Raw genomic sequence first — 72089 nt, 5'->3', positions numbered from 1 at the left:
GGACACATTGCTTCAGGAGCTGTGCCAAAACTATCAAGGCAAAGAAAGGTCATGCTATCTTCCTGTGCAGTGTAAGTCAACATAGACCCTCCCCTGACAACAATGGAGCTGTGTTTATTTGTGTCCTACCTAGTTTGGCCTTGAGGTTGCAAATAAAACCATGTCATTTCCACGAGGACAGTGAGCAGCTGAACACTTCTCTCTGCTTTCGGAGACCTCTTGAAGCAGAGATGCCTCATATTTCCAAGAAAATGGATGAAACCTGAAAGGATTAAACCACAGTCCTTTATCATTACAGTGTGGGACACCAGAACTTCTCATGGGAGTGACAGGAAAAGGACATAATTTGAGATGATCAGAAATGCAATCATGGTTGCTAAGGTCATGTACGTGCTGCAACCGAAGGTGTGTGGACAAGCCTGCACCAGGTTCAGGCTCCCTGGGCTGTTGCCACTGAATCTGCAGGCATGTCAGTGCTGGGCTCAGTGGAGCCACCAGCCCCATGGTTGCCCCAGCCTGGGCACCTCCACCCTGCAGGAGCCACACTTCCACATGAGGATGGAGGAAATGCTTTCATGGTGATATTTATGGAGTTACAATCCTTTCTGGGGCCCTCGGTGGTGGTGGGTGCTTCATTCATGCTATGGCACAAGTTCATCTCTTCTGGGCCACTGCAGGGTCACAATGACAGAGCTGTGCGCCACCGAGTGCTCTCCTCCAACCCCTGCTTAAGTGGACCTGATCCTTTGGGATCCTGTGTCTTCTTTTGTGATGATTTTCATCGGTGCTGAAAAGCAGCTGTACAACAAATTCAGTGTAAAAATATCTCCTTAGATGAGTACCAACACACAACTTACTGGGGAAAACACCTTACCGAAAAAGAGCCTTTCAATCACAGTTTGGTTTAACTCTGCCCACTCTCAGTACAGCAGCAAAGCTCCCGCTGATGGCTGTGAGCAAAAGTAAGAGCTTTTGGCTTGTGCGTCTATAATTAGAGTGAGCAGAAGGCAAAATATTCCGTTATGACGACTTCAGAGTTGAAAGAAATAGGTCTGAGCAGATGTTGATTTGCAGGATACACAAATTAATTCCATTTAATTTAGTCCTCTCTGCTGTTTTAGTCCTTTGTTCCTTGATTTAAAGTGTCAAATACAGCACTCATGCTGTATGCATGACAAAAAACACATGCCAGGACATAAATCTGCAAACAGAAAATATGTCCAGCATCCTTGTAGGTCTGCTGTATTTCCCTATTATCCCTTAACCTTCAGGACCTTGGCTTTTACCCAGGGCTGGTGTTCTGCAAAGAAATACTCCATTTACAAAGCCTTAGCAGCTTGCAAGAGAAATGATTGCCTTTGATGCAGAGACCTCTTAGGATTACAGTGCTGCTTTAGGCTGTACTAAATAAGCTGATTGAGCGTCCCTGTCTCCAAGTTTTCAGGTGAAAACAATGTCTCTTATAAAAGGCTGTGTGGTGTCATGATGTTGGCAGGGAGTCAGACTGACCTGCACACCCAGGGCTGGGTGCTGAGTCCCTCCCTGCATGTCCATCTGTTATCACCTGGGGTGGCACAGTCCTTGAGGCTGGGACTTCCCTTGAAGCACTGGAAAGCCCAAGGCTGTAAAGTGTGTTAATGCAAATTGCTTGGAAATAAGTTTGGTTGAAAACAAACAAACATGAAAACAAACAAACAAACAAACAAATAAGCGAGGGATCCCTCCTGAAGTTGCATGCTCTTTCTGAAAAGCTGAGCTTGGGGTTTAAAACACTTTACTTCCTTCAGAGGTCTTGGAGAGGTCTGTGGCTTCTCTGACTTCCAAGTTTAGACCAAGATACAATTCAGCCCTTTTAATAATTAAAAGGCATTTGAGTCTTCTTAGTCCAAAGGAACGGATAAGCAGCTTTCTGAGTACTCAAACTCAGGCTGGTTTTATAAGAGGCATTAGTGCAATAGTCTTTCCGTGCTTAATAATGTGCTTTGTAGCCTAATAGGAATATTAGTGTACACACAGGCTTAGAAGAGTTGTCTAATGTTTTTACTGTTTGGAATTTACATTTCTTTAAATGTGAATGCCAAACTGTTGTAAGCTAAGACAGTATTATGAGCTGAGACGTGTGATCTTTGTTGTGAATATGTGACTACACTGGTACACTAAACAGCAACAGCTAAATGTTTCGATCTGGTAAAGAGGAGTTGAGCACATTCATAAAGTCAGTGCTCAAACACAAATCCCACGGCAGAGTGTAAATGGATGGATCAAAGAAATGCTTAGAGAGGAAAATGGGATCCCGGACTTTGTGCTGCAACGCTGTTCCTGAAGTCCTGGTGCTTCGCTGACCATTTTTTACTTGTTGGACTTATGTACACGAATGTTGAAAATTACAGAAATTTTGGAAGAATTGATTTGATCTAGAGCATCCACGATCTGCTCGCCAATGGCTGGTGGGTGGGCTGAGCATTGCACCTGTTTAATGACCAGGAGCACGGTTGAGCCGCCCTGCATAGGATCCCGCTGCAGGGCATCTAATGTCTGCAGGTGGCACAAAGGGGCAGGCACACCCCTGTGACCCAGAACGACCCACCTGGTCCGAAACCACTTAAAGAGAGGGAAATAGTTCCTACCCTGCACAGGTGGCTCCCATTGACTCCCCTGTCTCACCCCTACAGCTCAGCCTGGTGTAATGTGGCAGAACGTGTGCTGCTTTGCTGGCAAAATGAGAGGAGCTGCGAAACAGCCCAAGCGGCATTTGATTGCTTTCCTGGAGGCGGCTGCTTAGCTCTTCTTTTCAACAAGGTGGGTATTTCCAGCTGAAGGATGGCTGCAGCCATAAGTTGTGTTGCATGAGACACCAGACTGCTGCCCCTACAGCCTCGTGGGCCCTTCCCAAGCACCAAACGCTTCCTCATGCCATCGGACTCTTGGCTGGAGGAGGGTCCTGAGCCCCCTGAAGCTTGCAGAGTGGTCCTGCCTGGCTCCAGACTCCCCTCCCAGACCTACCTGCTTCCAGAGGCTCAGCACAGGGTGTCTACTTTTCTTGAAAAGAAATCAAAACCAAAGAACTCCCCAAAATTCTTATTCCACATAGAAGTTCTAAGCATAGTACCTGAGGAAAATAAAAGTTCCTCATTTCTATAACAAGATAAGTGTTCTGTGTTAATGCTGCACTGCTATATGCACATTCTGGATGTGCTTTATGAAGCCAGGGAGACAAAACCAGCCCTGCAAGCACCAGCTTTGCAAAGCTGAACTGCTCAGCTCCGACCTGCGAGACACTCTCTGATCTTTTCCAGAAACCGGACCTTACAAAACAGCATGTTTTACAAGGAAACTGCTTTGCTACATGAAAATGAGGCACTTCATTTAATGTTAAACTAGTTGCATTGCATGTTTCCATCTCCTCTCTCTCCCCGATGGGCAGCCCTGGGTGGGTGCCCGGCTGCAGACGGCAGAAGAACGCTGGCAGAAGCGTGCCGCCCTGTGAGCAGCAGAGCTTGGGGGCTGGGTCCGTGGGACGCTTGTGTCTCGGCTCCGTGGGCTTGCCCTCTCCAATAGCACCGTCAAACCATTCTGGAACAAGTCCCCCAGCCGAGAGGCAGAGGAGGTGCCGAGGGGTGGGCAGCAGGGAGGTCCTGCACTCGGAGGCAGGCTGCGTAAGCCCTGTTTCTCTGGAAAAGCAGCTAAAAATAGCCAGGGGAGATGTGCCACGGGCCATGCGCTCCCGCTGCCAGGTTTGTTTTATATTGCAGCAGCGCTGGGACTCGGGCCCAGGCCACGGGCAGTGCCGGGGGCGAGGCCCAGGGATCGGGGGGGTGCGAGGCCGGACAGCTGCGAGCCAGCCACCACAGCTGGGCTGGGGCCAAGTGCGATGCCCTGCGCTCTGCACCCCTTCCCTCCAAGCCACGGTCCTCACTAGGTGCCAGCCCGGCTCCTGTGGGACGCCCGTCCCCCTGACCCACGCCAAGAGCTGCTCAGGATGATCATTAGGTCTGAGGAGGTAACGAGGAGGATCGAGGCGGTCTCAGTTTCTTTATCCCTTGTAAGAGGGTTTGCACTATAAGACGATATGTTACTCCAGAGCAGCCTGGTCAAGTGGAAATCAACACTAGCTAAGTAAACGCTGATCATCCTGCTTAGAGACTTGAATTAAAAAGCTTTGCCAATCAGCCTTGATTGATAGAAAAAGGACAGGGCATTAGGATTGGTCATGTGGCTTTAGAAGGCAAGACCTTCCCCTCAATTTTTTGCTTCTTTTTATGTTTGCTGACACCAACCCTTTTAATGGAGCTAGGAGCAGACGTGTATCATTACCTGCAGAATTACATCGCTTTTGCCTGTGAGAAAAAACAAGTCTACAGACTAGTGTCCATCTAGGAGCTAAATCCCGTGCTAGAGAGTGCTGTCGCTCTGCTGAGATCGATAAACTTGTTAGCCTTCGCTCAGTGCCTTGGGTCTGTGAGAGCCCCTGGAATGAGATCTTACTATTTTGATGTATTGGTGTTATTTTGACTGTGCTCCTCTGAGAGACTGGCATCAGGTTGTGTGGAAGAGCAACAGAAGAAAGAAAAAAATAGAAGAATTAAAAAAACCAAACCCCAGACAAAAGCATTAGAGGTAAAAGAAAGCCATTTGAAAAGATGAAGCTGGCAGCGTGACTGGGAAGATGCAGCAGAGAACATTGGGTACGAAGCTGGTACCTGCACTGGCTGTCTCCTGCTTGTTGTTCCGGCTGTGTGCAGCCCAGAAGCAGCTCAGCGTGACACTGCTCCAGCAAACCGGGGCTGCTGCAGACAGGATCACCTCCACCCTTACAACATCGGCTGCCCGGGGCTGCGAAGGGTTGTGGCTGCTTCCGAGGGCCAACATGAAGCCGTGCAATTTTCATACACACCCGGCATCAGCCTAACTCTGCTCCCTTTTTGCACTGGGAGTCTGTTGCAAGCCTTCCTCCCTGCTCTTTAAAGATATTTCATTAATGTCAGGCAAAAATATCAGAGGTAGAGGTTGCTCACCACAGCAAATGAGGTTTTCTGAAGCATTTCCATGACTAAGCACAAATCTTGAATGTGACCTCAGCTGCTTTGCCTGTTCCCAAGGTGCACTGATGCTGGTCCCCTGACTTCCCCCACCATGATAGGAAGAGATGGGACAGATCCTGACACCAGTCCCAAAGAGACACATTGTGGATGTCCCCCTCCCTCTCATGTTGCCTCTGGAAGGTCCCAGCTCTGGGGGCTGCATTTGCCCCCTCCACGCTTGGGGATTCCCTGCGCTGCCACAACCCTGCTAACCCACCAGAGTAGGAGCAAACGTGTTGCAGACTCGCCCTGGAGCTCTGCACATGATTGATAGCAGCACGGAGCGGTAGGGCTGGCAGAGTGGATTAGCAGCTGATGGATTGCTGTAACTCAAGCCCTCGCATCCCTGCTGCACCGCCAGCCCCGGGGTCAGCAGCACTCGGGCTGTGGTATGAACCTGGTCAGGCCAGCGAGCTTCAACCTAAAGTCTGCTGAAGCTGGGAAGCAGTGGAGGGGCAAAACCCGAATTACATCTCTGGGGAAACCCGTGGGGAATGTTGAAGTCCCTCGCTTTCATATTGAGTAGAAAAGAGAAGCTGGAGAAAGCATGGCATGGGCTTGCAATACCTCTGGTTTTGTTTTCTTGATTTTATTGCATCAGGAGCACCCCGAAACCCCTTGGGTGGGAGCCTGAAGGATGCAATGAAGGAGGTTACGAAAGGAGCGGAGTGGGTTATCGGTGTGAGTGCATTCCTGCGGGGCTGAGCTCCCGGGGCCCCTTTCACAAATCCCGGGGAGCTGTTTGCATAGCGCCCGCCGTTTGTCCCAAGAACATTTCTTAAATTGTTTCTAGCACTCTCAAGTGCATGATTGTGCCTTGTCCAGTTATTTTAGCGATTGCTGCATGAGCAAAAGTGTTACCTGAGCTCCTCATCCCCACAAACACACGGCAGGGCTGCCGGAGGGACCCACACGGTGGGCAGGAGCTGGAGGCATGTTTTATTCACCACCATCTCTGTTGTCCAGGCTCATCGGAAATCTAATTAGTGATTCTGGCCCCGAAACCCATCCCCGCCACTGGGCTCGTAGGAGCAGCTGGAGCAGCTGCAGCCCTGGAGGGGACCAGCAGGCTGGAGCACACCATTTCCCATGGCCCCGGCCCTTGCCTGCGGCTCCTGGGGAGGCTTCGGAGGTGGCAGTTGGGCTGTGCCACCCATAAGGCACAGCGAGCACCCGCTCTGCCCACCAACACCCACTGAGGACTTTGGAAAGGGCTGGGGACAGGACCGGTGCTGTGCCAGACACCCCAAAGCAGTGGGGCAAGGCTCATCACCTGCGTTTCCATTGCACCCGGAGCCAGGTGGGATGTTGTCCTCCTGGGCATGTTTTCAGGAGCATTAATTAACTGCTCTTTTTTTTTCCCCAAGCCCCTCTCCACAACTCCGAGGGAAGAGGGTTAAAACCAGGCTGTGTTTACAGTGTGATGGACGTGCACTCGGGCAGCATCGTTCAGAGGGGTCAGTCTCTCGCACAGGCAGCCTGGACCCCAGGAGGTCCCCACACACACACACGCTGCTCGGGGCTCACATGACGCCTGGTCCATTCCCAGTTGGTCGGATGTGGCCGGGCTGGGGCCGGCTGCTGGCTGCCATAGGCATGTTTGTAGCAACCGCAGCAACTTTTTGCTCTTGTAAAATGAAAAAAATCACATTTCTCTTACTGTTGAATGTTTTACCCACCGCACCCAGACCCCGAGCACCGAACCACAGGCAGGCACAAGAGGAGCCCAGGGATTTTTCGGTTAATGAGGCTGGGGTGTGAGGGTAGCCATTAATTGATGATGGTTGACAGCCATTCCCGAATTGCCCATTCCCAGCCTATTTTCATTGTAACCAAGTGTCCGAAAGAGGTTTCTCGGAGCACCGCTGCTTTTGAATGTTTCATTAGAGACTGGAGCCAGCACAGGATATTGAGTACTTCAGCAGCAAAGCAATACAGTGCGTGGCTGACAGGGCTTAATACGCATCTGATTTTATTTCCAATTACGAGAAATGCACTGAGGCCAGTCCTGAGGCAGGCCAGAGAGCTCTGAGTGCCACAAATCTGAGCCATTTAGCTACGTTATGACTTCTCCTCCCTCATGATTCATATGGAGAGCAATTAAAGCCCTTGCAAAAATGCGTTCGCAATTAAAGAGGGAGACTGGCTCTGAGGAGTAACTTCTGCAGTAGCGCAGGACTTGCATGACCACCTTTTTCCTTCATATCAAGCAAAATCCTGCGTGAACCAGCAGGAATGAAAATTCCTGCTGAAAACCTGCTCCAAAGTCTACGGTGTCCTTCCTTAAATTAAATTCAAGTCTGGATTGCGGCTGGGGTTTTCTGAGCTCCACCTTACTGCTGCGCTGTTTTACATGCAGCATCCCAAAGCAAAGCAAGCAAAATCCTTTGTGGAGAGGCTGAGCCTGAATGGGGGCTAGGTCGCAAATCGCTGGTACCTGCTGGCAGGGCCACTCAGCAGCATCCCTGGCACTGCAGAAAAGGGGACCATGCCGTACCGCGGCCCTGCTCAGGCAGCAGCCCTGCCCTGCCCTGCCCGTTACCTCCACCCCGATGCAGCCACCGAGACTGAAGCTGCAAATCCATCCTGTGTGCACAGGCCTTATGCTGATCCCTCTGAAGCCGCTACATGCTTCAGGCGGTGGCTCCTAACAGCTTCAAACAACCGTATTAATCTGCATCAGCCTCCCCTGCCAAGGCGCGCAGGGCGGCCGAGGCGCAGGGAGCACAGCAGGAGCTGCGCAGCCAGACTTTTATGGCCACAAAGGCCAAGTCGCACCTGCCAACAGTTGTGAATAGACTTGCAGACAGCACCAGGTGTGCCGTTTCAACAGATTTCACAACTGGGTGTGCCTTTCGTCTATGTATAGAGCCCCGGCGAGGGGATGAAGCGCGCTCGGCAATTGTCCTAATTTAGCCAAAGTCCTATGTGACCAGTGGGTTGCCCTGCTCGGTCGGCACGTGTGTTTCGGGCGCAATTATATCAGTTGCCCTTGGCCTGGACCCGGCCGCGGCCCTGCAGGGAGTCAGGGAACTCCACTTTTATCACTGGTGGGGAGGGAGGGTAATGAGGGAGTGGACGAAAAGGCAAGTGGCCGCCTGCCAGGGGAGCACGCTTCCAGCAGCGCAGGAGCATCCCCGCGCACTGGGGGAGCAAGGGCAGACGGGCAACCCTGCGCCCCATCCCCGTGCCTGCCCCCACCTATGCCCTGGTGTAATTCAGCTCATTTATTGAAAGTGTCAGCCTTTCAGAGCAGCATTTTAATGCTATCACTGTTCAGTGCCTAATACCACAAGATCTGGGAGTAGCTCAGGGCTTGTAGACACTTTACAAATAGGGTAATAAACAACAATAATAAACAAGGTCATGTATCACAAGGTGTTGGTGACGTCTCTTCTGCCGGCAACATTACATTCAAGATTTTATAATTTCAGGCTTCATTAGAAGCCTGAGTCATAATTTCAGTTTCATTAGATTTTCTCTATATTGCAAAGCCACACCATAAAAATGAGAGAGATCCTGTTTTTTAAATGCAGACCACTCGATTATACTCAGTAAGAAAGACACTGTTTTCATGGGGATGGTTGGATGAAATTAGGTAACAGTTTTGCAGGCTGAAGTTAGTATTTATCACCAGCAAACAGGGACCCTGTTTTACTCAGGACTGTCTGCTGCTCTCCGTGGACGTATGTGTGGTGGCACATCCAAAGGATGCATCTAAAACGCAGTCATGATTTCAAGCTTCCATTAGAAGCACTTTTTTCCTGCCTGGGCTTGAGTGATGTATATTGGATTTGCCCTAATTATGATCTTTGAAATGAGCCCTGATGAGAGAAGTGGCATCTGAATTGCTCTGGTTGCATTTTTATAAACATGAATCATCAACTGTTTTGAAAAAAGTTTAAGCACTTTCTCTTACATTTGAAAGCCTTCCTAATTCCTTATAAAAATCCCTGTCAAAATTGACAAGGAAAAAGGAAAAGGACGAAGACACATTTATATTTAATACTGCAAAGCCAAACACCAGATGCAACATCGCTTTATGTGCAGCTTTCACTATATTGCATCGCTGCTGTGTCTGTGGAAAATTCCCAAAGTGTGGAAGAAAACCAAAGCAATCCCTTGACCATGTTGTTTCTGTTTGAGAATTACGAATTGCTGGGATGGCCTGGCAGGGTACAGGGCCAGGGTGCAGCATCCTTTGGGGTCTAAAGGCTTCAGAGCCACTGCAGTCCCCTGGGATGTTGTAGGACCCCTGGGGAAGGATGGCCTGGGAGGTGGGGGCAATGCTGCTCAGCTTCTCACCCGGCCTTCTGGATCATGGAGAAGTGCTGAGGGACTGCCCAGCATATGCAACTGCCGTCTGTCACAGTTAACTGGAAGATAAATATCAATTCCATAAAAAAAGGGTTAGTCTGAGCAGCTTGCGTTGGCGGGGTCGCCTCGGAGCACAGCAGAAGGCTGGTGCCACACGGCTGTCCCTGCCCCCTCATGGGGGCTGCAGCTTCCCTCCCCATGCACCCCTCCATGCTGCTGCACCACACGGCCTCTCTTCCCACGCCATGACTTCCCGCTCTCACCCCACCTCTGCTGCTGCTCTGCTGGTGGTAGCTCCTCTGCATCACCTGCATGGCCCCAGGGCTGGGCTGTGAAGCCAACAGGCCTCAGGCACGTACAGCTTGCACGTCCTCCAACTAGCAAGCCCTCCGCCCCGCTGGCCAAGTGATGGGGAATAGCCTTCTGCTGACCAGCAGCAGTAGTTCGGGCCAGATTTTGGCAAGTCTGGCACTGCCCTTGGCACTCCCCCAAACACACACACTTGAGGAGGGATGGTACATTAGAAGGACAGCAGCAGTACCTTGGAGTGGGCAAAATATTTGTGATTCAAGCTGTCCAGTCCAAGAGGTGCAGCCAAGGCACAATCAGCTGGCACCAGCTCTGTGATGCGCACAGAGATTTTAGGACCTTCATTCTCCCCCTCGCTGGGTATGGCCACGCGCTCTCCCCAGCAGCCCGTAGCGCATGACATGCACGTTATGTGGTGGCACAACAGATCCAGCACTGACCTGCCATCTCCAGGGGTGGTCTGGTAAGTGCAAACTGAATGCAGGTGCTGAGATTTGAGGGCACTTCTAGACAGACTAATCTGTGAAATGCGTATTTAGTCTGATGAATCACACCTTGAACGCTGGTCACCCACACAGGCAGGTCAAAGCCATGGGCTCTCACCAAGCTGGTCAATGCAATGTGAGTGCACCTTGTGAAGCACAGACTCCAGGTCCTGGATGCGGCAGGGGAGGGAATGTCTGACTGCGGGAGAGCTCTCAGCATCGCACGAAGAGCCTCATTAGAATTGGAGTTTTGTCCTTTTGTAATTCTGGGGCAAATGGTATAAACTTTGAAAAGTTTCAAACTCTGACCCCCCCCTCCACTACACCGATTTGTTTTTCCAAATTACTGCATTATACAGCAAAAAAGGCTTTCGACATGTATATGCACACACTTACTAGCTTGGCACTAAACAGATCAACAAGCTACTGTGTCATCATTTTGACAGAGTCAAATAGATAACTTTGGTAACTACAGCCTGGAATAAAAGACATTATTTATTATACATATTGTGGTAGTTCATAAAGGCCTCAACAGCAATCAGGACACATTGTACTAGGCACCGTAAAGAGACAAAGCAGTGAAGACCCTGCCCTAAAACACCTTTCAGTGTAATTACATCAGGCAGAATTTATTTGCTTTTCACCATAACTCAGCCCTTGACTCGCCACAGAGCAGCACAGCTCAACACCAATGTGTCCGAACTTTCACAGAAGATGTCTGACTCCCACAGAAGAAGGCTGCTCTTTCTTCAGTGGCTTTCCAAGGACCTTTCCTCCCCGTCCAGCAAGTACCAGTTTTAAAACCTTTTTTTAAAAAAAAATATCTGCTTATACACCTACTTAGATATGCAGTGATTTTAAATCAGCCACTGGATACCATCAAGCATCTGTACTACATTTATTCCAGTTGCTATATGAAAGTTTGTCTATTTGCCATACTCATCATCTAAACATACTTAGTACCTCAGTGACCCCAGAAGCACATATAACGAAGGCATGTTAATTAAGTCAAGGAATAACATAAACCAGTGCATAATTAAATTGCCAGACTTGATTCGCTTTCACTCATGCTCTTCACAGTTTCACACGACAAATAGTCCACATCTAAACTACGCTGATAGGACAAGTAATATACATTCTAATCAGACCACTTTATTAAATCAAATCGTGTTGCTCAGTACGTCTGTGCAGGTTGCATGGGCTTCACTGTAAACTGCACAAATGATGATAAAATCTCTCAGTAAAGCACTTCCTGCCATTAGATTTGAAGGAGCGTTGTCTGAGGGGTAAGTCCCATTCTTCCCATTTGGGCGATAAGGAAACTGAGACCACAGAACACCTCCCATAAATCGCTTGTGTTAGTCAACTTAGAGTCAAATTAAAAGAATTTGGCCTCTTGAGTCCTGCTCTAAAGGACAAAGTTTGATCTAATTAATCAAGTATTACCCATAAAACAAACAAAGAAGCATGTGTTCCAGTAGAAGCCCCCATCATTCATCCCCCTATCACCACCACTGCTGCTCAGCATTATAGTGGGAACAAACAGAAGCACATAACCTTACAGCTCGTCTATTGTCAACATGACACATTAGCAGAAGGATTTACAGATATGTTTGCTTATGAAATAAAGGTTTGCATGTTCAGAAATGCAGACATTTGCTCTGTACAGGAGCTACACACCATGGAGAAAGCTGCTCCCTGAAAGCTGTGCAGAACTCAGAACACAGTTAGGATATCTGTGGCTGTGAAGGTTTGCTGCCCCCGCCCCCCAAATATTAGAAACTACAGGGAATACACAGCTGCCAGCACACACAGACCACAGTGACAGGCTCATACAGCAGCTGCACTGAGGTCCTAAGCAACTCTTCAAAATAGTGGTAGAGCAGTGCCATGAAAAAGGAGAACTGGACACGTTTACTTAGCCTCTGTGCAAAAACCAGCGTTTGCCTTGCAGAGGCAAATCCTGGCCCCAGTGAAGCCAGTAAGTGTTTTGCTGATGATGGAAATCGAGCCAGGATTTTAACTCAGATTTTGTTTCTAAATTTATTTCAAGAAAGATTTGCTCTGTGAAAAGTTGAGTTTATTGAGGCAGGCAGAGCTGCAGTTTTCTGTAGCCACAGAACCAGCAGGAAAGCTTTTCGTAAAACCACGGTGCTTTGTTTTTATTTTTTTGGTAGCTTGGGTGCTATGTTGTTTTGGAACCACATGAAGCTGAAGATGACACCCATCGTCTTGGGGAGAGTCTCATCATAAGCAAACTTCATGGATTCTTCCAAAGGTATTTCTACAACCTCAATCAGCTCTCCTTCTTCAGGCTGGCCACCTCCTTCACCAGTTCTCATCTGGTCTGTTACTTCTGCATAAAATAATGTCTGCCTAGAACCCGTCACACCAACTCCAGACCTGGAAAAAAGCAGAGAGGAAACTTTGTTTTAGACAAAAAGAAGGCAGCTAGGAACTAGGAATGGAAATGTAGGTCCTTAACCTGTGTCACTAAGCAACACCAAGATCCATGTCCTTACTCTCTGCTAATGTCATCGAGAACCCCTAAATGCAATTTAGTTAACACAGAAATTGATTGCAACTTTCGCGCAGAAATACCAACACTTTTGAATACAGTTGCATATGAAATGGAACAGTTTTCAAATATATTTTGCAACTTTTGGTAAATGTTCATTCAGGGGAAAATAAAAAAACCAAGTTTTGATCTGGCGAACTGTTGTTCTACATATACTGAAAGCAACAGAAGTTTTTGCAACTGACTGAGAGCTGGACTGCACGAAGACTCACAGAGATTTACAAACAACAGAATGAAGCTCCTCAGTGTATCTGTGTGCTCTCACGCTACATTTGTTTGCTTGTTTTTACACAAATACTTAGATTTTTTACTCTTAAGAAGATTATGTCCATTCACAGCTGGAGTCCTCTACTCATGGACTGGAGCGGTAGAAGAACAGTAAGTCAGCCTGAGAGCCTTTCTCTATCATTCCTGAACTTTAGCCTTGACCCAAATGGACCACTGTTAGCACGCATGTATCTGAAGTAATTCAGTCTCCCTGCTAAATTTGCTACAGTGGATTTAGTTGAGGATATTTTAGATTATGTAGTCTTTCTTCAGCTAGACCGCTTGCTGTGTATTATGCTTCTTATTTGTTAATCCTCTATTTCCTTAGGACTATTTCATTTAGGTATTATTAAATAAGGGATAAGCACATAATCCACTCATTTAGTCCTTCCAAGAGAATATTCACATCGTAATCGCAATTTCTTCATTTCACATGATTACAAGTGACTTTTCACATTGAATCTGGGTCCAAAGTTCACTGAAACGATGAATGAGGCATTAGGGCAAGATGAAAAATTAGCTTCCATATAATTACACATACAGAGGATTCTGTAAGATTTGCAGTAGCATTATGATCTTAGAGCGTATATCCATACTTACCCAACCATTAGTCAACTAAATCTTTCAGTTAATCCAGCGTATATCATGAATGCTGACACTCATCTCACCTCAACTGAAGATCCAACCAGCAGACAGCACAACACAAACACAGTCTTTGAAAGCAGCAGGAGATGCACACTGGGCCCACCATGCTGTCTTAATCATTCTGATCTCATTATAAAAGGTAGATTAATTTTTCATCAAGTTGCTGTCAGCAACCAGCTCACAGAAGTTGGAATGCCATTTTTTATGTTCACATGCTATCAGTGCCCCTTCTACGATGGCACACTTTACCAGCTTCCCATTGTGTTAAAATACAACATATTTTTCATGGTATTATCAAGCAGTAATATACAATGTTAAAAAGCAACATTGGAAATGAAATACTGATTAAGAGCAAACGGATCTATTTCACAATCCATCACGGCTGGCTATTTAAGGTCTAGTCATTCAGTGAACAGTCTCCAGCAGCTGAGTCACCTTGACATCTGTCACTGACCACTGACCTGTGTGCCACCCACTCCTCACTATTGCAGCTGTGTCCATTGGAAGAAGCCTCACTGAGAGAAGGCATTTGTGATGGAATAGTAGACTGTTCATTTTCTGTTCCCTCTTTTCCTTCTTCTTTTCTTGTGTGAGAAGGTAGAGAGGATTTCTTTTTAATCAACTAGTGATCCAGATCTGTTTTTCTCTCTATATAGTGATTACTCATTCTTCAATTGTTTCTGCAAGAATTGCGTTTTTAGTAATTAAACAAACATAGGAAGACTGGAGTTCAAAGATTGGTTTTTGGTAATTGATAATAAGAATTAAAAACATGTTAATTTATACCGTAAAATTTGCAAGACAAAGAACGCAGCTTGCTAGTCTCCACAGGTACCACAAAAACCCAGGACTACGCATAATGTATTTAATGTTCTGTTATTTCTGATGAGTGTCAAGTCTGAGCTACATGTGGGGTGCCCCACCTGGAGAAGAAAAATGATCCTAAATTGAGTACATCCATTTCCACTTGATATTATGTAAAGGTTATACACAAAAACATATAGACTTAATTTAAGAAGAACGTTCTGGCTTGATTACTTACAGCACGATGTCCTTCTGTACCACCTGTGAGCATTTACTTATGAAATAGCTGCAGCAGTGGAAATCACAGGAGTTCACTTTCCACACATCTTTTCTTTAAAGGAAAACTGCTTCCAGAGGTGCTACACTGTAAGATTCAGTTTCTTGCCACTGTAGCTCAAACAGCACAGAGTGATTTCAATATGCTGTCATTTCATTGTATTTACCCATATGATATTTCTATTAAATCAGTGTTTACCTTCTTATGAACTATATATCTCAAGAGTGGCTGCTCCACTGAATACACTTTAAAAGACAAAAGCACTGGACATACCAATGTCTCTCCTTTGTTATGATGCTCAAAGTTACAGCACTTCTTCATGTGTACTGGCATACATAATTTGCCACAGGGACTAACAAAAAATTTGCAACAATACATATTCAAAGGAGGACATACCCACGTGTTTACTCTTTCTCATTGATTACCTAACTTGTCTTTCTCCGGTGCAACTTTGTCATTCATTAAAAACTCCTAAAACTTCCAAATGAGCTACAAATAAAACCAGAGTGCTGGTATTAATAATCACGTTATTCTATCCTAGTCTTCCCCCCACAAACCAGCAAATTTAACATTTCTAAGACTACTTAGAATCCCCTCACTATTTAGACGGGTGACTTTGGAGACTATTGCATGACATTATTTATAAGCATATTCCCTGTTTTTATTGTTTAACTAAATGTCCATTTCAATACTTTCAGAAAGAAGTTGAAGGATAAAAGAATGTACTTTAATTCACAAAAAAGGCATATTTCTTACCTTTTTTTTTTTAATTTGGTATTTCTTTCTCTAAATGTTCTGGCTTAATCTGCCAGTTGATCATTTTTGCATGGATCCACATGGAATGCCCTTTACTAAATTAAATATTCTCCAATAGTGCTTACTGCTGTCTTTCACAACATTTCCAGATGCTTAGATATTAATGTATCCTGCCTGTCCTTAGAAAATTGTCCAAAAATCAATGCTATTGACATTTCATTTGTCTTAGTACCTTTGATTTTTATAGAAATCAAAAGTTAGCAGGTTTGTTGCTTTGAAGCTGTTCTGAGCCTCCATCTGGTTGAAGTAATAAAGTGTTTTAACACATACCCTTGAAAATGTGTACCCATTTCAGTGATTTTGGGTACTGGGGCCAGAGGAAGAAGAGAGCAGAGAGGGAGAAGGTGGGTCTGACTAGTAAATAGGCAAGAGGCCGCTATTATGGTCTCAGTATGCTTTCAGGTTTATGTGTCACTAGGAACTTCCTACGCATTTGCACACTTACATGCACTTTCTGAGTACGATATTTAAGGAATTTTGATGTGCCTTTAATCATGGTTATATTCCTTTTCTGCTACCTTCTTCCTCTGTCCCAAGTCTGTGACATATGCTTTTCCTTGCCCTAGTATCTCACATTACAAATAAAATGCTTTTGCCATGGTCTGAAATGAGTCACCTATTAACAGATTACGGCTATATTCATTAGCTTTGCATCTGTGGAAATCACAGGGGTCAGCACACCCGAACTGCAAGTGATGAGTTTCACCCTGGGAAAACCACCATCCTGATAAAGGTGTCTCCCCTTCCCAGTACCAGAGAAGCTTGGTTTGGGGGAGGGCAAGCAGGGTCTGAACTCACAGCACCAGCCCACAGGGAGACTTCAGGCTTCAGTCTCACTCCACGGGTTTAGCACCATGTTGCCCAGATCAGGCATGTCATGGCTCATACTGACCCAGATCTACTAAGCCTAGCTTGACCTAGCTGATGGTTCCAGATGTATTTTGATGTGTCTGTACGGTGCTTGACTCCTATTTACCACTGAGGGACAAATGCAAATGATCTAAAAACACATCTCTGTTCTCCTCTTTATCATGAAGATCAGCTTCCTCTAAGAAATTTATAGTTGTTTCAATGAACAGCTACATGGCTGACAAATACTTTGTCAAATCATTAGGGCTTAAGCTCACAAACACTGTAACTTCAACAAACAGATTTTTAAAACCAAAAGCCTATTAGCACTAAACTTTCAGCTTTGCTTCAGAGACAGAAACCTCCATTACCTTTGACAACAGCAAGTCTAAGAATGTAAGCATGTCAAAGTAAAGATACCAAAGTGGTATGGTTTTCATCACAATAGTAACTTAAATGTAAGTTTAATACATCAAAACAGCACTGTATGCTGCATTCCCATATTTTATTTTAAATAAAACACTCAAACACTGTGATTAAATCATGCTAGGGCTTTCAAAGCTGTGAGCAACACACTTGTAGGCAACAGCACAGTGGAGAAGCATTTCTGCAGAATGACTGCCAAGGGCTTCTCATCACCTCCTGCCCAGGGGTGAGGCTGGCAGGCAGAACCACGATGTAACTAGAGTATTTGCTATCTACTTCCTTCTTAGAGCAGGGAAAACACAAGAGACAGGTTGTCACTTCAATCGGTTCTTGAAACAGGCAACAGCAGCTATCACAAAGCCTTTGTTTAGCTCTTCCCTTTTATCAAATGCATGAGGAAATACATAGCATGTGAAATAGAGCTCACAAAACGGGACTTTTTACTTGTCATATCTAAGTTCATAAGCATAAAGATACATTACATACATATTTCTTACCACAAGTGGGTAACAGTATATTACTGCTTTAAAAAAAATTAAATTAGTAGTGCCTAAAGGCCACAAGGGAGATTGAGTCCACCTTACACATTTGCCGATGCCCAGGAACAGTGAATTTCTTCTTCAAACAGGGTACACATGCACACGTGCACATTTGTAAGCAGGTCAAAATTCAAAGCGTGTACTCAAGATTAGCTTTGCCTTCTCATGTCTGGGTGCTCATCTATGCCAACCGATTATTACATTCATAATTATTACATTAATAAATATTACATTTTTACTTGAAGGAACAAACTTGTATGAGAAAATAAACAGCATGTTATACTCTTCTGCTGCAATGTGGGGAACAAATAAATTGAGTTATCATTGTGAAGACTTATTAGTTTAACCCAGATTTCTGACAGATGGCAATTAAAAGCTAAAGTTCTCATCATTTCTTAATATTTATCAAATATAAAATCTATAAACAATCAACATTTACCTGTTCCTATCAACACAGAAAAACATTTTTTGGTTTTAATCTGACATAGTTAGTGTGAAAACTCCTAAATGCAGTATATCCTTTTATAAGATGTAAGCAATCTGGATGCAGAATTTGGGTATATAGTGAATGCATAATTCATACTTACAAATAAACCTGACACAAACCTCTGTTATTTATGCCGAAATCAAGATCTATTTAGGCATGCAACATGTAGACTGATGAACAGTGACATGCAGCTCCTATTGTTACTTCTTAGGACCTTTGTACAGTTCTGACATTATAAGCAGCAGGTGCAGGAAAAAAGCAGAGAAGTAATTAACATAAAATTATATTACATTATGCCATCACCCAACAGGTGTACTAGCAGGTGATCTTTCTAATTATAATGCACTCCAACATTTTCAATGCTATTATTCTTTCTACATAATAACCTGTGAATACAAACCATTTTTACCTCACTGCACAGAGGCCAATAGCCATAGCACAGTAATTGGAACATCCAGTATTAATTCTCTGAATGCTCTTCTTTGTTTGGAAAAAAATCAAATGCAGGAAGATTAAAGTATGTACCTACGTTAATACAATTAGGCCCTTAAACTAATCCATCTGATTTTTTTTGCAGCGTGGCTGAGAACCTGCAGCTCCTACTGTATCCAATTCATAGCCAAGAGTTGCAACCTCTGGGAGAAAATAAAGATAGAACGAAGGGAAAAGGAACCAGAAGCTCTGGTTCAACTTTATCCTGATGCTCTGAGGTGTTAAATTTAAGTCCAAATAATTTTATGCACATTCTTTAAGAAGACCAAAATTTTCAAGAACTAAAAGAAAATACTGTAAGTTGCAAAGGCAACAAAAACACCCTTAACAACAACAACAACGTACTTCCCTGCCCCTGTATTGTAAGAAATCAAGCCTCCAGGAAGATGGCTGGAAGTACTTCAACCCAAGAAGCTAACTCACAGCTGAGTTAGCTCATTCGCATGGGATTCAAACTGAAAACTGCTCGGATACGGTGACAGATAGAAAATTTGTTTTATCTGATACATAACTAAGTCTGAAGTTGTTCACTTTTACAAAACTTTGCATTTAGGAAAAAAAAACCTGGAGTGAAGTTCACAGATTTCTTTTAGAGCTTTTAAAAATGAACAATTTAAATGGTGACCATTTTAATGAAGTCTTAGTTTAGAATTACACTACTATAGTATTAGCTTCATTTTATTATTGAGCTAAATGGTTCCTTTACACCCACTGCATCTACCATCCACGCTATTTTTGACTGCGGCCATGAGAATAGTTCAGGGGAACTCAATACACTAGTAGGCATCAAAACTTTCAGGAAGCCCCCAAAAGTGGATAAGCTGCTGCTAGAATAGAAAACAAATTTTCGTAATACCAAAACGAGGTTACTTACTGTACACCAAGCACAAAAGTAGCAATTCCTGTAGCCACGATGAGAAAAGGAAATTCACTGCACAGGGTGCAAATATGTGTTTTTTTCAGAACGATTACTGCCTCAATCTACACAGCAAAATGAACTATTTGCATTTAAATTCACCTTCTGGCTGGCATTTTTCAATAATAGAAACAGATATTTCTGAATCTTCAAAGTGTGATTCTTCTGACCTCCTCCATTCAAGTCCCTCTTAATATGTTTGCCTTCTCATTATCTGTCCCAAATCCAGTCTCCTTCATTCATCCATGTCATACTGTCCTCCTGTTGCTGGAACAACTTGTTCCAAAGACTCTTACTCAACTAGTGTAAATTCCCCTACTCCTGGCTTCTTTCCTGATTTCTCATTGACTCCACAGCTACTCTGTGGATCATTCAAGGTAATTAAGTCTGAGATCTGCTTAATTCAGTGCCTGACTTGTATCTGATGAGTATCATGCCATAGAAGCTTTGACAGAGCTTAAGCATGGCATCCACAGCTTATTTGTATGTACTTTTGAAATATCTGTAGCAATATTGTAGTTAACCTTTTCTAGTTAGCTGAGAAATATAAAAAGAAATTTTCCCCTAAACCACTGCTGCAGGCCCTGATAATAAATGAGGAAAAAAAAGCTATCTTCAGATTACCTCCAATCTTTACTGCTCCCACTTCTTGAGAACAGAACGAAGTTCTGCTTGAATACAGTCTACGTACTTTCCTGATTTCATTAAAGAGAATTCTTCTCCACAACAATGAATAGACTCTCCTCAAGTCCATTTAGTTCTCAGCCTGTGTTTCTTCTCTGCATTTTTACTTCATCTCTTCTTCCTCTTCTTCTTCTCAAGGGTTTTCTATTCCAATTTCCCCTCTAGTCTAAGTTCTTCCTACGCATTGCCCACGCCCTCCCCTGCTTAATCCATTAGCCACAGAACTGTATTGACCTCCCTCGCCAACACCGTTCCTCCCTTTTCATTTGATATGTCCTCTCCTTTCCATGGCTTTCTGTCAGGTCCAGCTCAAGTCCTGCTTTTAATCCAGTCAGGCAATTTCCTCCTCATGACCATGATTCAGAAAGGGGTGTCATTAGAAATGAAAAACAGCCCCTTGCTTGCAAACCAAAGGCAGTGATGACATAGAGACCCTTCTTTCTACGAAAGCCTTTTCACCACGCACACAACTCTTGAGTTTTTATCTACAAAAATCTAATAGACTTAACTCTGAATAAAGTTATCTAAATATTTTAATGTGTTTTTATTTGCATCAAGAAAGGAACAACAGCTAACAGATTTGTCAGGAATATATCAAGTGCAGTCAAACAAATATCAGCTATAATGGGGTAACAGGTCCTGCGGGTAGGGGCAGCAACACAAACAATATAACCTGTTTATCAAGGCTTTGAATGCTATCTAATGTGACAGTTTCATTAAGAAATTAGGAGATCATGATATGCTTAGAAAATGAAGAAACTGTGAAATATGTGCAAAAAGATTATGAAAATGGTACTCATGGAATGGATATCACTGTCAAATTGGAAATACTAAATAGGATTCCACTGGGGACCATCCTCCATTCAATATAATTCAATATTTTCTTTTAGGACTTGTATGTTGAAATAGAGACTGAGGTAGCAAAGCTGAGATAGATAATGCTCCAAAAGAGGCTATGAAATGATCAGATTTTAGAGAAAGTACAGATGCACATTTGTCAGAAGTGATTTAAAACCAGCTGAGCCTGATCTTTTAAAAAGGAGCAGTCTAGATGAGATCCTCCCAAAATTCCTTCTAATTCTGTTTTCTAAGGCTTCTCCCTGACCTGTTACACTGGATCAATAAATAATATAGAGCAACTATTACATGGATCACTGGGATGGCAGATAATAGCAGAAATGCATGATGTATTTTTACTGGCATGCATATGCATTAATGTAACGCTTTATGTCAATGCTTTGCATTGACTGTCACAGCATGAAACACCAGCACAAACCATTTGGAAACCCTGTTACACTTAGAAAAAGCCCAGAAATTCTTATATGTAATACAGCCATTACGGAAAAAACGTCCTTAGCAGACCACAGGGGAACCAATTACTTCCTGTCTTTGCATCAGATCCTCAAGGATCAGACAGATACTCCAGTCTTTGGCTGAAGGAAGAAGAATAGGACACACCTAATAGGAAGACCATAACATTTAGAATGAAATTCTAATACAGAGCACAGGAAGTCCAATGAAAGAAGCTGTAAAATACCATCTTTGAGGCTTCAACCTTTCATATTAACCTAAAAAAAGTAAATACTATACAGGCCCTTCTGACTTCAGCATGGATCTCCACGGGCAGAAAGCTGTGCCTATACAGACAAAGCAGGACTGGGGGATTAACATATTAAGTGCCCTTTGCATGGGTCTCAACAGAGAAAACTCCAATTGTATACTTTCTTCGCAAGTCAGTGCAATTAAAAAAAAACAAAAAGCAACTGGAAGAACAACCACCTGTAAGATACAAAGACATTTATCAACCAAAAAACATACGGTGTTTTAGCCAGATGTAAATTCTTACTGTTGAGCCAGCCTACACTGAAGCTACAAACTTCTACAGCTACAGAAATAATATTCCACTTCTTCTATTTTGTGTTCCTGTACACATACATACGTATAGATACATATGTATATACCTGCATGCTACAGCCTGTCAGTGTCACCCGATCTATGAAATTCTACAGACAGCTTTTGCTCATTAATCTAGAAGGCACTTTTTCTTTCAGTAGAACAAATCCTTAAGCTAGTTTCAAGGAGCTGTAAAAGACAGCTCCTGTGATTCACCCCCTCCCCTCAACAGAAGCACTGCTTGTTAATCCAGCAGGAAATAACATTTGCCAGGATTGACAGCTGTGGATTTGTATTCAATTCCCAAATTAAAAACCAATGACAGGGCCTAGTTCAATGGAGATGTCAAGCAAAATAAAGAAAGTAAAAAACCTGCTGCCTTCTCTGTAAAATACAAACATACATACATTTTGGATAACAATACCAAAAGCTGGGAAGGAGATATAACGGGATTAAAGTGGCATGCAAAGTTTCTCCTTAGAGGTTTTTTGGTTTGTTTTTTTCCCCTCCAATCACTCACATTTTGTATTTTTCCTCTTACATAGTAAGTTGTCCTTTTACTCCTAATGTATGTTTTAAAACATGTCAAAATCTATCTCAATAACTATTTGAAACCCTGTAAAAATATAATGTAAAAATTTTCAGTCAAATCAGCAAAATCTTCATATACAACGTTAGTTATTGTCCAGTTCAACGCAGGCTTAATTACAGCCCAAATATTATGAAAAGATCTAATGGCACAGGTTCTCATGCTTCTGCAAAACTGTGTTAATGGTAAATCAGAGTCCACCTTGGGCAGCATCTATTGTTAATCAGAATAATAAGAATCAGAGATGGAAAACTCTGACACAGTAAAGATGGGCTGTTTTCTAGTACTGCAACAAACTGCTTTGAAAAGCTCAATGCAACTTTTCCTTTGGAAATAAATCTTTGGAAAAAATCACAGTAGCATCATTCTTACTGGGAATTCAACCCCACAATTATGAGTTTATAATTCCTTAAGTCTCTGTAAATACTCCTCTCACTTGCTGAAAATTACACCTTTCATATACTTTCAGATGCCCATGTTCCTCCAACACACTACTTAAATAAGGCAACAGGGAAAATTAATTTACATTCAGGCCACTTCAGCAATCTGTGAAACAACAAAATGCAAAGTGTTTTAACTACTGCCATTTACCTGTAAGAAGTGATCCTCCTTAGGCCTGTAACAGGAACACGATAGCCACACTCTTCTAAGATTTCCCCACATGCAATTTCTTCTAAAGAAAGGTCTGGTTTGTCTACAATGCCAGCACAGAGTTCATAGGTCACCCCTACCACAGCAGGTAAGGGATCCTCTAGATGAGAGAAGCTCTCTTTGTCCTGATTCCGAAAGACTTGAGGATGATGCCTTTCTACTTCACACATGTAAACAGCTTAAAAAAAAAAAAAAAAAAAGAAAAAGAAAGAAGGGTGGGTGTGTTAAGTTTATTCATGCTAAATAGAAAAAAAGATGGTACACGAATTTTGCCTAGCAAATTTTAACCATCAGAGTACTTGAAAGTAACGAGGAACTCAGTTGTGTTATCTGTTAAAATCATGACACACTGAAACTGGAGTTTTAGAGAACAAAGTTTCTCTTGCTATTTCTGTAAAATTATTCTTTAAAATCTATATGTGCTTACATCATCTGGAATGAATTCATGCACACCTTGAAAAAAAAATGGAAGCTAGTTCATCCAAGAAGTCTAAGTGGCCCAGGAGCGCCCTACAGCTTCAATTTGTTGGGCAATACGGGTATCAGGATTTAATTTAAACTATGCAGTTATCTTGCAGGAAAGTTGGGTTGCACATTATGTACCATGTGCACAATGATGAGTCTTTCAGCCTGTCAACTCAGCTGTTATTTAGAAAGGGTATGAAAAGCATGTATGTTTGCCTGAAAAAAAAAAATCCTCTTTTGAACATATAGTTCCTTGCACAGATTCCTGTGTGGAATCTGAAAAAGATTTCTTGAATTAATTGAGAAACAGCTGCCACTGTAATGCACTCCTAAAGAAAGTGTAAATGACACATTTTAGTCCTTATTTAAGCAAAACCTCTTACTGATGTCAACAGAAATTTTGCCTGAGTGAGAACTGCAGGACTGGATGTTAACACACGAAGAATCAATACTGACAATTCCAGATCATTGTAACTTTAACTTACAATATAATCCCAATTGTTTCTTCTTTGAAATTTCCTCGTGTCTATCCCCAAGGCTACTATGAGAGTGTTATAAAACACCCTGAAAAAACTATTTTAAAAATGGAAATTATTTTTATTCCATTAAAATCTTTTACATGCATATTTCATATACACATAACGGTTTTCAAATGAGCTTATTTTTTATTTCCCATTCTAAATCTTGCAGAACTGGTATACATAAAGAGCGCAAGTTTAATGGACAACTTTTTGTTCTTTCAGTTACTGGATTTAGCTTATTGATTGTTAAAACTGTGATGTACAACAAGGTCTCTAGAAAAATGTTGTCGCAGAAAAGTACCACAGTGACTTCTCAAGCACTGAGTCTCTGAGGAAGAGCCTATACCCCAGAAATGTGTGCCTAGGCTCCTTCTGCAATGCTTCTTGCGACACCTCAGAAATGTAGTATAGCAAGATCAGTACTTGAAAGGGAGATGTCTAGATCAGTCTGTTGTCCAAAAACTAATCTTTCTCCAGAAGTTAAAACTTTCAAAGCTGTTTGTGGTAGGTATATCTAGGCCTTTGAGATTCAGTCAAGAAGCCTCCATTTCTTACTTGAAGACACAACTAGAGCTCAGGTTTCTTTTTAAAATGCAGCATGAAGGCAGCAAAAAAAATATTCCATGCAGACTCTGAGGAACAGATCCTTGAGGGGTGTCCATTGTCATTATTTCAAAAACTTCTAAAAGCTATTACAATTATCATAAATGACAACTACCTCCAAGGTCTCTCTGAGATGAGACAAATACTATTAAGGCTTTATTGCTTTTTTAGTATTGACATATCCATATCACTGAACACAAAACAGAGCAACACGTATCCCACTAAAGGACTTGGCCTTCAGAACAGGATGCAGGTAAGAGTGGGGCACAGAAATACGAAACTGTGATTAAAGTAACTCTCTGTTACAAGTCTGTTGAATCCTTGAAACCCATCCTGTTGTTCTAGCAGGCACCTGCCATTCTCTTTCTCTCTCAGCTCAATGAGGCTCCACATAGATCAAAAACTACGTTCCCAGAAGTACCTAATCCAGCAGTCCTCTTTACAGCAAAGTCCTGCAATATGCCAACACTTAAAAGCCCAGTAACAGCTTTTCTCTGTAGATAAGGAAGAAAAGAAGTGGTACCAGCCACTTCCATGAAAGAGTCCAAATACTAAAGCCTTCACCAAGGAGTTGGAGTATGAATTCAGTATTGCCAGCCTCGCAAAGATTCAAACTCAATTTATCTCTCCTAGATAAGCAAAGCCTAGAAAACCAAGCTGTCTGCTAACATCAGGGAACAGAGGAGTCTCCCATACCTCTGATGGAGATGCAAAATTGACTGCACAACTGATGCACCACGGGAGATAAAGTACCAGATGGAAAAGCAGTCTGTGGCCTGTTGTCTAGGTCACACTCTTTGGAGGGTAACCTGTGACTCTCCTCTTCCTCATCACAGGTTGTCAGCATATTGCAAATGCACAAAGACTTTGGAAAGCAGAAACTAGAAGCAAGAGCTCAGCTCCCAGCAAAGTCACCACCCACTAGGGCCGTGTCTCACTGCCCTCTTGTTTTCTGGTGGCTTATGCTACTTTGATCAGAAACTGCCACTTCATCATCATCAGGCACTCTCCTCCATCATCAAATGGACATGTGATGAGCAGCAGCACAGAGGACTCAAACAACCATCTAGTGCTCACTAAACTTGACTAATTACCCCAAAGCCACTCAGTTCTAAGAAGTCTCAGAGTGGAAACTCCAGTAGAATTAATGTATTTGCCTTCCTTCTGCAAAGCTGGGACCAAGGATAGACGGCTCAAACTCATCAAATAAGATCGTAACTGTTATTCAAAGCAGCCTTGTTGGATGACTCATACTGGGACTTGTTTGCTATCCCTAAAGAGAAGAAAACAACAGCAGAGACTGCAGGGTTAGTGGGGTTTAGCTGACTGGGGAACACACTAGCTTTTCTTCAAACTTCTGATTTCTCTTTGATTGCACCAGTGTTTCGTACCTCCTGAAACAGAACATGGCTTATGATTCAAATCTTTGATACTGTTTATTTTAAGTCAAAGCAAAAACAAACATCACAATCCATTGAAAGGTCATTATACTTACAGTAAAAAACCCAGGGCACACGTTCATATGTACTAACCCTAGCCTTTCCCAGGAACATATTATTTTATTATATTTGAAAACATGTGGTCAATTGACTACCAAAATGAGGACTGTCCAAGACCTTTGCCACTAAGGAACTAATATGGAAACCACTGAGATATACATGTAATTTTTTTTTCTCTGCTCCTTCCAAATGTGTACATTGAAAAATGTGGTCCTGTCTGCCTCACCCCGGTTGTGTGCTCCTGCCACCCCTCAAGCCAGCATGGTAAATCAGATAAACTGCCTAATCCTCAAAATTTTCTGTTATCAGCCATGTAAGTTAAGACCTCTGCTGTGACTGCAGAAGAGCTGGTGCTGCCGAAGGGATGGAGTGGGAGTGTACAGGGAGGGCTGACTGCCTTTACAAGCAGCACAGACTTCAGGGGGAAAGCCTGATCCTGACATCACACCCTAAGGAAAGGCAAGCACATATGTCAACCGGCACACGTGCAGGAGATGTGCCTGGTGAGTGAGCGGCAGCTGTTTGCTCACAAGTAACGAGCTATCGCTTTCCTGGTAGGACCCTGCTAGGAGCTAGCAATGCGGAAAGTCTCAGCCTTTATTTTCACTTTGTGGAACAGGCACCAAGGCAGACAATAACCATGGAACAGAAATATAATTAGAGTGATGTGAGTAATGGCAGGGAATGGTTGTGATCACTGAACTGCTATGTGGTGTCTGACGGACCACTGTCCCTAAGGCCAGGGTTCTGAGCAGCTTCAGCCTCTGGAACAGTTTAATTCCAAGAACAGTCCAGTCTTTTGAGGCAGATTTGACACATCCATAGGGTGATGTAACGAATGTGTCATTGTTCAGTACATATATACATATATATGCACATATATGAAGGTTTCTGCCTCAGATTGCCTCAAAGAGAGCAACAGCTATATAAGCTTTTATTCAGCTGGCAAAAAAAAGGACACTGGATTATTGATAAACAAATAAACAAACACTTTATAATAGGCAATATAGTCCTTCACGAGAAGTATGCACTCTCAGCGTAACAGTGCTGCACAACACTTAAGAGCCTATCAATCACTGTCAGAAAGAAAGGACAGCATGACACCACCCCAGAAAGTTTCCTGTAAAGTCTACCGTGAACAGTCTTGAAACGGTCTCTTAGCAACAGTCAGTGAAATATCTTGTGATTTTTTTAATTAACATGCAGAGAATATGCATTTAATTTCTAAATTCCAGAAAGTAAATATTGCTTTGAATTAAAATAACAGATACAAAAAAAAAATAGTATATTATCCTAAATTCATAATAATAACTGGTAAAGTGAAGTTGTCCATGTATTAATGAAAAAGCATAGTCCTCATATTCCATCATTTTAAATTCCAAAGTATACAATGCTCAATAACACCTTTAAAAAAAAAGAGGAATATTTAAGACAAAAAAAAAGGAAATACTATGCTTCTAAATACTAGCTAGGTCAAGAAGGAACTTCAAATAAAAGCAATCTATTGCATGATCTTTGTAGAATTGTTTCTAATTTCATCCAAAAGAGGATTGCCCAAAAGCAGAAAGTAAGGCTACCCTGATCATTCGCTCCATCTGTAATGGAAATTTCCCTGGTTAGAAATTCTGCCCAACTGAAAAGGGTGGGCTACCATACAAAGAAACAGAATATAGAACAAAGATTTTATCACCACAGATGCACCAACTTTTAACTGCTAAACCCTTAAAAGCTTGCTTCACTAGAGAGCAAAAGTAAATCTAAAAAAAAAAGAGGATTACCTGGGCGGAACTGCTTCACCACAACAAAGCACTGCCGAGAAGTATTAAAGATCAGGATTGACACACTGAGGAAGAAGATAAAAAACAAAAGATCAATGCTTTATGAAGGATTAACGCAGAACTATTAAACTTACATCTTCTGAATTTAGTTTTAACTACATAAAGACGTAGATGATTTATTACTAAAGCCACAATGCAACAAGATGCTTGTCCAAAGTCCATCAAGAGCAACAGATAATGGGTCATGTTCCCAAAGCCCATGAGAATTTACCCAAAATTAAGTCACTTTTTTGTCCTGCCATGCAAAGCCAGCCACCAAACAGTTCCTTCTCCCCAACAGAAAAAAAAAAGAAGTCCAACTCTAGGAACACTGCTAGTGGATAGCAATAACAAGGAAAAAAATCCTTAAGAATAAAAAAATTTTCTTCTTTTATATCAATTCCAGATTAGGATAGTCTAACTCTTAGGCACAGTCTAGTCTCATTGAAAGCCAGAGACTTCCGCATAACCACAGAGTATCTCCTATTTGTGGCTACTTGCTGAGCTTGGGCCTTAAAACAGACATCATCCAAGTCCAATTTTGTACAAATTTAAACCAGAAGCAGTTTTAACTGCTACCACATTCAATGGTTTAGAAGTCACATTTTAATCTTTCCCCCATCCTCTTTGGTTGTTTGAAATACATAGGGAAACCTGACAGGCTGAGTATTTGGAGATGCTCTGAAAGTGTGGAGTACTGATGTTCTCTGCTCACTTAAATTACTCTCAGATTTTACTAGCTAAAAAAAAAAAAGCAGACAAAAGTCTCTCTCCTTAGTCGGTAGCCCATTAAAAGCTGCAAAAACAAGTCTATATTTTGCTCATTACCATGGTAGCATTCTCTCATTTATTATGCCCCACTGTATGCAATTGGAAAGTTAATTCATTACTCTCTGAATTCTACAATAGATTGGACTAACAATAGCATATTTGCAGAGTTGAGTCAAACTTTCAGCTTTCCTTGTAAAGGAGCTGTATGTTTATTTTCACTACTCAATTTAATAATGAAGTCTCAAGCTGCCAGAGAAACTGCTATATGATGATTGTTAAAAATAATGTTAATGTTTATTAGAATAACATATAAAAACCAAAACAGGAGAAGTCCAGATGTTAACATTTATATTCATGGTTGCTGTTCTCAAAGACCTGTACTGCATATTGATGTCTTCCTGCCCCAGGAGATGTCATTTGCAGGCAATTTTAAAGCAAAGGCTTTAGTCTTCAGAGCGGCTGGAGGAGAACATTCACTCTGTTTAATGGCACAGGGCTTCCTTCTAACCCAACACTAGAATATCTGCAAGTTACAGTGTAGTTTGCTAGAAGAAATTAAGTTAAACCACAGCCTACAATGATTTTAAGTTTACTTAAGCATTATTCTTTGATCTTTTTTTCCTTTTCATGATGGTTCCTCTCCCCAAAGTGGTACCGACTTGAGGGCAGGCGTTGCACTAAATAAAAGGGGGAAAGTAATTACTGTTACTGAACCTTTGGGTTTTGTTCATGGGTCTAAGGATGTGCACTGCCTGAAATTGGAGAGAGCAGCAGCCTAAAGCTGAAGTTAAGAGAAGAGCAGAGACTTCCTGAAGCATACAGTTGCCCTTTACCTTTCTTTACTTCCACCACCCCAGGCCCAATCTCTTACTTGGCTTGCCTTCTTCAGCACGTCTCATTAAATAACTCATACCAACTAATTAAAAATGGCTCAGCTATTAGACATTATTTTTTTCCTAGGAGTCAATCACTTGCAATTTTTATGGAACAGATGGGAAAATTAAAAACAATCTGTCAGAATTAAGGAACAAGATCAAATTAAGCTGGAAAGGAGTAGCAGCAAGTTATTACAATTGTCTGCTTCTCACACCATCTTGAGAGAGGGTACAGAAATGGCAGAAATCTGTAGAACTTTCTATTTAATTACTTCTAATTTTCTGAGAGACTGACAAACAATTTTGAACAAATTTACATTTTTTAACAAACCACAACACAAGTTCTAGCATTTCTTGTCACAGTTGGAGACTCATGGAGGAGAAAGTTAAGAATTATACCTTCTTAGGAGAAGTGTGACATTATGAATGCCATTTGGTATTTCTTCTTCCACAAGAAACCATGTAACATGAAATATTTCCACAGGTCACTAGGTCTGTAACTTCTGAAAACCCATTTGAACCTGCATTCAGGACAGCTATTTGAGTATTGTAGAAAGTTAGGGCAAGACTGTTCAATTGATGTAACTAGAGGATCCCCTGAGCCACTGCTTTCAATGAGTTTCCTTATTGCTTCAATGACCCAAACATGTGGGTTCAGCTGTTTGGTCTGGCCTGTAAGATAAGGAAAGTATTTATCTTCTGGAGTTTTAAATCATCATACAAAGAATTCACTACAAATTTATTCTGAGATTACTATTTTTACAGATGATACAGGCTACCAAAAAGGACGACTACAAAAGCAGACTTGCAAATACATCTTTCAGTGGTATCATACCACAGGATACTACAAGGGTATTTGAGGTTCCAAGGTTATTCCCTTTTAAAATATTACAACTAATCCTATTTTAGAATATTATATATGCCTCTATAAGCTTTAAAGTGATCAGCAAAGAGTAAACATACAAAATAAAAAATTAAAAAATACACAATGATATTTGGGAGTATCTCCACAAATAAAAAATACAGAAGATAAAAAAAAGCTGTATGTTATCAGAGAAAAATCATACAGAACCACCAGAAGAGAAAAAAAAAAGCCCCGCCAAATTTCCTAAAAAAGGCATGAAACTTAAACAAGAATTTTATCCGAAATGGACATCAAAGGTCCTAACATAGCAACAGGCTTCACATGCCCATGTCCCAAAAAGGAGCACAAGACCACTTTTTTTCTTATTTTTTATGAAGTAAAAGAATACTCAGATGTAAGAGGATCATGATGGATCCAAAACTTGCCTCCAGACCTTAAAAACAACCTATAACACATCTGCCCAAATGAAACACTGTCTCAGTTTAGTCCTGCCAACCTTTTCATTTTGGGTGGCAGATTATTGACCTGGACAGGCTGGAGAGCTGGGCAGAGAGGAACTTAATGAGGTTCAATAAGGGCAAGTGTAGGGTCCTGCACTTGGGGAGGAACAACCCCATGCACCAGTACAGGCTGGAGGTCGACCTGCTGGAGAGCAGCACTGCGGGGAAGGATCTGGGAGTTCTGGTGGACAGAAAGTGGACCATGAGGCAGCAATGGGCCCTTGTGGCCAAGAATGCCAATGGTATCCTGGGGTGCATTAAGAAGAGTGTGGCCAGCAGGTCGAGGGAGGTTCTCCTCCCCCTCTACTCTGCCCTGTTGAGGTCACATCTGGAGTACTGTGTCCAGTTCTGGGCCCCCCAGTTCAAGAGGGATAGGGAACTACTGGAGAGAGTCCAGCAGAGGGCTGAACTACTGGAGCACCTCTCTGAGGAAAGGCTAAGAGACCTGGGGCTCTTTAGCCTGGAGAAGACTGAGAGGGGACCTTATCAACACTTATAAATACCTAATGGGCATGTGTCAAGAGGATGGGGCCAGGCTCCTTTCAGTGGTGCCCAGTGACAGGACAAGGGGCAAAGGGCACAAACTGGAGCACAGGAAGTTCCGCCTCAACATGAGGAAAAACTTCTTTACATTAAGGGTGACCGAGTACTGGAACAGGCTGCCCAGGGAGGTTGTGGAGTCTCCTTCCCTGGAGATATTCAAAACCCACCTGGACGCGATCCTGTGTAACCTGCTCTGGGTGGTCCTGCTTTAGCAGGCGGGTTGGGCTAGATGATCTCCAGACGTCCCTTCCAACCCCTACCATTCTGTGATTCTGTGATTCTTACTTTTTACCATATTCCACAATTGTACATCTTTGCTGGCTGTTCCTAATGCAGCTGACACTCAGGGAAATTGCTGACGTAAAAGGAGAGGTCGTTAATGCAAACGCAGTGCCACCGAGCCACGGACCTGCACCTGGGACTCAATGAGCACACAGCACAACCGTGGCACATGGGTATCACGTTCAGTACCCGCCACTACAGATCTGTAGGCAAGAGGTGGCGGAGAAGAAAACTCTTTAAAAATGTGTCATTGTCTATGTGTCTATGTGTCTTTCTGGAGCTGTAATTTGTTTCTGTAAGACACAGATCACCTTGGACCAATGAAGGAGACTTGGCTACTCTGCACTGCATCTGTTGGTGGCTGCTTTAGGGACTACGACCGAACAGAAAGCCAGGATATTAAGGGATGACACAGGTTTATACAGTGTCTTCCACAGCTGGTGAAGACCATAGGCCTGCTCAGCCTTCAGTCTAACCCTTCTTCATCTTCCCCCTACAGTAGTTCCTGCTCACTTTATACATACAACGAATCACTACTGTAAATACAAGAGACTTTTTCCCAAAGAAAGCACATGTAAACAGGTTACTGTACAATAATGTAGGATACTGTTCTTTCTATAAATACAGGAACAATTAAGGTGGCCTTAAAATATTTTAAGAAAGATATGTACCTAAAATGTCAGCAAGATCTACAAAGACCACCTAACCTGTACTCGAGCTTTTATCGTACTCAAGTTTGCAGCTAAAGTGCGCCTGGTCTTACTATCCAACACAATGTTTTCTTAAAGGGATTCCCACTATTCAGTCATGGATCTCACCTAGCATTTAACCCTTTAAACTTCAAAGAAAACCCTGACTGAAATAGGCAAGTATTAACATTCTCTAATGGATATTTGGCTTCTCTAAAATGTCTAAGTCAATGTGTAGAAATTACATACAACTGACCCATGGACATCTGCAATCCAGGAGTCCAGAATCTTAATTCCTCCTGCACCTTTAAGACTCTGATTGAAAGAGAAGATACCCACCTTAATATAACCTTTACGGTTGAAAACACCTCTTATAAGAGAGTTTAGAATATTACTGCATTGTGTGCCATTGGCCTAGAAAACCATTTCCAAATTTTTCCCTTCCCCAATATAGTACAGCTCTGCATTTATTGAAGTCACAGTAACCGATGCTTTATGACATTCCAGCACAGCACACATTTATATAGAATTACTGCTACAACTTCACACAGTCAAACCTGAGAAAGGAAGGTGATGTTTCTGGGAGTAATGTAAAAAACGCAGTATTTGACCACAGCAGTTACGAGGTAGGGACAGATGAAAACTGACATCCTGTTAAAATGTGCACTCACATACGGAGGGATGGAAAGTTAATTCTTTTGAAATATATCCTAGCAATTAAGATCAGCAAATGAACTTTGCCAAAGCTACAAGAACATGTATGTCTACAGTTCAAACACTTGATTGAAGGTTTTGGGGGGTGGGGGTTAGGGGGTTTTGAGATTTGGGGGGGGGGGGGGGTGTCAGGTGTTTTTTTTTGCTTTTTGTTGTTGTTTTTTAGGTAGGAATGTAATTTCACCTTGTAGTCATCGGTTTGGTAATCTCTCTGGATGAATGTCAGTTGCTGACCTCGCATACAGTTAATCCACAAGCAACTGCTAACACTTACTAATTGCTTTTTGTGAGACAAACTTTTAAAATCATTTAGTAAATAAAGATTGATTCAGCTTTTCATTATTCTTAGATGTGACCTTAACGCATACTTTACAAATATGAATCTGCAAACTAAAAAATAATTTTAAAAAAAATTCACAGTATAGTAATAGCAAAAAAAAGGACAAGATTCTCTTGTGTTTCTGTGAATGAAATAAGACTCTCAAGGCTGCAGATGAGGATTTTTAATGATAATCTTGTACTAATACTATAGTATGCTAAGTAATTGATGCGGTAATACGGGCAAAGAAACTGACTTTTCTTTAATCGTTGTAAGAGTGACTCAGGATCTCCTTGTGTCTAGCATGGGTATGTGTGTGTCACCCCCAAATTGTGATCAGAATTGAATAATGGAAGATACAGTGAAAAGAAGACTGATGTTAACGTTGAAGGCCAGTGTTCCCAGCTATTAACCTCAGCCACTTCCACCTACTTTTAAAGGCTAAAAATTATCTCAAAATTTGTTGAAAGTCTGAAATATTGTTTGTGCTGCTTACAAACAATAATCTCAGCTCCACAGTGGTGACTTTAGGAAGTAATGTTATTTGATTTTTAAAAAGTGAAACAAACAAACCAAACCAAAACACCAAAATCCTCACACCACTATCAGAGCCTGCAGTAATTCAGTTACCATTCTCAAAGAAGACAATGAAAAAGAACGGCAAATTCCAAAAAAGAAACACAAAAATGCAGGAATAAAAGCAAGGAATTGATTTAATCAGTCCCCTTGACTCTCAACAGATATTTGGTATTAAAAATCCCTCCAATACAATCAGAAGAAAATAATTGAATGTAGTGTGCAACCAGAGAAGTATTTAGAGATGTATTTATCTCAGCTGGAGAGCATGGGAATATAAAACATACATGTAATATTTCTGCCTAAATGGCTCATAAAGGAGAAGATGTTAAGACTTATGAATCATACTAGAAGGGAAATTAGTAAGACAATAAAATAATAATTTAGAAGTCCTATAATTATTTTAGCTTTAAAATATAAATTGTTTTTCTTCTTGAAGTCTTCTTGACAAATTGATCTTTCATATTATTTTCCAGGTCAAGACTATAATTCCATCTCGATTTCTTAAAATATTACGTTTGAGAAACACCTCAGATCAGGATTAAAGCATGTTACCTTTCCTTGTTCAAATCAGAAATGATTGCACTTTCAATTTTAAAGTGATAATCAAAAAACCCTAAACTTGTTTGAGAGCTAATGATCAAAAGTAATTCTTTGGGAGTGTTCATCCTTCAGGAGAGCCTACTTTATCTTATTTCAGAATTATTTTTGGTGACCACAAGAAAGAATTGCATGTAGCCCCTGTGTCACTTCTCTATTCAAATTAACCATCCATTTCACAGCTGGACACGTCCCTGAAAACTTCTAATATGGTATCTAAAGGGCTGTCTTCTTCCTTCTATCAGAGCAGCACCTAGTACCTTAAGCCAGAGAAAACAGGCTCTTCGTTTTCAGAACAGGCATGTAATAAAGCAGTACCCTTTGATTATTCTCCAGTGCAATTCCTTTAGTATCCCAGAGCTTTAACTATAATGCAGATAGTCCTGAGATTAAAAGTGTGTGCTTGCACAATCTTTACTCATTCATTTAAGTCTTCCTTCAAAGCATTTTACATTTTTCAAAGGCCAACACCAATCCAATTGGCTGCTTAAAATGCAGCCTATTACAAAAGCAAAGCTATAAGCTCCGGACAAAAACATTCAGCCTTTCATACTAATCACAGATAAAGTGGATTTGGCAAAAGATAATTAGAGATGTCTAGAAGACTTCTGTATTCTGATGAAAATTGAACGCTTTCTCCAATACAATGTAAATATTTAATATTAAGTAAAACCAGAATAAAGTGGTGAGACAAGTATGCTTAAGAAAATAAACATTACTTTGGAAAAAATCAAAAGGAAGATTGGTTTCAGTAAACTGAACTGCAGCAGGAAGTTGTTCATGACACCATAAAGCAGGAAGCATATGTTTGGTTAATCATCAGACTGGTGGAAGAATGAATTAAGAAGTGCTAACAAACCCATATACGTGCACTTTTAAAACATAATCTCTATCTACTTATAAAGTAGTAATTTGTATCCAACCAGAGAATATGACGCAGGACAACTTCTCTGGAATAAACAATCCTCCCAGCACCCTGTTTTCATATAACAAAGAAAAAAATAGAAAGTAAGTCCAACTGCAAACTAAATGAGACATCAAAGCACGTTGCTCTCAATAACATTCTTTAAGTGTCATATCTTGGCTCGTATCCCAGGATACCCTTGGAAATGACACACTGCATCTCAATGGGATTCTTTCAACAAAATATTTTAATAAATAAATTCAGGTTTTATGCTAACTTATTTGATTAAAAAAAGCTTTGTGGGCATTATGTGCAACAGATGTCAGAGCCTGATGGGCTTTTGTTCCAATTCCTAATTATTTGTGAAACTGCCATTTATAAATGCTATCACATAATAAGACCAATAAATAAACCATCTAAAAGGCATAAGTACAACTCCATTCTGAAATGGTAAAAATCAAGGTTTTAAAATAATATCAGGTTTCAAGGGCAGCTCACAAAATAAAGTGTTCTGCCCTAGCTACAGAAACAGGTAAACCAGCAATTCTGTTTCTTACCTACCAAAAACCAAATATGAAGTGAATAACATAACCTTTTGCCAGGCATAAACGTATAGTCTCACTACTTGAGAAACATAGACTAGAAACTGGCAGTTGTTCATATTTTATCTAATTTTCCCATTTCTAGAATAACAGTTTCAATAATTTCCTCTTTTCCAAAAGATATTTTCAGATAAATACAATAAAAATACAAGCACACCGACTATAGAACATTTCCTAGCTTTTTTAAGATCATTTTTACCAATCTCAAATGCAGGCCATGACCATGCAACTGTCTCTAGACCATGGCATTCTTCAGACAGAACAGATTTATTTCAAAACCACCTGGAAGCAGAGGGAAGACTCTTGATTTCAGTTACTATAAGAGAATAAACACAGGCACTTCTTTTGCCTATTATTGCAAACACTAAAAAAATGAAATCCCTGAAGTTGTAAAAACAAGATGCCCCTAATCCAGATATCAGAAACCTGTATTTAGAAATTTATGACTAATCATCCAAAAACTCTGGTGTGTCTCCTTACTTTTAAGAATTTTTATGGATTCTGTTCTTAAAACGAAACAAACATTTAATTTCCAAATAAAGCAATGCCCTCAATAAAGGTTTTATTGCCACTTTACCCTATTTCAGTGACACAGCAGTGAAGAATGTATATGCTATATGGTGCTTTTATATCACATACTTAAAAAAGTGAAATAAGAATCTGGAAATTTGGCTTTGGATTTTGTGGTTTTCTCTGATAACTTTTCAGCATCAAATAAATATATTTTTGCCTCATTGCTATGATTTTGTTTAGATCGGATCCTAAGGTAAAAACATAATAAGACATCTTAAAAGACAGTAAATATGCCTGCAGAATTCCTGGCACATAAGCAGAGGATCTGTCAAGTCTTCACTTTAAAAAAATCCAAAAAGGAAAAACAAAACACACAAGCATTAAGCACATTTTATTTGCAAATATCATACGCAAACAAATCGTGTAATTACTTGAGTTGAAGGAAACTAATAGGCTACCACGTTTTTTCCTTCTAATAGCAGGAAAAATGTCATTATCCTGATAGCATCCTTGATAGACAGATATCAAGTCTAGACCTGAGTATTTTCAATGACAGTGGTCACAAAACATACATTCCTAGATTGTCTTATTGCCTATTGGTGAAAAAGGTTTCTTAGTGTTTAATTTAAAAAATATTTTCTTCATGAGACAGCATTTCTTATTCTGTCATTGATTACTGATGAAATTAAATGATCCTGGCCTGCTTTATAACATTACTTGACATTTTTGTGATAAGTAGCAATTTTTCTCTTCATTGGTGCTATCCTCTGCATGAACATGTCCAGCCACCATTACCTTCTGTCAGCTATTATTTCCCTAAACTTTTCATCATTTTTATTGTTTGTTGAACTACATCCAGTTTATTTTAAACAGTACATTATCTTCTGCACTATCTTTGAAGATAATCAAGAAAATTCCACACCATTGACACCCTGGAGGAGACATTACAAAGACAGACAAGGTTTAAAGCACAACAGCACATCATTGCACAGAAAAGGCACATGCCACCCAAGAAAGATTTTTTTTTTTTTTACCTATAAAGATGTTAAAAAGCTCTGTTTTACCCGTCTTAAAGCTACTGTGATAATTCTTGCACAAAGGAAGCATCTGAGTTAAATTTCATGGCATCTTATAATACACTAGGACATAAACCAGAAAAATACATACAGGATTAAGTTTCCATAAAGCCCAAATGATCCGGCATATGAAATAGGAGAAGGAATTTAATCCACTCCTATAATGTGGTCGGGGCACATGACTTCCACCCTGTCTCCATAGCTGCCTGTTACAGCCACTGAGCCAGTATAGCAACCCTGGCTCCTCCAGGCCACTCGCAACCCATCACCTGGTGGCTCTTGTGGCCAGGGCTGCGGATGCAGCAGGCGTTCCTCACTACCTCTGTGCAGCTGCACTCCCCGACCTCAGTGGCGCACAGAAGCCAGCACTCAGACAGGTAACTTCAGAGCACAGAGTGGCTGGTTGAGTATATTCACCTTCCCGTTCCAACCAATGTTCATTTTCAACTTGGCTCGAGAACCTCTTTCTGTTTGCCCCCAGCGCTGGTACCTGCAGGAGACGACACGCCACGGTGCAGGTTGCCTTGGTTTCCTTCACCCTGCAAAATCCCTCCTAATGGAAAACTAGACTTTTCAGTTGTCTTTGTAATAGATAAAGTATAAAACCTCTTTTCTGAGCAAATAATTAAATTAAATTAGGAATTAATTTGTTTTAAATGTGAAATAAATTAATCTCTACTCAAAATAAGCCAATGTTATACGGCAGGAATATTATTTCGTCCTCTTTTTAAAGAGATAAGAAAAGACTTATAAGTTTTTTCCACTGAGAATTTCTAATGTAGGAACTATTACTGAGCCACTGTGACATGTTTTGTAGGTAAAAACACAGCATAAAAAGGGTACAATGCACATGCTGAGTTGTAAGTTTTTTAGTCCAAATGCCTTTTCCTTGTCACATGACATTTTCAGGGTTGAAAGGAACTCACATAACAATCTTATATGCAATTCAGTCTCCTCAAATTTGTTTTCTTTTAAATGTAGTGTACCTTACAGTGATTTTTTTCATACTTTTAAACAGATAAGTAGCCATAATTTTGCTCTATATCCATTCACAATGCCATTGGAAAGCTGTCTTTTTACTTGTCAACTAGCAAAAGGTCGGTTATGTTCCTGTTCTCAAACGTTGTTACTCAAAGCAGAAAAGCGAACACATGACTGTACACTGACCTTCATCTGTTCCCAAATTATGTCTTTTAAAAGCCTTGAATCTGTTTAAGGACAGTCGCTGAAACCTGAAATGAACTTGGTCTATTGCTTTATAAAGTAGGTGAATGTAAAACTTAAGTATTACATTTCAGGATCTTACTGTAATAAATATAGCAAAATTAGGATGAGGGAGAATATAACCAGAATGTGACTCTGGTTTTAGAGAATAATTTTTTTATTACAGGCATCGATGATTATTTTTTAATATTTGGTATATTTCTATTTCTGGCAGAAAATCACCATAAATTTGCAGAAGTAAAATGTCCTCCTGATCAAGATTTTTATTTTTAAAATCAGTGACCTTAAAAAAAATTAACAACTCCTCCCCCTGGAAATCATACCACCACAAATTGCTAACTAGTTCCAATAGACCCAAGTCTAAGAAGCATTTTGAAATATACCTTGCATTTCAATTTTCATCACTTGCACTCTGCTTGATTTTCATACGGATATGTTTAATAATGAGCAAATACATCAGCTGAGTATTCAGAGGAAAAGTAAACTGAATTAGAAAAGCAAACAGTGTATAAAATAACTGCAGAAAGCATCTTTTGCTGTGTCACTGCCTGACACAACAGGCCAGAATTATGTAACACTTACAAGCACCACCTCAATACCCTTGTTACATAAAAAAAAGAGGTAATCAAGGATTTTTGGTTTTCATTTTTAGCAATCTTCACTATTGTTTCTAATGCCATAATAAAACCTCGCAATGAGCTCTGATGATGTTCATCTGCATGTTTCAAAGAAAGATTAACTTAAATGTAACTCCGCGGGACAAGAACAATAGTAAACACATTATTTTCCAGTAGAAAAATGGCTTATAAATTGACAGATTTCTTGACAAGTTTACAATATTTGACAGTTGTCAGAGGAGAATTGTAACATTAATTAAGTATTTAATCTACTTATAAAATCACAGAAACCTTCAAGTTGTAAGAGACTTTTAAAGATCATCTGATGCAACCTCCTGCTCAAAATCAGGCTAACTTCTAAGTTAGGTCTAATTTCTCAAGAACCTTGTCGAGTCAAGGTTTGAATTTCTCCAAGGATGGAGGTCCTCAGCCTCTCTGGGGAAAGTGTTCCAGGACTTACCTACTCTCCCTGGGTATGTCTTTGTGTCCTGAGTATGTCTTTGTGTTACTATTTAAACCTAAATATGGTAAGAAATGCTGCTTCTTTCGTCTATACTGACACTCAGTTGATTTTCAACAACACAGGTTTTGGAGGTTTGCCTTGGTAACAGTTTATTGTGTGACCAGTAATAATTTTGCACAAAACTTTTTTAAGTGACATGGAGGGATTGAGAGTAAGCAATTACTTGTTCAGCATAAATTACAAACTATGTAAAGCAGAGGTGACTCCAGGACTGATACTCTAGTTCTGAATGCTCTTGATCTTAAGAAACTCAGGACCCACAGTGTAGACTCAAGCCCAGATCTGCAAATACTAAGAAGAAAGAAAAGGGGAAAAAAAGTACTATCTAATCAAAATTCTCCTATTTCAGCTTGCATATGGTTAAACAATCTTGCAATATATAGTGAGATTTTAAAAGGTGACTCACACTTAAGGCAAATGAAATGACTACTGCAGTCTTCGTGTTTTTGTCTTTATATAATTTAATCAGCTGTTCATCTGAACGGTTGGAAAGGATAAATTTATACAAAAATAACTTCATCTCTCTTCCTAAATATTTTCCTGTATTAAGTCTATATTCTGACACAAATCTACTGAATATTGGCTTATGTTGACCTCATTTGAAATGAGAAAGAACACTGCAGTCCCAAAAGAACCCAGCATACAAGCTCTCGGTTCATTGTCATACAGCAAGGAAGTCAGACTTAATCACATGTTTACTTGTGCTGCTGAAAGAGGATGACAGATGAAGTCATGACTTAGGCTTAATGTTTGGTTTCATATGATTAGCACATTAATTTTTTTTATTCAGCATCATTAAATTCATTATACTTATCAATCATATGTAAATATATAATAGATACATATGTGTACTTTACAGATCTGACATTCCCATGTGTATGTTCAATTTAGGTAAAAAGCCTTATTAAAAAAACTTGGAGCATTTAACTGTGTTACAGCATTTTCGGAAGTAAAGTAAGTTTTGAATACTTTTGAAAAAGTATTATAGAAAAGGGCTCTCAATTTTGGAAAAGACCTACAATCTTCCTGAAGAAGCCATACACACTAGGAAATCCTGACTAACAGGCCATACGCCCCAGAAACCCTTCCTCCTCTTCAAAATTTTATCCTTCATTAAGAGAAATGAACCTCTAAGAGCCCTCGAAGTATGACGGCCTCTATAAACTGCAACTGGACAATGTGACTTTTCCATATAACTAGCATCACAGCTATCCTATTAAAATACAGTAAAATGTAGGACTTTAATGCACTATAAGGAATTTTGAACCTGACTAATATATCTGATAATAATTGGTTTCATATTCGCAAACAATATTTACGTAAAACCACGGTTTTCCTATACAGAAAGTTCATATTATGACCTTTGGTGTCAGAAGTTGCATTGAATTTACTTGTGAAAGAGAGTTAGACATTCTACAGTTCAACAGTAGTCACTAATAAGTTAGGATGGCAGCTGTTGTACATCTGAAGCTAACAAATGTTATGTGACCAGAGATGACTGGCATGACATGTGGCCGTAGCCTTTTTATACAGTTACGTTCTCAACTATTTTAAAAATGTCCACAAAAGTCCTTCAGAAATACTGTTCCCAAGAAGTTCATGGAAAACTGAGCCTTTAATATTTACCCCACTCAGTTGCATATATTCACATATTACCACAGAGCAATGAACTAAAGTTTAAATAAAAATAGTAATACAAATTATTCATTTGGAAGTCATGTTCTCAGCACTGTGACATGAGGCTGGATTCATTTTCTTGAAAGTACTGGGCATATATTAAATTTCCAGCAATCAATTATCATTTCAGCCTTTGTATCTGCTATCATAAATTCAGGCACATGCCCATATGGATAGACAAAGTGCAAAGACAGAACTGTCTTCCAGGCAAATACTGGAAGCAAGTGTGAAGTTCAATATCGAAATGTCACTCTCTTTTCTGTCCTCACTCTCAAGCAGTACAGGCTTTTTTAAACATAGCTAATATTTCCCCAGTCTTCCTGGAACTTTTACCTTCAATATCTTTATACTGATAAAAAGTGTTGCTATCACTTTATGTCCATTGCACCTACCTACACACAAAAAGACTTACTGTAAGGATTTAGAAGGATCCAACAGAGAAGAATTTCCAAAAATGCAATTGATTTTACCCACTTATTTCACTCACATGAAGAATACATCTCTCAACGTGGTTCTGGTTATAACTCACAATTTCTTTTGCTATTAGTGTTTTGCTATGTTATTTACATTTAACAGATTTAGAAAAGCTTTTTCTAGGGAAAGGTTGTTACCTTTGCTTTTTATATGTATCTTCTAGTACCTGAATTTTCAGTGACTAGATTAAATATTTATACTTTAAAAAAAGACATATGAATATTTTAGTATTTAATAACTCTGAGAATGGGTCTGTTTCATATATACCCTATTTGTTATAATTTTGCATTAACTGATCTTTGAAGTCAGCAGTTAACTTCTTTTCTTCCCTGACAGGAGAAATACAATTGGAAAGACAAACCAAAGTTGCTGGCCATCCATTTCTTCCCCTGTGCTTAGGAGAGGGTTTTGGTGTACAGAATGGAGGCCTCGAAAGTTTCCAGGCATTTGTAAAGTTACCTGAATTAGGCTTTACCTGAAACATCCTTATATAGCGGTGATGGAGAAGATTAAAATAAAAAAGTTAGCATAACAGTAGGATTTACTCAAACATAAAACAGAATCTCTACCTTATTCCAAGTAATTGCCAGTGAAAAAAATCAAACAGTATGAGCATAACTTTAGATAGCTTTTATATTAGGGCAATACCTGGGATTGTATATTCACAGGTTAGAGAGCATGGTCACATACTTGGGACTAGACCATTTAATGGCACAAATAACAGCAGGGTTAAGTATGTAGGGGGCAGAGTCCTTCTTTCAGGTGATATATTCACACTCAAAAAAGAAAATTTCATACAATCCAAACTCTCAGTTCCACCTTCTATGTAATCATTAAAATGTACATCGTGTTCCAAAACTCTGATATTAGAAAAGTCAAGCACAGAGAAGACTTACTGAAAACACCACAAACTGTGAGATGTTAAAATTTCTGATAATTCTGGCTAAAATAGTAGACAACTATTTGCAAGTATTACACAAGAAGTGAGAAATGAAAAGGAAACAGGAGGGAAAAGAAGTGACTCCACATCAACAAAATTTCACCAATGGAAGAGAATACAGTATGAAACACAACATAAAGACAAAAGGAGATAATGTGATTCCATCTGTTACCTGTCATGTGTCCTCATAAAATCCCAGAACTTCTTTGTGCCATTCTGGGGGGGAAAAAAATAAATAAATCCATCAGTAAAATTAATTCCAAGTGAAAAATTACTATAATGAAATTTAACAAAATTTAACAGGCATTTCTTTGAAAACTTGGTATAGTTGATTTTGTTTATGAGACCATTATTCTGGATTTTGACAGTAAGGATTATAGATGCTGAGAACTGTCTTAGGACAGGTCAAATACTATGCTGACAGCTAACGAGACTATGGTAGTCTTCGGGCCCAATTTTGGCCACAGTATGAACTTCAGATGCCAAATCTAATCATTCAGATATTAGGAAGCTATAAACAGCTAAGTTTTAACCAGTACAATAACCCAAAGATCTGTGTTCTTCCATGTCCAGAAATGGTCTCATCTTAGAATACAGCACAGCACTAACAAAACTCATTTGGCATCCAGGAAGAAGACATCTTTCCCTCTAACCCCTTACAAGGCCCCAAATAGTAGTTTTGTCCATGACATGCCTAATATGAAGAGATCACACTCCATTCTACCCAACAGCTGTTACTCTGCACTGCTTGTGGTGGTGAGGATACCGTCTAACAGTAGGCTTGAAGTCACAGCACTCACTCAAAAACTGGGAGACATAAAATGGATTATTTTCTCAAGTTGGGCCAATTTCTGTCCTCTGCTATCTTAAAAAGAATGACATCCACTACAGTACAGCTGAAACTGATCCCCGAAAACAAGCATTCTTCCACAGTTACAATGAACATGTACACACCTCCTTACATTTATATCCTATCTACTGTAATCACCTATACTAATTCATACACACCAGTTAACAGAAACATGTATATAACTCTTTACCCAGCTTATAGAAGTGTGATGGTATTTTTCAGATGAAACACAACTCAAGACATTTCACTCCTTGGTCAGTTTTAACTCTATATAAGGAATCAGTATGCAACCAGAGGAAATTCTTTTGGTTGATACCTTTCTGTTATTAGCAAGGCAAAAACTAGACCTGCTGAAAATCCACATACCTAAAATATACTTAATGTGAAAAGCAGCACAAGCTCTCTATTACAAAGTATGGTTACATGGATGATCAAACCCTGAGCAACTGGTTAATGATGTAAAGCAGGTAAATGTAAGCAATGAAAGAAGAATCAAGTTCAGTTGGTGGGTAAAGGTGCCAACCAATATAGACGGGCCCTTCAGCTCTATTACAGATGTCATGGCTACCAAGTACACAACAGCTGGTGGGGTTAGATAACAAGCACTCTGGTTCAGAGATTAAGCTCTTGAGCTTTATGAGTTTACCAAGCTTTTTGGAAGAGTGACTGCTTGCTTGCTAGCTGGGTTTTTCTTCATTCCCACAACTCTAATTATAAACAGTTGTTCACCTCAAGAGAAACTCTAGTCTACTCTTCCCTTGGTGTCTGTGCATACCTTCTGCTAGCATTGACAGGAATCAAACGTGTGCATTAGAAGAGAAGCCCTGTCGCTATGCAAATGTGATATAATGTTGAAAGAAAATAAAGACAGCAAATTCTCCGTGTGAACTGAAATATTAAAACTGCTATTTATCAAGCTGTGTGTATATCCAATCCGTTCCACCTGGTGAGAGATAAAGGAACGACTTTGAAAGCACTATGATACTACACATTAGTTGCAACACTTGAAATTAATGGCATAGGGTACTGTCTGGTAAGATAATTTAAGGTATTAATTGTGTAAGATTCGCTCAATCCTTTTGTAGGTTTATTTCTACCTGTAAGACATGTATTTGTGAGATTTTCTCTCATTTGCAGACTTCTGTGCAATTTTCCATTTGACATGAGTGAGCTGGGAAACTGTGGACCAAGGATAATGTCTTCTGCAGGTACCTTCGTATTATTTCTCCAGTTTCAACCTTCCCCTATCCCAAATGGCAAGATGTGCTAGCATCATCCATTCTCCCTTTGCAGTGTCCACTTGGGAGAAATGCGGGTGTCCAGTTGATGGAGAAGACAAAACAGCCTGAATCGAGGCTCCCCTTGCATTAATTTAGGCTATTAGACCTGTGATACTACTGCCTAACGTATGATGCCAGCAACAGTCTTCCTGGCTCTTTCCTCTTACCATCATTTTGCAAATTATAGAACCTGATTGCTTTGGAGCACTTATGTAAGGGTTTCAAATAGCTGAGGAAAATTACACCCTAGAGAATCATCCTCATCCAGATGGGATCCATCAGATTTGAATGACCTCTTCTCAAGGATGAGCTCCATTAGCATTAACAGAATATACCCCACAGACATGCACAGAATTTTTAACAGAAAGTAAAGAAGGAACTAAAAAGAGATTATTCAGAAAACAAAATCTGTATTTTCTGTTTTCTAGGTGGCTGGACAGTGCATAAATCACTTTCTCTAGAACATGATTCGATTAGGTTAAGACCCACATTCAACACCAGCACAGGCTAAATTAATTTGAGTCTGTCCATTCAAGATGTTGGTTATGATCATAACACTCTGACTGGACAACGTTTGTTAAGCTATTTTCTGCTTATATTTGAATAAAATATTATTTCATATGATCAATCTGCACCTGTCCAAATAAATAAATCAATAAACAAATGAAACATTCCAACATCTCATTGTTTACAGTGGCAGAAACTCAAATGAGCCCCATTCATGCCCTATTGTCCAAGTCAAATGTAATTTGAACCCAACCGTATGGAGTTCAGTTTCTATTGTACCTAATGCGTGGTTCTTTCTTAACAGACTAGTATGAAGGTTGCTAATTATTAATAGCTTGTAAACAGTTACCAATGGCTTTTATGCAGCTTTACATACTTTACAGAACATTAGTTCTGACCAGTTTCTAACCAACTATATCAAGCTGTATGTAATATCTTTACCTTATCTTTAACACAAAAATATTATTTACTGAAACTGATCAAGATTCATGGTTTCAAACACCAAGTTGCCATGATTACTTGTTGAACTGTTCCACTCCATATATCATGGCCTTTGACAATGCTCTCCTATGACCACAGTTACAGATAGTTGGAAAGAATTAAAGGTATCACTGGTCAACGTCACTCCCAAAAAAAGAAAAGTATCTTTGTGAAACACAAAAGCTCTCTCAAATCCTTAACACTATTCATTTTAATAAACACATATTTTTGCATTATTATAAAATAGTCCATTCTCCAACATCTAATAAGGAACAATCAAAATATCTCCCAATGAAGTGAGAGAAATGAGTATAATTGATCACTGGGAGATCTAAACACTGACAATGGGAAGGAGAAAGGAGTATTTTATTACATTTGTGAAAGATTTAAAAAATTATTCTTCAAATAGAAAATGTGTCCTGTGATGTTTTATAAAGACAAGTATGTCAAAAGTATTTTGTATTAGTTTTTATCTGTTCAGAATAGTGGTTCTGATACATCAACAAACTTGTATAATACATTTGATTTGGTAAATCTTTAATCACAAAGTGACCACGTTCTCATTCTGTGCTCAGTGATCAGGTTCTGTAATGTTGCAATGCTGAATTAGTGCATACAGTAAATTAATAAAGCTATATTCCAGGAGAGGCAGCATGTGAGACAATTTCGTTTCATATTACACAGAAGACAGATTACTTACATAAGCACAAATTGCATACGAAAGCTGTATCAGGTCGGATGAGATGTCCACTTTGCCTAGTACCCTGTCTCTAACAGCGAAAGGAAAATTTAAGAACAGATGAAGCATACAGCAGTGCTTCCCCAGAATACTCTCCCAAGCCTTTGACAAAAGGCAGCTGGAGGGTGTAAAAGACAATCCCTCAAAAAGGCATCCAAATTAAACACAGTCCTCCCCCAACCCCAAAAAGCAAGCACAAATAGCCATTTCTGTACTATTTGAATGTGCAATAGTGTCTCACGAGTCCTGCTCATCTTATCTATAAGACTAACTTGACAATGACATTGACAATTTAGTCAGAATTACAACAGGATGCTACCAGCTTGACAGTCTGCACAGGGAGAACGCAAACCCTTTTGGTGCAAGTGATTCCAGGACAACCATGCACTTCAAAGCTCTCTGCTAGACAAGTGTTGACAGTGGATGCAAGTTCAGCAGATGTGACTCCTATCAGCAGAGAGCTGTTTACGATGCCACCCATACTTGATCTCCACATTCTCTGTCCTGCATCCATCCTTGAAATCATGTTCCTACGACTCTTCCTTCACCTGCTCATTGCCATAATTACAGGCAGGAGCCTGTTCACACCGTCTGTTATTGGTAAGTTGAACTTGTCTGCAGCCTATAATCAAAATACCATTCTTTTTCCTACCTACTCTCTCTCTGTCTCTGGCTAAAATGCCTTAAGAATCACTGCACCAGGGGTATCACTGTCCTCTGCTTTCCTCCACTACCTCAGGCAATATAATGTCTGAACAACATGGTGAAATTGCTGTCAGGATACATACGCAAAGGATAACTTTTGCTTACTAGAGAAACTTGCCTAAGACTTAGCCCAGGCTAGCCAATAAATAAGATAAATATGCTAGCGATGTAGAAGAAACATTCACTGGCACTGATTTTACGGTGATATTGGGTGTGCTCCACACGCGACAGACCCTGGACATGTTCTGAAACAAGTCACCTGGGAGTTTCCCTCTACTCTTCATTCCGGACACCTTAAACGCCTTCCTCCCTCTTCTCCCTGAGGGCAGCACCCATACACAGTCTACCACCTGAGAAGCTCTTCAACCAGCTCATACATCAGGTAAATATGTCTCCACACATACCAATACTCAGCACAGTGTTACACTGATACCACCCTGGGCCTTCAAAAAAAATCCCAACCCAAACCTCACTCAGTTTGGCTGTGGTGTCTACTGTTGTGTACAGCCCTGCCACGACTCACAAAAATTTTCACATCTTTTCACTCACAGCTTTTTCAAATAGAGGGAGTATGTACTTAAACACAATTTCAGAGAGACAGATGTGGGCCTTTCCTCAAGGACCCTCCCAAAGAATGGGCTCTGTTTATAAATAACGTAAGTGAATTACAGCTGTGGTGCCCCAGTTATAAATAAGAAGACCCGCACCTTTCCAATGCTACTGAGCTTCAAGACGAGGAAAAGAATGGGATAGGGGAGCAGCAGGCCACGCCATGCAGCTAAAGGTAAGCTACGTACAGCGCCACTCTAAGGGCTGACATAGCAGAAGTCTGTAAAATCATGAATCACATGGAGGTGGTGAATGTGAAACAATTATTCACTATTTCTCATAATATAGAAGCACGATGTCACAGCTGCCTACCTGAGGAGAAAGGCTAAGGCTTATCTGGGTATTGATCTGTCTCCTTTCAAGGAATCAGCACTAAAGTCCAGCAGCTGCACAGAGAAGTTTGGCTGGCTTGTTTCACGTATAAAACAATTAACTGATAGCTTCGTAAACACCTACATGCAAAATGTATTACATGTATGTTTTAACCATGTGTAATTAAAGGTTTATAATTCTTGGATTTTATTAAAAGTTTTATTCTGAAGAGTAAACTGAAAACACGTTAGTGTAATAGGTGCAAGAGAACTCACAAAACCTCTTTAAATGCTTCCTTTAACTCTATGTAATATTTGTTTCACAACATCACACAAGGGTATCTAAAATAAATCCTCAACACACAGGTTTACAGTCACAGTTTCTTGTAGCTAGTCTGTTGGGAGTTCAGAACATTCAACAAATCAAAATTTACACTGGATTTGCACAGATTTAAATGGTATCTTGCAACAAGCCCTGGACAGACAACATGTAACTGAAGCAGAAATGATCTTTAACCAAAATCTACTTAAAGCACCTCCTACCTTATTTGCCTTATATAAGTATTTAATAATTTAAAACACAGCTGAATTAAAGGCACTGCCCTATGTCATCGCCCATGTTTATCCACAGAAAACTTTTGCTTAGACAGACAAAGCCAAAGTGGCCAAGAAATGCAAAGTCCCACCAAAACCACCCTAGTATAAAAATTATTTGAGAGGAGACTGGTAACAGGCCATGTAGGTAGATCACTTATAATGCCAGAGACGTGTGTCCAAAGTAAGCAAACTAACTTCACATATGCCACTAAAAGAGAAAAAAATTCTGTCCGTGACAATGATTAACTTCTTACTGTTTACATTACGGGAGAGACAACACGACGTTTGGCGACCCATTGTGATAGGCACTAAACATATGTAGTGGGAACAGTTCCTGTTCAATGATCTTACAATTCAGTTAGAGCCTAGACAAAAGTTGGTGTAAACAAACAGAGGCAGTTAAGAAAAAACGACAAATACATTATGGTATAGATAAGCTACAGGCACAAGTTATGAGGGTTAAAATGACAAACAAGAGTCATGATCCCCCAGCCTCTACCAGTTGGACTGGGTTTAAAGCAGTCATCCAAGAAGTAAATGTTCCACGTTTGTAAAAAAATCCAATTTGAGAAGCTGAAGCAACTATAACATAAAAATAACTCTGTCCTCATTGCTCCATTTACTCTGTTTCCACCCTCCTAAGACACAAAAGCAGTTAATATCCTTAGTGCAAAGGGATTGTGACTATTCTTCATGCAATAAAATAGTAACACTATCGGTAACAAAAAACAGAGAAGAGAACTAATTAGCTAATAACGGTCTTAAACCAGAGTCAGCAAAGCCAAGCAAGCATGTGGTCCCTGTTTAATGATTTACACGTAACAAAAGGGTAAAACGCCCTAGAGGAATAAACAGATTTTGCTTTTTTCTGTTCTCAAAAAAATTTTTTTAAAGCTATGAGGTACGTATATCTCTAAAAATATGTGTAAAACTTGTTTTTCTATTGCGCTCATTTTCACATTCAACCAATCTTCTATAGTTTTACCAACACAGTTTAGTATCAATGTGCACAGCAATGCCTCTATCTGGAAATTCACTACACATTCTCTTGTTGAGGTGTCTACTTGTGGCCCAGAACCGCACGGCAAGAGAACACCAAACTTTCACTTTATTAGATGGGTTTTCATCAGGTTAATCCAGAAGAGCAGCATGCCTGGGGAATCAAGTAACTGACTCATGAAGACAGACAAAAATCTGCACCAACGCAGCGAGTTCCTGCAGCCTCCTGCCACCTTTATTTCCTTCACTGAATGCTTTTCAGTCATATTCACCTTTTATGACCAATAAAGATGTAAATTCCCAATAAAAGCAACTCAGTAATTCAGTACTTTCGATTTATAAAATAAATGCTCCTACAATGGGAAAATATGCCCTGAAGATATATACGCATTAGCTGCTGCTTCCTCTTGAGTCACAGTTCTTGGGCTGAACGGAGTGGCCTTCCCCTGTGGTAAACCCAGCAAGGCAGGAGACACCCTGGACACTAAAAGTTAAGCTGTCATCCCTCTGTAAATGAACCTTTCCCTTCCTTTCTCCATCCACTACAGAAGCAGTGCTCCTATCAGTTGAGATTTCTTTGTCACTTTTCTTTTTCCAGCTTAATGGAATCTGATGTCACATCTGTAGCAGTTTTCAGTGGAAACATATGAGGATTTATAACGTAATATAAACCATTTCTTGCCAGTTCAATTATTAATGCTGTAACTCTTTGTTATATATAATCAATACACAATGTTTCCAGCGTCCACAATGATGTGCCCACAGAAGCTGTACTTCCAGGCAATCAGTGACCAAATTACCCTGCACTGTCTGAATATTTCTCATAATATTTTCAGCATTATGCCACATATAAAAATTACATGAATAAATAAAAAAATAAACCACCAGCTTTGACCCCCAAAAATCCATAGTTCTGGATTTTTTAAAGAAATAAAACATTAGTAGTCAACATGATACTGTGAAACCTGTATGACGAACAGAAATCAGGAAAAGGACTTGTGAAGTTTTACAAATAAGAATAAAATAAAATATCTGTTCCATATGCTTTAAAAGTTTCAGTGCTTCCTGTTAAATATTTTATTGGATCAAGAAGTTAGTGGGGTGGGGTTTTGTTTATAGAAGCTAGAGAGCTGCCACACTGTAACCGAAACTCTTCTTCCATCAAAAACCAGTGAAAAGGAACAGTCAAAAATTCAAGGAAAATTAATATTCAACTTTTTAATCTAAAATAAAAACCCTGTCTTGAACAGGCTGGTTTGCATATGAAATCTGTTTGAAATAATGACTTACCATATTTTTTTGGTCTACTATAAAGGTTTGATTTGTGTTACACAGGGAGAAAGCTGTCTTATTTTTATATAATTACTAATTTCATAGAAAATATTACATGTCCTTCAAAATGAAGGAAAGCACTTTCGGCTGGCATAAAACCATGCAATGAAAATAAGAAAATAATAAAATCAATAAAATCATTCTAACCTGCATTAGTTGAGTGCCTGGCCCTCTTTTTTTCCCTTTTGAATGTATACATCAGTATTAGGGAACTGCCTTACGCCTGGCTATCGTATTACATGACTCATTGCAAGGCAAACTGTTGGGGTTAAACTCACCCAGTCCTAGGGTGCGGTCCTGTACCAACGTAAGTCGAGCGAAACCCAGGCTGCCCCTTTCTCTACCCCCACTGCACATCTCTGTTCCACCCCTACCCCATCTCTGACATTTGTATAACTACACAGCAAGCTGGTTCTGGGAAGTGATGGGATAAAAAAAAAAAAGTGCTCTATAATAAAACCTGATGAAAAAATTGATTTTTAGTAGTCAACATGAACGTGATGCCGTTATATTCATACCAAGTTTTCACCAATGACTATTAAACAGAAGAGCCTTGGTCTATTGAAAATTACTCCAAGAAGATACAGATGTATCTGATAAGGAGTGTTCCAGAGAAAGACATATGCACAATATGTAGCCTAAACTACAACTTCAGCCCACACCCACTAATCCACTCCATCAGACTGCACACGCTGGAGTAAATGAAGCCTCATCTTCAAAAGCAATTTACAGAATTACTTGCTGATGTTGAAGAACTACTTCAAAAGAGTTTAAGTGTTATGGAATTTTACTGTTTTTTAAACAAGCCACTGTTTAAGCTCAAGAGGAAGAGGGGGGAGTGTTTGTTTTTTAAACAAAGCTTGTAAGATTTCATTACTAAACTATCCAGAATGTTTATTTTAAAAGCATCATGATTACAAATAATGGCATTTTGCAGTTTTTAACTTACCCATATTCAAATGCTTCAGTTAGAAATTACTGGGTTTAGTGCCTTTGTGGAAACTGCATCCAAAAATACACAAATGGATGACTTTTCTACAACATTAAAAATGAACATTCTATCTGAAGCACAAATACTACTGAGGCTAATTTGCTTTAATTGACAATATTAACAATTTCAGAAGTAAGACTAAGTGAGTAAAGTTCATGGGGACAAATCATCCTATACACTAAAGAACAATATGCCAGCTCCAGCTGACACAGCAGCTCTGGGCAGGGCAGGGCAAAGCTGCTGCAGTTTCCACTACTCATTTTATGTATAAGGATCTTGAAGCAGAGACAGAGGTGCTGAGCTCTATGTCATAGCAAACTCTCTGAGGCACGGACTTGACTTCTTATCTGTAATTAGGTGGAAGACATAACAGTACTTCTTGAAGAAATCATGATCTATACCAGCAGAGACCACACCAGGGATACCTCAAGAGACATAAAACCCAAGGTCATAGACTGTAAATTTTACAACCTATATCAATTTTCTCTTCAAAGTGAGGGTTATTCTGGTAGTAGTTTGTAATGAAATTACAAACAGATGGTTATGGCAATACAGTTTACTGTTCAAAGGTGCAATTTTTTCACACTCTAGGAGGTAAAATAAACAATAGAGAACACATTAATTTATTCAACTGTTAATGCAATACTGGGCCAAGCCACTTTGTTCATTTTATGTACATCAACTGCCAGAACAATTACAACTAAGATACTTGATGTGTAAGTAAACTTTCTCGTATAATCCTCTGGAAGTTTACTTTTCAGGTCACAGTTTGTTTTTTGTGTGTGCTTTTCAACAACGGAGTTGTTGCAGTTTAGCTTGGCATTCAGCTATCAGTAAGATCACTTACCTTTGAATGAAATTTATAAAACATGAGAATTAAGCATATATAAGTACACTAAATTAAGTCAAATCTCCTTTCTTGCCTTGTTTTTCTGTTTTTTATATACATCATTATTAAGAACAATTGCATACACATATCAAACACACTTTATTCCAAGGCAAATAGGCAGTAGCATAGTGAAATCCATACTACAAAGAATAAGGATACGGTGCTTGTGTTAAGAAACACGATATGCACAAAGGTCAAATTTATGACTTTTCTCACATCATTTTACTGCCAGGTCAGCATATAATTTAAGGTTATAAACTGAGATACAGATGGGGCTTTCCTAGTGCTAAGTTCACTCCAATTCTGCTGAAAGGAACCAACTGCTAACACGCAGAGTTTTCACACTCTAGTGTTATTGTATATGAATGACAAATTTTAAAGCAAGTATTCAACTGCTCTGTCTTTTACTTAAATTCCTGTCATAGTATTGAATTTTTCTACATGTATTTTCCCATTTTCACTGAACTGTGTTTTCCCTTTGAAGTCTCTGACACACTTTCTTATTTTGCAGGGATAAAAGGAACATACACTTTCCATATATACAACTTACTACTTTTTCCACAAAGATATAGTGAAACAGGAAATCTGAAACTTTGATGGCATATAGTTAAGGAATATATTCTTAATAATGTTTTAACAGAGATAATATCATTTGCAAACTGTACATTCAGCTGATGCGATACCAAAATACATTTCTGTAAGTAAGTATTGTACTTTCAAACTGATGTATTACACATCTCACACAGACACTTTGATCCATAACTTGCTGAAAACCTGCACAGCAAAGGCCATTTTTGTAATCTTTTCCCCTGTATTTTTCTGATATTGTTAAAGAAAAAACTCACACCATTTTGCAATAACTATTTATTTGCAAAATTACTATCAAAGGGACAAAAACTCAGGAAATTTAAACCACTAAGATTTCTTTTGCCATACTTTCTGCTTAATCTGACCTAAGTCAGTGCCTTCATCAAAATAGTATCACCCTTCCTTTCCCTGCTTTCTGCACGGTCTCCTGCGTGCAAACAGCACAAACATTTCTGCAACCACACACCGAGCCTCACTAAAGATGTCACCTAGTGATTAAACCAACTCAGCACAAAAAAGCTTCTCCATTGCCAGTCACATTGCCACTGCATAAAGCTACGTGACACAAAAGAGGGGATAGCTGTATCTGTAAATTCATGTCTCACATTCTACAATTCCGATCTGCCAAATAATTAAGGACATACTAGACTTAATACATTTAATCTTTGAAGAAGACCAGAAGCCAGAAGCAATTGAGACAATTTATCCAATCCTGGGTAAAATGTAATCAGAAATTGTAACATTTTAGTTTATTGTACACTTACACATCCAGTGAACATTAAGGGAAATGAAAGACAAAATTCCCTGAACAACCTAAGAGGCTGAGAAACAGAGATCCAGGAGGCACATCTGCTGGCTCTGGCTTAGAGAATAAAAGCCAGGGAAATACCTTCTACCAGAGGGTTGCTGAGAACCCCTAGATTTTCTGTGTTTCATCTCTCTTTCCGGAGTTTTCTTGTTTGTGTAAATTGTTACATATTCATTGAGTTAGAAACAAGCAAACATGGCCTTTATAGTAATAAACGAATCTGGGGAACAAGAGACGTGGGTTCGTATCCCTGCTCCAATTTGTAATAATTCATGAACAACTCCAAAAGACAAGATCTAGCACTTTGCAGCATTCAATAACCTTATCTTTTGAGGCACTCACTGGAAAGATTGAAGATCTGAATTTAGACTTTACTCTGAACCACTGTCATTTCAGGCAAACACCAGCACCCCCAAATAACATCTGAACACCTTGACTGAATAGTCATATTCTGTGGTGGGATTTAAACTGCACTATTTGTCCTAAGATTCTGAAACTACTTCTGCTCTGCTACCTGATGGAGCCTTAGTGAAATTCAGTGAGACTGATTCCTGCCAATTCCTTTGGAAAGTGGCACTTATACTCCCAAGTCACTAAGGACAACATTTTCCAAACCGCTGAATTTTACTGAGACACAGCTAATCGTAAGAAAAATAAACTTTTTTTTTTTTTTTTTTTTTTTTTTTAAGAGACCAAAAGAATGAAAAACATCTCCAGGAAATCTGTTTTAATACTTTCTCATCCATTGGCAGCTGCTTCTTTTGACCACAGAGTTACCAAGATAAGGGACCTGACTTTAAAACTTCAAACTAGTGATACTTAATGACAGGCACGGCAAATAATTCTGCACTCATCGTAACATACCTAGATCAATTATGTCTGCAGTAGCTGTTTCAAGACAGAGCAAGATTCAATAGGAAGTATCCATTGTGATGAGAAATGAACTTGATACTTTTGAACTCCTTCCTGTACTGAACCTGTGTGCTCATTATTCAACCCCTTAAGAAGAAGACTCTCTAAATGGTACATACTGGACAAATATTGCTTTGGTCCAAATGACATTCCCACAACTCATACTTCCCCTGACCACTTATTGGTAGAGCAGCCCAAAGAATTTGGGACAGCCGAAGACAACTTTGTGCAGAATCTGACTCAGAGAGACATACACCCCACTGACTTCACCATTTAGGGCTCTCACCTCATCTCTGCAGGCACAGCAGGGAGAGAAGCAAACACAAGTGTAGTAAGTAGAAGGAGAAAATGAATCTTAAAATCATCAGTCCCAAGGCAACCACTACGCCTACAAGCATAATTTCTTCTTCTTTGCCTCCCTAGGTCATGACCCTCATCCAAAAGAGGAAGGAAAGAAACTGTCCTTTCATCATTAATTTTGCTATGCCATTCAGGAAAACAACACTGACAACACCATAAAACCACAGTTTAAGTTTCCACTGGTATTTCAGCCAAATGCTAATCACCACCATCAATTGTCTAATATTTCTCACTACCTCTTTAGTCATTCTAACAAATTTCACTGCAACTAATACAGGGTCTGATGAAAATCTTCTCTGGTTGAGAAAGAGCCAGCAGAAAATAGAACCATCCCTCTTCTACCACAGTACTGGACCACTCCATTTTTATGCAAAATTATGCAGTTGTTGAAAACTGTTCTAATTTCAGAAACAAAACCTACCAACTACGTCACCTGAAGCAGAACACTGGTAAGAAAAAGCCTGTGTATAAACTGTTGTATGATTAAAACTGGATTAAAAAAAAATAAAACCACACAGAAAACAATCTGTCATGCATAACTTCAAAGTTACTCGGTTTTGCAAATGCACCTGCAAAGCAATAGCAAGGATCACGTAAGTATGATTTTTTGAAGTAATTAACACATCTATTCATTTATTTACAACTTACAAAGGACAAAATACTTCTGATGCAGAAGTCAAATCAATGCAAGAACAATATAGCTCAATGAACTGTACACCTTGCATCACACATCAGTCTGGTACACGCCAACAAAGAACCAGCAAGAACAAGATTGTCCAAGGTTAGCAAGCACCACTTGGGAGATACTAAGTTCCAACAAAGTTGGGAACAAAGGCAGGTGCAGCACCGCGGTGCTTCCATGGCGAAGCAAGAGCAGGGAAAGATGCCTCCTACACACCAAGTCTCACGGGAACTCAAGGTTACTGCTTACTGCAAGTGCTTTCATAGACAAGGTCCCAGGGTTTTTAGCACATCTCCTCAGCCATATTGAATACTGCGAGCATGTTAAAACTATGTATTACCGTTTCTGTTGGCTCCTTCAACAGAATACCAAGACACCTTAAGCTCTAAGACTTTATCCTTAGCATGCAATGGCATGAACCCAGCATATACAGAAGAGCCTAAAATCTTAGACAAAGAATGAAGGTCACAAATGCACTCCACAGCATCAGCAGGGCTGGTCTGGGAATGAAAAATTAACTTCTGTGAGTATTACAGACAATTACACATCTTCCCTTGCAAGAGCAAGACACACTTTTCTGACCAAAAAGTATACAAAACATAGCACTGTAGAAAATTATTTCTTTTCTCTTTCATCCTCTCCCCAAGGCACAACTGTTAGGTGTGGTTTGTCATCCCACTTAATGCAGTACTGGAAGGCATGCCACTGCTCTATCGTAAGGGCTGCAGAGGAATGTACAGACAGAGGGGAGGGAAGACACAATGCCAACTGGCATTCAGCTGGGGTTTTTGAGAAATACTTCAAAAGCAAATATTCCAACAGTTTTTCCGTTTAGTGAAATAGTTTCCCTGGCTAGCTTTTTTCAGCCCCTGGGTGTGATTAAATCTCTACTCCCCCACCCCCCCCAACATAATTCTTACACTTAAATCCTGACATTTATAGTATTACTTTTACAAATTAATCTTTCTCTATGGAGTGTACCATAATGCTCTAGGGAGGCTTGTATGTTCCCGTGAGTCTCGTGAGTGCTCTGCCAAGAGGTTTTAACTCCTAGACAGATCAAAGAGAAAGTAAGGAGATAAAAAGAAACAGGGTTCTCCAGACTGACAGGTCAACCCTCTCTCCTCAACAAGAGAAAACAACTGTTTACAGAAACAGTGAGGGAGACAATCAGGTTTCAAATTTGAAAGAACTACCCCGTAAAGTACTACAGTAGTAATTTATGTACTAATGATTACTGACTGGTTTCACTGAATAGGAGGCCAATGATCTCACATTATTCTTTAACTTACTTGAGTGACATAAATCAGATGAGTTACAGATCAAATTTTAGGCCAGAAAAACTGCAGGGCTGTAGAAATAGCACAAGCCTTGCAGACAAGGTAAGCCAGAAACTGCCTACCTGTGTCCAACATTTTAGTGTCACAAATGTTACCGTGCTGGAAGCCGAGTGCTAAGTGCAGGCACACATATGAAATTCAAAGTCAAATTTGTGAGAAGACTTGATAGTCAACTTTTCTTCTAACCCTGATGCTTCAAAAGCTCAACAAACGTAAGGGAACAAATAATAACAAAGGTATGTCTTAAAACCAGAGCAAAACTGAATGAAGCCAACAGTGATAGTTTATTTCCGCATTTCAAGATAAGAACATATACAAAAGCTACATAGGTTCACATCCTAAACAAACTTTAAAATTATTTACAATGTTCTACTCAATATAAAAACGTACCCATTTCCCTTATTTTTTCTACATCTTGACTTCCAGCTCCGTTTGTCAGAACATGTAGTTTCTGGTCATAAAGCACTGAATTGCTATGACTCTGATCACCTACTTTCTAAGTGAAAAAAAAAAATAAAATCTATTAGTCAAATTGCTTTAGACTTTGCCTAAACTAGGATTAAGTAGAGATAATGAAAGTGAAGACCTGGCCTAACCAATGAGAGGAGCAAAACCACGATTGTGTTCAGCAAGGTTGGAATTTCAAAAGTTTATAAAAATACATACAAAGGATCTCAGTGTCTGGCCTTTCACAGTCCAGACCCATTATAGTCTAGAACCTTTTTATATACCAAAATTAAATGTTACATCTAATCCAAGTTCACAAATGACTATGACAGATAACTAAAGCATCAGCTAAAATGACAAATATAATTGAAAAGAATCTTTAAAATAACAACACCAAGTTATTAAATACCATGTAGCTGATTGCATAGTCAATATTCATATTCATAGTCAATATTCGTGATCTTGTATGTCATGAAAATCTTACAGAATTACTCAAACAATGTTATGATTTTTGATGATATATACCATTTCTAAGCATATCGTGCAAAAAACACAGTAATTGCAGTCATTGTATATTAGGCTCTTGGGAAAAACAATTTTCTACACCAAGAGTCAGATCTAGAGTGAGAATCATGAATACACATAGCTGTTTTAACTCCAGAAAGACCTCATGTATTAAAACTGAAACAACATGGAACATTTCTGAAATCTTAAGATGGATAGTGAACAACGCATGGTGTGCTTTATCAGCTTGCTGAGGAATTCTTCTAGTCTTTCAAAACAATTTGCTTACTTAATATGCACTTTGATCATATGCAGCATGACATATCAAAACAAGCATTTGGCTTAAAAGAATGAATCTGAAAGCCTCAGTGGAAATGTCTTCTATGCATACTTTTTTCCCCACCTTTTTTTTTTTTTTTTTACTAGATCTACTAAACAACTCTAAAAACCAGACTATTTACTGACTGGGAGCACTGTGGAGGTAAAAAGTGGGGAGAGGAGAGGAAAGTAAGAGGACCAGGTTCCAGATGAAATACTCACTTAATTACACAAATGCACTTTGCACACATTGAATACATGGAACATATCTTATACACCGCAACACAAAGAAAAATAACTATTTCAGAAATGCATAAGAATTTGAAGCACTAGGTAGTTAAAAATACCAGAAGAAGGCATCCCTAAATACAGGGGAAAGAAAATTAAAAAGCACAGTAACCACCACCTACAGTTTTACACTTGTGTACTTCTCCCGCTGTACATTAGGAAAAAAAAACCTCTTGGGGAAAAAAAAATAATCTTGTACACAGGCACACACACAGAGGGTCACAAAAGCTATGAAAAAGATACTTAACACAGGTTACTGAGCAGATGACAAACCATTAAACTTTCACCTTTAGGTAGTTATGATGATCTGATGTCTCTTTTATGGTATCTCTCATTTTTTAAATTAAATTCTACAATGCTTTTAACAAGCAATTCTTCCATCAATCTTTGATGTGTTTTACTTATAAAGCAGTGACAGTTTTCAGTTCAGTCTCCTTAAAGGTCCAGAGAAACCATTTTCCACTCACTTGCTTTGAAAGCCATTAAAACAACTTGATGAAGAACAGCAGCAGGGGGCTAATAGAAGGCAAGGCTTAGTAACAATCTTCAGATTTTTCTCCTAAGACTTTCTCACAGACCTTCCTCACAAAGATCCTCCGGGCTTTTCATCCTCTGCTTTCTCCCCACCCCCCAAAAATCAGTTCAAAGTGACAGATGCAACTAGCTCCAGGTTTTGCTATTTTCTTAATTTCACTTTTACCTCTCAACTTTGATAGACTCAACCGAAATCTGATTCCCATAGCAGTGGTCATCTCCTCATATCTTCCCGTTGGGAAAAAATAATACACAGAAAGATTCAAGAAGTAACTTGGAAACATCTTCTAACCAGTCATCTATTCTGAAGAGAGCACTGGTACAGAGAAATGTACCTGTTGCTTAAAAGTCATATACAACTGGCATTCAATTAATTGAATTTATTAGTGATTTATATACAGTTATGTGTTTTACAGCAGTAGTTCCGAAACCTTCATAATGGCAGTGACCCTGTAACAGTTTAAATCTTGCGATAGAAACTAAAGAAATACGCAAGCCAACTGCAAATAATCTTCAACCACTCTTTAAAAATGGGAACTGCCTGTAACAACGGTAAGTTCTTCAGCCATAGTTTCATGCAAAGGCAGAAATCCAAGTTTTATGGAAAACAGAGCTATTACGATAGTACTTATGCTTATCAGAATGAGTAAAGCATACTTTTTAATCTATGTTTTGCTGTGCTTGCCACCATTTTATTTCTTTATTACTATGGCCACTTGAAGGACAATCTTTGTTGTTCACTAATTTTGAGGAACTTCTGGAACTCCAGAGCTCTACAGACTCTTCAATTGCTGCATTTAAGTAATGCCACCACAGTCAAAATACCACACATGGCATTTCTGCAACATGAACAGCTACCTCCATGAAGCAGGGCTACGGGACATACCTGTTCATCCCAGATTCTAGTTATAATCCCTTGTTATTTTAAAAAACAGAGCTACAGTTGCAGCACATGTGGCTTGGAGCAAACAGGGACTAAAGGAGGCCAGATACATGTCTCCTCATCTTGAGGATAGGGGCAGCACAGACAAGAGATCTGAGGTCAGGAAGACAGATGGTGGGCATTCCCATTACAGCTAAGTCACCTCTTGTCCTTACACCATGGGGCTTTATGTTTTCCAGTTGGTGACTCTCACAGTTTGTGTTTCTACTTTATTTGAGCAAGCTGAAATTTGTAAAACAAACGGGGACAATACATTGTGGCATAAACTACTAGATGTCTGAGAACAAATCTTACTGGTACTTTCTCACAGCAACGTCAACAATTATACTTTCTGCATCTCCTCCTTCTGCTAAAGTAGTACACTATTAAAACGTTAATCTGAGATTTGTTTTAATGAGATTTTCTTTAAAAATTAAAAACAAAAACCCAACACAGGAGAAATTCTAAGTCAGTGAACTGATAGACGGTCCTATCAGTAAACACACAAAACTTTTCTGTTGGCTTTCTGAGATAATTCTATCATAAATATTGGAAAAGGATCCATCAAGAACATAGACTAAAGAAGTTTGTGAAGTACAGAAACAATATCCTAAGGATCAGGAACAGTTATGTATAATTTTCTACAAGCATACAATTACGTTGCAGAACTGAAGAAATGCAAGGTTGGAAGGACCTCACAAGATCACTCAGTACCACCCTCTTTTAACGGCGTCAGATCAAACATATGTTATGTGAGTGCCATATAATACATGCCAGATACAGAATATGCATCTGAGCATTACCCACTCAGAGCCTCCACTCAGGCTGTTCCGTCATTCAAACTATTCTACCATTTGTGCAATCTTAGCTTTAACATAAATACCTGCAATACTATGTATGTAATAGCACTGTAAGATTGTTAGGCTAGAAGTACATGACCTAGAGTTTGTCATGAATGCTACTGTGGAGTAACCATTTAATTAAAATGACCATTAGCATTACTTCTTTCCGTATTCGTTTTCAAGTATTGATGCTTACTTCTCCAGAAGGGTAAACTTTTCTTTTCCCATATTTTCTATTTTCAGAGAAAGACCATCTCTCACCTTTAGGAGTTTAGCCTCATTTCCCTATAATGTATTCATCACCGCTCAGCACATCTGTCCCAGCAAATCCCATTTCCTGTTCTATTCATGAGGCTCAGCAACCTGGAGCTTTAGTGATTGCCGCCACACTTTTCCCATGGCCTTCTCACCTCTCACCCCCCCCACGCACCCCGCTCCCATTGTTTATCATCTGTTCTCCCCTGCTGCAAACTGCTGTCAGATGTTCACTTATCCCTAATCTTACTCACTGCCTTTGATATTCTTTCTAATCCAACAACCTGTCAACTGGAGCAGCAGCCCATGTCCAGACCAGCTGCTCTGTCACAGGCCGTAAGATTCCCTCTCAGCTCCAAGAGGTATTTAAAGGATTTTGACACAGCAACCGCAATGTGAAACAAATAATTAATGCTGTTTTGATCAGTGATCAGGGCTTTAGTGTGACATGAGCTGACCACTAAGAAAAACTGAGCTTTACTTTGTTTAAACTTCAGTAAACTTTAGTGTTACTGTATTAACAAGATTTTGATCAATGTCTGAAGGACAGTACCAAAAAGCTAATTTCTTTAACTTGTTTTAGTAAAAAATTAGGAAGAATAATTAATCTGAATGCAAGTCAGAGAGGCAGTTAACTTTATATGCCTGCTGTGTAAAACACGTTTATTTATGCAACATCAACTTGCGAAAAGTTTCAAAGCATGGGAGCTGACATTTATGAGTTACAGCTGAAAATACAAAATTTATTTTAAATATGGTAGCAATTGAGGTAAAATTGTTACTTAAAACACACTGGTATTTTCAGGAATATAATAAAGCATAGTTTCAGCCCATACAGACCATCAAAACCAGGTATTTTAAAGAATATTCCTATTTACAGAAAATATCTTATTTCCATAATATTCAGATTTGCTACAAACACGTAAAATGTTACAGTGTTCACCTGCTTTAAAACATACCAAATAGACTTAATCTCATAGCTGAAGTCACAATTCAGATGACAGATTTTTTTTGTACTGAGAAAAAGAAGTTTCTGCTATTTAAGCAAACCTAGGCATTTTGATCCAAACTGAAAAACAAATAAATCACTTAGTTGTTGAAGGACATGAACACTATTTTATTTCTCTAACTGCAATTACTACAAAATAGACCGTACCAACCAAGTCAAAAAAGTCTGCTTTATACCCTACAGTAGTTGTATTTCACACATAGGAAAAAAAAAAAAATAATTAGTGATGGATTTTATAACATGGTTCATTCACTTAGAACTAAACCACTTTTATTCTTAGGGCTTGTCTGTACCAGGACATCAAGAAAACGAATCTGAAATAAGTACCTTGATGAACTTGAATTCTGCTAGTTAAACTCCATTAAACCCCTGTGTGGACACAGTCATTCAGTGTAGTTTACTGCTCCCTTAGGGCATGCACTGGAAAGTTAACTTGGATTAAGGTAGGGTATGAATTCAAAGTGTAATCTACTTTGAAAATGGTTTAACATAAACAGAACCAGGCTCTTTGTTGTAGAATGAGACATGGAGTTAATCAGGAAAGTCCTGTGTAGACAAGCCCTTGCAGATGAGGCTACTGGAGTGGTATTGTCAAAGCCAATGGTTTCCAACCTCTTCATCTGCAGATCTGGAACCATCTTCCAGTGAAGCTGCAGACCTTGATAGCACATTAAAATCTGCTGATAATCGTTCTGCTTTTCTTAGTTAACTCACATGGATGACCTACAAGTAGTCCAATGGCCCTCAATGAGCTACCTGTCAGAACCGGAAAAATACTGGTTTAAGCTAACTACAACTTACGTATCTCCTTCTGATATTCAGCCTTAACTTCATAGCTACTGTGCAGTAACCCAAGTAGTTTAGCTACTGATGACATTAAATGAGATTTTAGTCTTCATTAATGTAATTAAACACATTTCAGCCCTGTGCAAGGATGCTACCGAAGATGCTCAACACAGCCTTATTCTTTCCAGTAAGTGACATTTGCTGTCATAAGTTTGTTAAATCATAATATGACTGATGTAAACATAGGAAGTTTTGCCACTGCCAACTAACTTTCCATGTATTTACCTCAAAGAACTCTCCATTCACCTGTCAAAGCATGCTGCATAAAGAAATTAAGACTAATACAACGTAATATTCACTGAAATAAACCCAAGTACTAGTGTTCTTTTTAACTACTACTCTTACTAACTCATTTCCCCCTTTAGTAATTCATAAATGTCTCATACAAAAATAACTTGTACAAATTTCCAGATCTGAATTCAAGATGTATGGCAGAGACAGAAGCAGATAGGCCTAGATTCCTTAATTTCTTTTCTTAAACCTGTGCTCTAATTGCAAAGAACATTCCCTCAAAGGAAATTATGTTCCCTCAGTATTTAGCTCCCTAATTCTGTCATTGCAAAAACTTCACGTTTCTTTTCTTTCTCCCATACAAAAGAATTATACTGCACTTCAACCATAATTCCTGGTTAACAAAGCAGCAGCCAGATCAGTCAGATCAAAAATCTGTCTCATCCAGGATCCTACCTCTGACAGAAGCCAAGGTGCCTAAGGAAGAATATATTGCTAAAATACTCTCAGCTTCCTGCAATTTCCAGCTCAGGGACTTCCTGAGCTAGAAGCGGTATGTTTGCATTTAAGATTAATACTATATACTGATGTAACAGACTTGACAAGCTAAAGAAAATAAGACAAATTCCGCAGCAAAAACGGCATCTCCTTTTATTGCACTACTGCTTTGAAAAAATGAACTGCAAGTAAATGTCTTTTTCGGTAGCATATTTCCTACTACTGGAGCCTTTTGAAGATTCAACAGAAGACTTACTTGTTTGAACAGGTAACTTAAAAATCTGTTTACTCCCTCAAGAGCACCATTTTTAACTGTCAAAATACAAAAGAATGTTTTATGTTTATAAAAAAGCAGACGGAAGTTCCAGAGAGTATTTCAGGCAGCTGGGCACATTCATGTTGCTATCACCATATAAAAAAAACAATTCTGAACGTAAAATCAGATTGTTAATGTTACTGTAACACTGCATTGCTTTGCTTTTTTCATCTTCAAAATTTTCATAGCATTAATGATACAGGCTTCACTTCTTTCTGCATGTATACATACTTTATTCTTCACGACACCTCCAAGACAGTTAAATTGTAAGGCACAGAAACAGAGTGGTTGCTCATGATCACAAAAGAAGGCAATAGCAAATCTAGGATTAGAAATAAATTCCTTCTTCACTGGTGAAGCACTACTCCTGAAGTACATTTTCTACCCATTATAAAGTTCATCATGTGTTAAAATCTATGATAGTCTTGAAAATTGCTTTAGAATGACTGTAAAACTCAAAGAGATTATAATGGAATTCCCTTAATGCTGAATGAAAACATCATACATTAAAATGAAATTGAAGGGAGCATTTTTCATGTTTAACTTGAAAATGAAAGATTCCAAACATCAAATCAATAGAGGAAATGTGATGCTCAGACACTGGACTGCTCTGAAGTGCAGAAGGAATGTGAAGCTCACAAAAGACCAAAGAGTTCCAATTTACCACTACTGACCGTACAGTTCAGTCGGCATGCATGGAGTTTTTGAGGTTTATCCCACATCATTGAAACAGATGCCCATTCATCATTCCACAGATCTGAAATACAAACTCACTTACATATATACTGGGAAAATTACTGACGGTTGTTACTAGTCTAGTAGCAAACTTCTAAAAGTTCCTGGGCAGAATGCACATATATGTTTATACAATGCGAGGAAACAGTGGCAAGAGATCCCTTGCCAGAATAACCTTCAAAAACAAAGCTATAGGAGTCTGGGCTAGACAAAAGCTTTGATATGTGAGCTCTGGGCAAAAGTTTCTCTAACAGCTCAAGATATTATTCCCCCAGCTAGATGCTTGCCCCCAGCTGATGCTCTGCCTCCCCTTGAAGGACACTGTCCTCAGCACAAAGGTCACCAAAAAGAATATGCAAAGGCAATTCCCTTAGTTCTATGCAAAGCTCAGTAATTTAGCTTAAAGGGCTCATGGAGGTGGGTTTGAACTGGAACAGCAGAGTAAGCGCTGGAGCAAAACTACTTTCCTTTCTCCTGATTCTCAGAGGGTAAGAAGTGCTAGCACGGGGACAAATAATTGCATGCAGTAACTTCTTAAATTACAAGATTCACCAGAGCTCTGTCTGTCAAAGCCCTGTCTTAGGGTCCAAATGCAACATGCAGAACCACTGAAACCCCTGCTCAGGTGCTGATTAAGAAAACTATATTGAATCCAAATTCCCATTTGGATATTTAATGCTGTCCAAAATCCTAACAACTCTGCTCAACTATTACTACTCAGAGTCTACTTCATGACTTAGTCTGTGCAGAAGAATTCTTAAACTTGGTATTTTTTTTTGTCTGTCTAATATGTAGGCCAGTGCCTGGCTAACACACACAAAAGAGACCTGAAGATTTACACACAAATGTGTTTCCCAGCAGTGAGCACACTCTCCTGTGATGTGGGAAGCAATATTAATTGAAGCAAGATCTTGCAGCCTGACTCCACCACATCCCAGGGAAATGCCCTAGCCCTTGGGCATTCAGTTAATCTCTCATTAGCCATCCCTCTGGTCTCTTGAATAAATTATTTATGAAAAGCAGAAAAACTTCAATAGGAAAAAGTGAAAAGAGATTTACCATGGAGTTCCTGGTAAAGAAGCCAATTCTTCAGGAGGTGATATATGTTTTAAAAAAAAAAAAAAAAAAAAGAAGCCACTTCAGACAACAAATCAATTTGCACTTTGGAGGCAAGTACACATTAAAACTAGCCAGATGCTACCCTATATGAGAGATAAATTAATTCTCTCCTTTCACTACCAAGCAGAACAAAAATATGTAAACAGGGTTCCTACTGACACAACGAAGAGGATATTCATCAGGCTATGGGAGGTACCTTGTCCATCTCTCACCCTCAGGCTACCCCACTTAGAATAACATGGCTTACTTGACTGAGGGCCCCATCTTGAGGAAAGGCTTGACAGCTGTAAATCCAAAAGTGAGGTCCATTTGAGGAGCTGTCAGTTTTAAATTGTACCTTACCCCTCCCTGCTGGCCCTAACCATATCTGCCTACAGTTTGCTGAATCCCGTGACTCCTTTACTGGACTTTCATTTCTACCTTTGCACTATACAAGGACAGAATAAATAATTTTAAAAAGTGGTTGGTACAGTGATCTGTCCAGAGAGCCAGGCTACTCCCCATAGCTTGGATGCCTAAAACCAAGCTGCATGCTGCCTCAACCCACATGGTTCAAAACCTAGAATTCTCTTTCAGAAGGGTGTACACCTACTTTTACTCTCTATAGGAAACATTCAGAGCTCATCACTTGCATTTAAAATATGAGTAGGCAGAGGAAGAGGAAGGTGAAAGACCTCACATGAAAGGATCTCATGACCTTCTATTGGAAGAGTAGATCCACTGTGGGCATAAGCTGCTTTAACTTCAGAACTCCTATGACTTACGACAATCCTCACTACAGCCAAATAGCCACACAGGTACTTTTTTCACTTGGCCTTCCAAAAAGTATCTCTATATGTAACCAAATATAACAGCTCCAATACAAAGGATGACTCAACAACCCCCTGTCTGAACATCCAGATACCCAAGGAAAATACTCCATGGGCCAAATCACTAATCCAATCATTGGGCCTACAGTTTTAAATGTGTTAAGTGCCTCTGATGAACAGGTAGGAAACCATCTGAGTCTTTGTCTCCTCCCTTGATCAGATGTGACCACAATCTTCTTCACATGTGTAATCTGTGTGGGCTTACAACAGTATTTACTCAGCATTTGTTTAGATTTCACCCCTGGAATGGACGGATCCCTTTTTGACGTCTTTCAGATTTCTGTCAGTCTGTAAACCTGCTAGCATAACAGTGGTTTACAACTCAGCAGGGTCTGGGTTGGATGGATAAAATCAGACTAGCAGAGTAAACTGTGATACACATCACCTATATCTAAATTTATGTTTAACTGATGAAGACTTCACTGTTTTAGCTATAGCGATAGGATCAAAATTACCTCCACAGAAGTAGCATAATTCTTAGATTAAATGTCTTAGAATCAATGCTGTAATGTATGTGTTCATGATGAACTGTCTAGGAATCAACGCTGCAACGTTAGGTGTTCACAAATGCTTAGAAATAATCTTAAAATCACACTGTATGTCAAAATTCTTTCAATTTCCTGTTTGTACAGAAAAGCAGTAGTTGTAAAAAACGCAACCAGTAAAAGAGAAAACTCGCATTCTATATACGTCCTTGGACAGAGGAGTTATGTTGAAATATCAATGCCTATTTTAGGAACGTATCTGGTTGAAAATAGATTTCAAAATCTCAGTCTTCAAGGCCCAAATTATCCTTCATCAATATTACACAAGCACAAAAATATGCATCAATGAATCTTCTTCATACTGCAGTGAATTACAGGGGACATGCTACAGCTTCACAAAAAGGGCCTGCAACACTGCCCCAAGCCTTCCAATTACAGCATGATGCCACATATTGCATAAAGTAAGTATCCAAACTAGTCTCAGTTTTCACAGTACAACAAATGCCATTATTTAAATTTCCCTCATTTAGAGTATTGTCATTCAGAAAGACTTTTTTACTAGATTTGTGTTAATTTCAGCAAGCAGGTGCAGGGAATTGGTGGAAAGGGGAAACTAATTTTCCTTTAAGATACAGCACAAATTAGGAATTAAGAAGAAGAAAAGTTTCTTATCTTTTTCCAGCTAGTGAATAATAAAAAAAATGGACAAGGGGAAGACTTACTCAGAGTAAAACCATTAAGATTGAGGGCTAGATTTTGGAAATGATTTTCAGTTTTAGATGAGTTGTGGAATTTCCAAAAATTCTTAAGCAGATCAGATACCTAACTCCCTTAGATTTCAGACACTTAACTGTTTAGGTATTTAATGAGGTTTTCAGCAGGCCTAAACACCTTTGAAATAATTAGTCAAATGACTAAAAATATTTAGTATTTCCTCTGGTTAGTAAGTCAGTTTTTAAATGCAAAATGTGTTTTCAACAAACGTAGGGCCTGTCTCTCTGGTCAGGTGCGGACAGTTGTGCACTCGAGCTTATGCTCTCTGTCGGCTGGACCCAAGCCACCTTCTGTACAGATCCATATAAACTACATTTTCACGTTCATTTTAAGTCACCGCTGAGGCCAAGAGAAACAATCTCTGCCCTCAAACAGCCCCCAAACACTCATCCCTAACCACTGCATTGCCACCTCCCCTCTCCCAGCATGAGTCAGAGACCCTGTTTAGGTTAAAACTAACTTCTTTTTTTTTGGCCAGATTAGGTTTGACATGGATTAGATCCCTGATCCAGCTACCATGTTGCTGCACAAACATTTGTGCAAAGAGAGGAAGTAGAAAGATGTGCAGAAAGAGCAAGTCTACTTCTTTTGGTGGCAAGGCTGGTCTCTTCTCAAATCATAGCACGTGATGGAACACATGCTTATTTCTTCTTCACCATACTCATCCCATTTAAGGCACTCGTATTCAATTAAATGTAATTTTGTAATACTGTTTTGTACATTTTCATTAAATCCCATTTTCCATGCAAATAGAGCATGACTCAGAAATGAAAATGAAATTAAGAAGTAAGACTTGTCATTTATAAACTAAGGCAGCAAAAATTCAGAACATGAAAGAATGTTCTTCAGCTTTTCTTCTGATACCTAAAAGAAATAATTAATTCAGTGCCAAGCTTTCAGCCGTTCACAAATCAAACCATTTCATTATCCCTCCCAATGAGAAGAGAGCCTTCTTTAGGAAGAACAGGTACAAAATGTATTAAAAAAGGGTTAAAAAAATCAGTTGATCTGCTTTGATCCAAGCTACTTGAACCCTTGCTTTTTTTTCCTTTTCTGTATCTTCTCTCTACTGCTGGACTTAAACACACCTCCTCCATATACACTCTGCCTTTTCAGCTGATGTGCTTAGAAGCAAGGCAAAGAAGGAGTCAGAGAAGATGTGGTGTGCAGCACACATTTCCAGGGCTGTCCAAATCCTTCCGCATTTCCGCATCCACCGCTCCACCAGGGTAAAAGCTGACCCTGGACGGGGCAATTCTGCATCGGTTTTGTGCACAGCCTCGCTCGCAGAGAACGTTGAAGGCACATGCAGCACTTTACGCTGTGAGAAGCGACTTTTCCTTTCACGCCCTACATTCCTGCCGCTGTTGGAGGTACCAGTTCCCAGTGATACTGGGAAAGGTGACTCACGTTGATATAAACACGATAAGGAAAGGGATTTCCTTCCCCGCTTCCCAGTGCCGGCGCTGAGGCTGGCCTGGCACAGCAGCGGTGTCACTTCTTGGTGTCAGTAACAACCTGCCACGCCGAGGGCTGGCCAGCAACGGGCTCGATCTGCAATCTACCAGCACCAAAGCAAGGCCCAAATCAAGAGATGCCCCGCTCAAAGGTGAACCGATACACCAGAAGGGGGTTGAGGAGGCAGAGGTAGCGGGCACCGGGGGGCACGTCGGACCCATGGAGGAGCTGGAGGCACGCCCCAAGGCAGTGCCCTCCGCAGGCACCGGTCTTGCCGGCTCCCTCCGCTGTCCACTGCAGCCCCACCTTCCCCGTCAGCCAGGAAAGGCTGCAGCGGGCGGGCAGGGGGCAGAGCAGCCGCCTGAGGGGCGGTTCCGGGCGGGAGGGCGCCATCAGGCTGAAGCGCACGCTCCTCCGGCGACACCGCCACTGTCCCAAAATGGCGGAGGCGGGGGGTGACAGTACAGCAGAGGGACCAGCGGGCCGGCCGGCTCTTCTCTTTCGGCCTCCCGCCCCTCCGCGCCGCGATGAAGCGGGGGAAGCCCCACTGCTCGGCCGCGGCGGTGGGAAGGGGCGGGGGGACGGGGCGGAACGGCCTGGCCGTGAGGGAAGGGCTGGGCGGGCGCCGAGGGGCGAGCCGCCGGCACCACTCACCTGCCGGTAACAGAGGCGGAAAGGCCGCAGGTAGAGGGAGGAGGTGCAGGGCTCGAGCGCCAGCTCCTCGATGGCCTCCATCCTTGCCGGGGGCAGCGGCCGCCAGGAGGAGGAGGAGGAGGAGGAGGAGGAGGAAGGGGAGAGGCGTGCGCAGCCGCTGGCAGCCGGGCCGAGGGCGGCGGGCAGGGCCGAGCCGAGCCGAGCCGAGCCGGGGAGGGCGCAGCGCGGCCCCGGTAATCGCAGGGTGGGACGAACGGGTGCAGCGCAGGGCCAGGCCCCCGGCGCGGTGCGGAGCCCGGCCGCTCACTGCCTTGTCCGCCGCCCCGGGAAGCGCTGAGAGGACGAGGCTGCGGCACCCTCCTGCCCTCTTCCCTAAGAGAAGAGCCGAAATGCTGCGTTTCGCCCCCAAAACGGGGACGGGGCAGCAGCACGCGGGGGTCCTGTCGTCTGTACTCCGCAAAAACACCTGTTTGTGACGCTGTTTGCTCAAAAGGTTGGCGGATGTTCTCCGCGGGTCAGTTATTTCCACACGTCACACCAAAATGCATGGGGTACTCCTGCACTAAACAGAAACCAGGCCCCCTCCTCTGAAGACTCGATGTAACCTAAGTGCTGAATTTTGCTACAGGTCGTCGCAATACCAGCCGTATCTCGGGTTTTGCAGGATGAGGACCTCGCTGTTAGAAGCACAGTCTTTTACATCTGCCTGTGT

General features: G+C 40.2%; 1 protein-coding gene across 1 annotated transcript; it reads right to left on the bottom strand.

Moving 5' to 3' along the window:
• Positions 1-12354: 12354 nt before the first annotated feature.
• On the bottom strand, positions 12355-71458 carry NUDT14 (nudix hydrolase 14). The gene is made up of 5 exons (XM_086463380.1): positions 71378-71458; positions 43467-43510; positions 27972-28036; positions 23046-23283; positions 12355-12595 (listed from the first exon to the last, which is right to left on the bottom strand). The coding sequence occupies exons 1-5, from the start codon at positions 71456-71458 to the stop codon at positions 12355-12357; spliced, it is 669 nt and encodes a 222-aa protein (XP_086319506.1).
• Positions 71459-72089: the final 631 nt, after the last annotated feature.

This window comes from Leptosomus discolor, chromosome 3 (assembly GCF_034619465.1).
Source record: "Leptosomus discolor isolate bLepDis1 chromosome 3, bLepDis1.hap2, whole genome shotgun sequence".
Taxonomy (NCBI): domain Eukaryota; kingdom Metazoa; phylum Chordata; class Aves; order Leptosomiformes; family Leptosomidae; genus Leptosomus; species Leptosomus discolor.
Note: the sequence above shows the minus strand (reverse complement) of the source record. Positions and strands in the feature narration are given on the sequence as shown.

Excerpts from the sequence above, each read along its gene's own strand:
- NUDT14 (XM_086463380.1), bottom strand. The coding sequence starts at position 71,458 with ATGGAGGCCATCGAGGAGCTGGCGCTCGAGCCCTGCACCTCCTCCCTC. Across the intron at positions 43,511-71,377 it reads TCCGCCTCTGTTACCGGCAG|AATGGCACAAAGAAGTTCTG; the intron begins GTGAGTGGTGCC and ends TTTCCCCCCCAG. Across the intron at positions 12,596-23,045 it reads AGGAGGATCACTTCTTACAG|GTCTGGAGTTGGTGTGACGG; the intron begins GTAAATGGCAGT and ends GCTTTTTTCCAG.